We start from the raw sequence: 72089 nt of genomic DNA on the forward strand, positions 1-72089 counted from the left end.
GTGCCCTTGCCGCTCATGGGCCAGCGGTGCTTGAGTTGGCGGTGCTCTGTTCAGCGGTGCTTGAGATGGCGGTGCCCTGTGCAGCGGTGCTTGAGACGGCGGTGCCCTGTTCAGCGGTGCTTGAGATGGCAGTGCCCTGTGCAGCGGTGCTTGAGTTGGCGGTGCCCTGTTCAGCTGTGCTTGAGACGGCAGTGCCCTGTTCAGCGGTGCTCGAGATGGCGGTGCCCTGTGCAGCGGTGCTTGAGACGACGGTGCCCTGTTCAGCGGTGCTTGAGATGGCGGTCTCCATTACAGGGTCTCAGCTGCTGGCGGTCCTTCATGGCCCAGCGGGGCTTTTGCTGGCGGTCCTTCATGGCCCTGCGGGGGTTTTGCTGGCTGTCCTTCATGGCCCAGCGGGGCTTGTGCTGGCGGTCCTCCATGGCCCAGCTGAGCTTTTGCTGGCAGTCCTTCATGGCCCAGCGGGGCTTTTGCTGGCGGTCCTTCATGGCCCAGCGTGTCTTGTGCTGGCAGTCCTTCATGGCCCAGCGGGGCTTTTGCTGGCGGTCCTTCATGGCCAAGCGGGGCTTTTGCTGGTGGTCCTTCATGGCCCAGCGGGGCTAGTGCTGGCGGTGGCCTCCTGTGCAGGTGGGCTGGTGCTGGCGGCGGCCTCCTGGGCAGGTGGGCTGGTGCTGGCGGTGGCCTCCTGGACAGCTGAGCTGGTGCTGGCTGTGGCCTCCTGGGCAGGTGGGCTGGTGCTGGCAGTGGCCTCCTGGGCAGGTGGGCTGGTGCTGGCCAACTTTTGAAGCTTCACAGGTGGGGGACTGTCTGTGCTGTGGCTCTGTGCCACACTGGCTGCCCTGGTGGCCAGTGCACTCCAGATTCCAGTGACTACAGGCACCACTGGTCCCGGAGATGTTGTGGCTGAGGTGGTAGTTTGGGACCTAGGAGACGGACGGGGTGGGGAAGGTGTGGGAAAGAGGTCAAGAATGGACAGGAAAAGTTTTTTGGACACACTGGGATGGGTAGCTGGAGGGGGTTTGGGAGTGGAGGAAGAGGTGGTAGTTGTAGGAGGTGTATGTTTGGTGACTTTGGGTGCAGGTGCATGCGCTTGAGGCTGTCGTGAGGTGGATGGCTGTTGGGTGGGTGTTTGCCTGCGTTTGTGTATCTTGGGAGGGGGCATCACAGACACACTGGGAGAGGACACAGGGGACATGTGAATGGTAGTGGGGGTGGTGACTGCACGTGAGCGGGGTGTGGTGGTTGGAGTGCTGGAGAGGGACGTAGTGGCTGTAGATGTAGTGCATGCAGGTGTGAGTGTAGATGAGAATGGGAGGGAGGAGGGAGACGAGGAGGAGGGGGACACAGTGGAGGCAGTGGATGTTGGTGTGTCTGCATGTGTGTGATGCTTGCGTGAGTGCCTGTGGGATGTGTGGTGCTTATGTTTGCCAGAGCTTCCCTTGTGTGTTGACGTGTGTGCATGCTGGTCTGTAGGTGTGCTTGGGATAGGCTGAGGTACAGGGGATTGGGTCTGGGTGGAGGACGTTGGAGGGGGAGGCTAGAGACGGGGACAATGGCTACCATCAGTGCTGAGGCCAGAGTCTGAAAAGCTCGCTGAAGGGCCGCCTGACCAGAATGAATGCCCTCCAAGAATGCATTTGTTTGTTGCAACTGCCTCTCTACACCCTGGATGGCATTCAAAATGGTAGAGTGCCCAACAGTGAGGGACCTGAAGAGGTCAATGGCCTCCTCACTGAGGGCAGCAGGGGTGACTGGGGCAGGGCCTGAGGTGCCTGGGGCGAAGGTGATGCCCACCCTCATGGGTGAGCGGGCACGGGGCAAAGGCTGAGGGGCTGTACCTGTAGTTGCGGGGGGCACAGATGTTGCCGCCACCACAAGGGAAGTCCCATCAGAGGACGAGTCCGTGTCGCTGGTGTCAGCTCCTGTCTGCGCCGTGGAGCTCCCCTCGCCCTCCATCCCACTGATGAACTCTGAGTCCGTAGTCTCGCCCTCCAGGGCCATGTGGGATGCAGCTCCCTCGTGCTCCGGTGCCACTGCTCCTCCGCCTGATGATGCTAATGCACACAAGAACAGGGAGACCACAAAAAGGGGGGGGGAACGACAGAAGAAAGACATGTTGAGTGCTTGCATTTCCTCTACCGTTGGCGGACACGACAGACACAGAAGCCCCCTGCACTACGCCACGCTCTTGAGGTCCACTGTTCAATTCCTGGGAAATGGCCTACAAGGCTATGGACGACATCTGCACACATAGATGACACAGGGTCATGACTAGGTGTACTTGGCACTCTACAGAGGTGGGGTGGGATGCCACATGGCCTGCCTTACGTAGGGGCCTAGCCTACGGAACTCGCCCTGGCCTAGGGAAACCCACAGCCCATCTACCCCACCCAGACACCACCACTGCACGCAAAGTCAGCAGAATGAGAGTGTACTCACCCCCTTGAGGCTGCTTTGATGCCCTCAAGCGCCCATCCAACTCCGGGTAGGCCACCGCCAGGATCCTGAACATCAGGGGGGTCATGGTGTGACAGGCACCCCTCCCACGTTGGGAGGCCATCCCCAGCTGAGCCTCCGCCGTCTTCTTGCTCCAGCGGCGAATGTCCTCCCATCTTTTCCGGCAGTGGGTGCTCCGTCTTTGGTAGATCCCCAAGGTCCGGACGTCCTTGGCGATGGCACGGCAAACATCTTTTTTCTGGTGGCCGCTGACCTACATGAAATGTACAGGGGGAAAAGGGAAGTTATTAACAACTGCACTGTCAAACTGATTGGCCCCCATCCCTACACTTGCCATGTGGTACATGCATTCACCATCTTTCATGCACGCAGCACTCGCCCTCCTTCCTTCTTACATCCAGCCCTCTCCACACAGGCATAGCCCATACAACATGCTCCCTGTGTACTTACCAGTTTGTCTGCAGGACCATAGAGTAGCGTGTACTGGGGGGACCCCATTCACAAGCTTCTCCAACTCCTCCGATGTGAAGGCAGGGGCTCTTTCCCTAGACACTCGAGCCATTGTCTCTTCCAGACGGAGGTCACAGCAGCACTTTCAGTGAAGGTCCTCTCCTGTCGAAGATCGGGTATCGAGTGATTGAACAGATAGAAAATGGCGGTCACGTCCGCTGCGGTGCGTACTGTCACCGCCGGCGTACATCGTCATTGGCTCCTGGGACCCATAGGGTCCAATGTTAACCAATGCAGCATTGCGCTGCGATCTTCGACTGCCTACCGCAACGGTGTACAACACCAGCGCAGTTACCTCACATCCCATTGTCCCACTTTACAGGTCAGGCAGCCGCCATTTCAGGGGCCCACATGGCTTCATTTTCAACTGCGTCACACATACCTAGGCCTAGACTCAACACACATACAGGCCATCTTTTGTGTATGAATGGTGTTCTGTGTCAACTGTGGGTACGTACCTCTGAGTTATTTGACTCTGTGCTCGCTGTTGTCCTTCATAGGCACCGTCCGCTGGGACATGTGAGGAGATGACGTTGGTGGACCTGTCGACAATGGAGGAGCGACATGTGATTATCACATACAGGCTTGACCGTGCCACAATCCAGGAACTGTGTACCCAGTTGGAGCCAGACCTGATTTCAGCAATCCGCCATCCCACAGGAATCCCCCCTCAAGTGCAGGTGCTGTCAGTGCTCCATTTCCTTGCAAGTGGTTCTTTTCAAACAACAGTGGCCATAGTATCAGGGATGTCCCAGCCTATGTTTTCCAACGTATTGTCCAGAGTGTTGTCTGCCCTCCTGAAACACATGCGGAGCTACATCATTTTTCCTCAGGTAGAGGACTTGCCTACAGTGAAAGGTGATTTCTATGCTCTGGGACACATCCCCAACATCATAGGTGCCATTGATGGTACCCATGTGGCTTTGGTTCCCCCCCCATAGGAGTGAACAGGTGTACAGAAACCGGAAGAGTTATCATTCGATGAATGTACAGATGGTATGTTTGGCAGACCAGTACTTCTCCCATGTGAATGCCATATTCCCTGGCTCAGTGCATGACGCCTACATCCTGCGGAATAGCAGCATCCCTTATGTGATGGGTCAACTCCATAGGCACCGTGTGTGGCTATTAGGTGAGCACCTGGAAGCAAGTCAGTGGGAATGGTTGTCTGGGTCTGGCGATAACCCTCCAGGTTAGTGTGTGTCTAACAGTTGTCCCTCACCGTTTGCAGGTGACTCTGGTCACCCCAACCTGTCATGGCTACTAACCCCAGTGAGGAATCCCCGGACAAGGGCAGAGGAATGCTACAATGAGGCCCATGGGCGAACTAGGAGGGTGATCGAGCGGACCTTCGGCCTCCTGAAGGCCAGGTTCAGGTGCCTCCATATGACAGGTGGATCCCTATTCTACTCACCAAAGAAGGTGTGCCAGATCATCATGGCCTGCTGTATGCTTTACAACTTGGCTTTGCGACAACAGGTGCCTTTTCTGCAGGAGGATGGTCCAGATGGCGGTGTTGTGGCAGCTGTGGTCACTGTGGACAGTGAAGACGAGGAAGCAGAGGAAGAAGACATGAACAACAGGGACTCAGTGATCCACCAATATTTCCAGTGAGACACAGGTAAGAGTACAGACCTGCCTACTACATGTACTTTAACACTACTACCTCTCTACTGTCTGTCGTTTTCACCCAGTGTATGGTCTCTGAGTTGTCACTTTCCCTGACGATTTCACAGATGTGGGTCCCACTGTGTGTCATCTGCTTAGATTCCTCATGGACTAGAGCTATGTGACATAGGTATATTACAATTGAAAGAGCATTTTGTCACTGTAATTGCTAATACACTATTAGCAAATCACAGACAGACTCCAGATTGTTTTGTGCTTTAAGTGTGTTTATTTAAGTGCTCAATATTGGAGGGGGTAGTGAAATGGTGAGGGGTGATGGCGGAGGAATGTCCATGGCAGAGTCCAGTCTATTAGTCTCACAGGTGCATTGCCCATATGGGCATAGGAAGTGGAGCTGGGGCAGTTCAAGTATGGACAGGGTGACAAAGTGGGACATTAGGATGACAATCAGGGTGGTCTCATTTCTTGGCGGGGGTCTTGGCATCGTGCTCTGTCTTTGTCCTGGATCTCAGGGACCGTTTGCGGGGTGGTTCTCCCTCCGCAGGGGGTAGGGTGCTGGTGTGTGGTCCTGTGGCGGGGCGTTCTGTCCACTAGCGCTGGCGGAGGTGGTGGGCAGTTCATCGTCCATGCTAGTGTCAGGGGCCCTCTGGAGTGCCACAGTGTCCCTCCTGGTGTTGAGTACTTCCTTCAGCACCCCTACGATGGTGCCCAGGGTGGAGCTGATGGTTCTGAGTTCCTTCCTGAAGCCCACATACTGTTCCTCCTGCAGGCGCTGGGTCTCCTGAAACTTGGCCAGTACAGTTGCCATCGTCACCTGGGAGTGGTGGTAGGATCCCATGATGGAGGAAAGGGCCTCGTGGAGAGTGGGTTCCCTTGGACTGTCCGCCCCCTGTCGCACAGCAGCCCTCCCAGTTCCCCTGTGTTCCTGGGCCTCCGTCCCCTGGACCGTGTGCCCACTACCACATCCCCCAGGTCCCTGTTGTTGTTGGGGTGGTGGGTTATCCTCGGTTCCCTGTTGTGGTGGACACACAGCTGATTGACGTGTCCTGGGGACGGAGGTATGGGCCCACTGGGTGGGTGCTGTGCTGGTGTTTCCAGAGGGGGGAAGGTCTGTGGTGGCCTGTGACTGGGTGAGGGGAACCGACTGTCCCGAGGTCCCCGATGGGCCGGGCTGGTCATCTAGATCCAGTTGGACAGAGCTGCTGTCATCACTGTGGGCCTCTTCTGTTGGTGGTGTGGACATGTGTGGACCCTCCTGTCCGGTGATGTTGGGTAGGGGTCCTGCAGGGGTATAAAAGGATGGTTATTACATCTGTGTGTGTCATGGTGTGCAATGGGTGGATGACCGTGTACCCCAGTGCTTGCATTCCTGGGGGGGACCTTGTGTGATGATGCTTTAGGGGATTGTATGGGTATGTGCAGTGGGCATGCTTTAGTGATGGGTGTCCATGCTTTGTTGTTGCATGCAGGGCTTGGTGTTGGGATGGGTGGTTTGTGATGTTGGGACATGTGTGAGGAGTTGGGGTGCTGGGGGTGAGGGTGAGGGTGGGGGTATGTGCTGGCATGCAGGTAGGGTGGGGGATGTAATAATTAAGATTTGTCTTAGCAGAGTCCATTCCTCCAGCTACTCCTGCGAGGCCCTCAGGAAGCAGAATCGCCAAGACCTGCTCCTCCCATGTTGTTAGTTGTGGGGGAGAAGGTGGGGGACCGCCGCCAGTCCGCTGAACCGCCTGGTGGTGTCTTGAGACCACGGAACGTACCTTCCCCCACCTCTTCCTGATGTCCTCCCGATTTCTTGGGTGCTGTCCCACTGCGTTGACCCTGTCCACTACTCTTCGCCATAGCTCTATCTTCCTTGCTATTGAGGTGTGCTGCATCTGTGATCCGGATAGCTGTGTCTCTACGTGGACGATTTCCTCCACCATGACCCTTAGCTCCTCCTCCAAGAACCTGGGGTGTCTTTGCCGTGCCATGGGGTGGTGTAGGTGATGTGTGGGGTGGAGTGTGTGGTGATAAGTGTGCTGATATGTAGTGGTGTGTTGTGTGAGGTGCGTGGAAGTTGTGTGCGTGATGGTGTTATGTGCCTGTGGATGCTGTTGTACTTGCTGGTGGTATCTCTCTCTGTGCTTCGCTCTCAATTCTTGTCACAGGGGTTTGTGGGTGATGTGGGTGTGTGTTTTATATGGTATTGAGTGTGTGGGAGTGGTGTGTGTATGTGTATCAGGTGTGTGTATTTCGAATTGTCCAATATGGCTGTGTTTTGTAAGAGTGTGTGTATTTTGAGCGTGGTGGTGTGTACCGCCAATGGAATACCGCATTTGAAAGACCGCCGCGTGGATTCGTGTGTCGTGATAGTGTGGGCGTTTTTCTGTTGGCGTGACGGTGGAGGTTTTGTTTTCACCAGTTTATCACTGACCTTTGGTGTGGCGGACTTGTGTGGGTGTCTGAATTTTGGCGGATTCTGAAATGTGGGTCATAATAGCTGTGGCGGAATTCCGCGGCCGCAGCGGTGTGTTGGGGGTCTTCTGCATGGCGGTAAGTGGCTTTTACCGCCAATGTTGTAATGAGGGCCAAAGACCTGATATTATTACAAAACCTAACAGAGATATTGTCTGAGCAATTGGGAGCCAGTATTTAATTAATTTATTAAAACAATTACAACTAAACTTACAAAATTTCCAATCTAGAAGGAGTGGACTCAGGACAGGAGAATGTTAAGCGTTTAAGCAACATAGGGGGTCATTATGACATCGGCGGTCTTTGGAAAAGACTGCTGATGCCACATGCACCAAAATACAGCCAGTGCTGGTGATATGTTTGGCACCCGATTATGACATTTCCACTGGGCCAGAGGACGGAAACAGGATTTCTGCCTGCTGGCCCAGTGGAAAAGTCACCACAACATTGAACCTGGCTCGTAATCGAGGCGGCAGCAATGTTGAGGTACAGCTGGTGCAGCAGCACCTGTCGCGCATTTCACTGCCTGTAGTTTGGGCAGTGAAATGCACGATGGGGCTGTGCCTGTGGGCCCCTGCACTGCCCATGCCAGTGCAAGGGCCCTCAGGGGCACCCCAAGTCCCCCTTACCGCCAGCCATTCCATGGCGGTGTTTACCGCCATGGACAGGATGGCGTATGGGAACTCATAATCCCCAGGGCAGCGCTGCTTGCAGTGTCGCCCTGGAGAATTATGACCACCAGGATGCTGGCTGCGGGTAGCCTGGCGGTACCAGCGGTATGACCGTTACAGATGTGCCAGGGTCATATTACTGTGTTTCACACCATCAGCCTGTTGGCAGTACTACCGCCACTGCTGGCAGTGCGGTCCGGGACCACCGGAGTCATAATGACCCCCATGAAGTCTTAATGATGATGTTGACAAATTATGTTATAATACATGTATTCTTTTTAATTGTGGGTGGGGAAGTGGGGCTGCCTCAATATATCACACTGCCTGGGGGAAGAAGATTTGGACTTTGATGAATGAATGGGAAATGGTAATTGTAGAAAGATGTGGAAAAGACAAACACTACACAACAACAATATTCATCAGGTCGGTGAGTAGCATATCAACATCATCAAATATGTTGTGGAAGGAAATGAAGGAATGGCAGTTCAATTAAAAGTATTGCAAACAGTCCTTCAGCCCTAGAGACCCAAGTTATTATGTATCAAAATGCCCTGAAAAGGAGATAACAATGGCTGTTGTTGGAGCACTCCTTTTCTAATGGGTAACAAGATTGTAGCTGAAAATGAAAAAGGGTGAAGTGAAGACCCTTTTTCTGTAAATCTATCTTGCCTCGTCGTATGAGGATGACTTAGCCTCAGTTAAGGACCTGTTCCTGTGGGGATTTGTCCTTGGAACAGAAGCTTATTGATTATGAATCATAATTTATGCTGATCCACAAACCTTCAACCTTGTGTAGACTCTTGATCTTAAGCATTTTGAAGCTCAGAATGTATGCTCTCCATTGGGGAAAAAGAAGTGAAATTAGAGAAATAAACACAGCAGGTCGCATGTCAGAGATCAAATACAAACATCTAATGTCTTGTTGGGGAAAAAGTCTTCAATCTTGCACTGGTCAGCCTAATGCATGTATTGCCTGAGTGGGTTGTGGAGGATAGCTGGCAGCAGTAAACACACACCAGACAGATAATAATGCAGTACTCCAGTCTAGGACTTGCCAGGTCCCATCAAAGGTATGCCAGTAACAAGCCAAGGAGTACCAGCATCCCTCCTTCTACTCAGAAAACCTAGAGACAGGAGTTGATAGTAGACATAAGAATGAATGATAAGTCATGTGAACGTTCTTACTGAAGACGGCCACAGGAAGATGATTACAAGGTCATAAAGCAGCAGAGCAGTGTCGTGGTCTGGTTATGCATAGGCGTATCAGCACACATCAGGCAACAGACTACAGAGGTGAGGAAAACAAGGAGGGAACATGAAAAACAACAAAAATGAATGCAAAGTTAACAAAAGTGGACAAAGAATGATTGAGGAATCGTACAACTAAGCACTTGTGAGGCAACTGGCTATTAATACTGCTATGTCTCCAAAACAATATTTGCACGTAGAATATTAACTCACACCATGGGATTATGACTGGATACCCATTTGGAATATGAAAGGGGTGTGTTGTAGGCGGCCCTTCCAAATACCAAGTTAGTAACAGATTTGTCAATATTTTGTGACTGCAGTTCTTGTTGCAAACCATTCAAAGTTAATGACTTCTAGGTTGATGTGGTAACTTATTGGCAAGGAGGAATGGGTACCTTAGAAAACCTTACCCTTCATGAGTATTGGAAATGTTTTCAGGTGGAGTATTTAGTGATCCCTGAAACTACTGCTAACTCTCACAGAAACATTAAAAAATAATTTTTTCTTAAAATGTCCTTCTTTGTTTACAGAAATTGGCATGCTTAAAAATAGAAAAACAATATTGAAAAGTATATGCAGACATGGTGGCCTGCTGACCTTTTAGGCATCCATCTCTGTTGTTACCACGAATGAGAGTGAGTCACAATTTGTGACATGTTAATAAGGTAGACCACACTATGATTCAGTTTGTTTCAGGATTTCACAGACTGACTTATTTGCACATAGATCAGTTGAAGAAAATGCCCCTTTTTGCATGATCATCCCCAATTCTGTTTTAAATTATACTGCTGTGTTTTACTGTCTGAGCTGGGATTCTGCTATTGAGGTCCCACTCCATGTTTCTGACCCCTCAAGCTTTTTGAAATTGGCTACATTAACAGATTATATAGGTCTTTAGTATATGGTACCACACTGTACTCTGGTCCTCTAGATTAAATGTTACTAGTGGACTGCAGAACATATTATGCCACCACTAAAGTAACAATGCAAAACATGACTGCTGGCCTGACACCAGTAAACTGACTATGCAGGTTTAAGCAGCACATTCAAACTGTCAAAATGACCCCTTTTCACAGGCCTAAATTCTTGTTTTTAAATATTAATAAGATGACTCTAACTAAGCTGAAATACCTAATAAAGCAGGATGCATGATATTTACAAGTAGAACATTCAAACATTTATTATAAAACATGTCCCTTTAGTGACATAGCTCCCAAACAGTATTCCCACTGTAGCAGGGTTAGGTGTTCCATGGGAAAGCATTGGAAAGTATTGGAAGTATCTATGAAAAATAAATAATGTTATCTCAGCCTAGGAACCGCTCAAAAGTTCACTCTTGGACTGTTAAAAATATTTATTACAAATCCAATAAGTTGGCAAAGTCTGATTTGTACTAAATGTTTTACAAAAGGTACTTTTAAAAGTCATCTTTTTCTTGTCTAGAGCCTTTAAATGCTCATTTGCATGCACTTACAACTGTCGCCCAGAATGAGGTGTGAAGTTGCTTCCAGAGCTAGATCAAAGGTCTTGGGTGTGGCTACATGTTCTGTTCTTGTGACAGTATGACCAAGTGGGCTGTGCACAGAAATGTAATTATCTTCGAAAAAGCCTACCCTGACAAAGGAAGATGTAGATAGCACCTAGGCATGCCCACTCTTTGGCCCTGTTAGCCTGTCAGGTAGCAATCCCAGTGGGAGAGAAGCTGCCCCAGAGGAGCTGCCACAGAGCTGTGACCACAGTGGAGGAGCTGTTCTTTTCCTTGGCTGCACATCCAGAGTGGCCACAGTAGCTCTCCACGAGGAAGGAAGATTTTGCCATTTTGGTTTTTAGTAGAGAGGGGCTCTGTGGATTTTTTTGCAGAATGACACATAGGAATTGCTGTACAAATGGCTATGGTTACGCTTGGGAACTTTGTCTATATTGGTTAGGGAAGGGTCCAAAAACGTTGTCTATATTGGTTAGGGAGGTATACTAGGAGGTGCCCTGTAGTAGCAGGCATATATGGAGTACCCTGGGACACCTCTATAGATCACAAGTGGGCCCAAGGAAAGCAAAAGAAGCAATGAACCTGCTGTTGATACAAATGAGGAGAACTGTAAGGGCTGGACCTGTACCCACTTGCTCCCAGAACTAAGAAGTAAACTCCAAGAGTCACTTGGCTGGCCTCCTGTTAAGATATAAGGACACACAATCTGCAAGAATCCCACTGCCCTGGAAGACCTCAGCTGACTAGTTTCAACGTTACCTCCTTAGGGCTATTCTGGTGACCTTTGTTAGCACAAGTCTTGACCCCAAGTCCTGTTCCTGAGTTTTGAAACCCTTGACTGGTGTCAGTGTGTGCCCCTCCTGCCTAACCATAAAAGCAGGAACTTAAAAATGTTTTGCTAAATTTCTGCCTGGAGAATCATCATAGGACTGGAAGCACCCTGCCACACTGTCTGCTGAGGGTGCATTGCAGATGGACTAGACTTTGCTGTGGCTTCAGGTATGTTCTTCTTCTTTCCAGAAAATATGATTAAGTAGGTTTGACACTTACTTTTCCCGCCTGTGAAATCTGACTTACAGAGAAGTGTCCAAGTCTGAAATTAGAATGTTTCACTGGGCCTGATGCCGAGCCTGGAAGTGAAATCGCTACTTCTCACTCACTGAGCTTTTCCTACCTTTCACAATGACTTTGAACAGCAGCAACCTATGGCCATCAACCCTGTTTTCAGATCCAACCTGCTGTCATGCTTTGCCGAAGACTCTATGCTTCCAGAAATTTTTTATTCCAAAGATTCTAAAGGTAACTCTTTGACCAGGACCAGCCTAACCCTCATATTTAAGCCATCCACCATTGTGGTCGGCCTCCATCATTACTCTGTCCCAGTCTATTGCAATGAGTTGGAATCAAGCTATAGCAGGCTCAAGTGCCCATAAGAAGGGGGAACTCAGTCCTGGGTTGCTTGTGTTCCAGTCCAGAGAGCACCTGGCTTGGCAGTTTGGGCTAGACTGTTCCTTATGGAGCAGGGATAAGACTGATTTGCATATAGCTGGGTCCAAACTGAGGTGACATGGTGTGCAAAAGAATGATGGATTGAGATTCATCCCGAGTAATTACCAGTGGCTGAGATTAATTCAAGCATTCCATCCATCACTTTTTGTATACTTTAATGAATTGCCAGTGGTTTACACATCGCTATAATAAAGCATATTTCTGGTTTCCCTTATTTGATTTTTGTCATTGTAGTGTAATTTTATTCTTTAAAATATTGTATTTTTTTATCAACTGGAGAGGAATTTTTACTGTGCTGTGTTGTCTATTTTTAACTGTCTAGGTGTTTCCACGTTTTGTTCACTTTTTTTAGGTCAAGCGTGTCTTATCTGTGCCATAGTTATACAAGGTTGTTCCGGGTTTAAATTGCTGAAAATGTCCTAAAACTAACAATAATAGTATCATTCTTACTTGTGGTGAACTATCATCCACCTCAATTATTAATCACCATCAACTTGCATATTTCAATACTGGTTGCAAAATCACAGAAGGTAGCATCACAGTGATGGAATACAATTGGCTCAGGTAGGTAAGTCTTATTAGGCAAAATAGCTTCAATCTCTCACTCGTTACCACAAGGTTTGTATTGACTAAGTGGGTGATAGAGGAGGCGGTCAGCAGTAAGCACACAATATGCTTATGAGCATACAGTACTCCAGTCCGAGGCTTAAAGATCTCTGCAAAGGCATGTTGTGTAGAGCCAAGGAAAACTGGTATCTCACCTGCTATACAGAGAGTCTGGAGACAGGAATACATAGTAGAGAGGTCTGCAGATGGTAAGGAGGCAGACAAATGTTGAGACTAGAGTAAGCCACAAGAAGATACTGGCAGGTTTGTATAGCAAGTGAGTAGAGTCAATGGGCCCAGTACGCACAGGAAGTTCACCAAAGATCAAGTAAAGGGGTGTAGAGGGGAAGGAAACTAGAATGGAATTGGGAAAAAAACCAACCAAGGTAACATGCAAAGGGTACAAATGGGGATGAATTATGAACGAGGACCCAGGTAACTAAACTATGCCGAGGCTGCTGACCATTACTGCTACATCTTTTAAAACTAATCTGGACGTTCCTGCCTTTCTTCAAAGATTTTCTCTTTTAGGCACAATGTTTAGTCTGACCTGTGAAGCTTGCTGATTTCCTTTGTGCCCCAGCCACCAATGACTAGTTCACTAGATTCTCTACTACTCTTTCTTCCTACCCTTTTTCTGAGCTTCCTTGATTCCCCAGGGATCATGTTGCTTCCAACCCTCTTTCTGACAGTACCATAAATAAAAAACTAACCCATTGCAGGCAAATACATCAACAACTTTAACATCAAGTAGCCAAGTCTAGTGGTACTCATTCCTTGCACTCAGTGCTTTATGGAATGCATGTGTGAGGAAAACGTGGCCCAGTGACTAATCACATCAAAAATCTCAGTGGCCCTAGAGGACCAGCAATGTTCCAATAGTGTGCCACTATCTAAACAAGTGCTTGTACTGAGCATTGTTTACATTGTTTGTATTTTGTTTTTTTTCTTTATATAGCTACTCCTGCTGGTCCACGATCACAGCGGGTGATAGCCATCTGGCTGCGGTGCCACTGGATAGAGGCAATATAGGCAGAATATTGCCAGATGGTGGCTTTGGCGAAGGAAGAGGATGAGGCAAGTGCCACTGTCCCTAGTCTCTCCAGCCAGCAGCCAGTGTCCCCATCCAGGGCACACCATCACCAGTGCTCCCGATAGCCAGTGTCACCACTGCTGTCCCCTCCACATCATCATCACCCACAGACCGCCTCCTTCACCACATCCTACAGGACCTGGCACTGCTCCGCCAAAAGGTGGCATGCCTTCATGTTCTACTAAATGCTCTTTTGTTGTGGGTGGAGAGGGTGAGAACTGATAAGGGCAATCGGGGCAAGGCTGTTTGAACAATTTTATTACTTTGGACATTGGATAGATTTCTTTATTTGTTTGAGGAGAGAGGAGGGCCTGTTGTAGGTAGAGGGGATGGGTATTATTTGTAAACAAATAAATGGGTAGTTTATGTTTTGATATGAAGGCAATCTGTCTTTTATCTTTGGACTGATTTTAGCACAGATGGTTCTTTCATTAACAAAAAACTGCTCTTTGCACAGTCACATACTGTACATCGACATTTCCCCCCTTGACTTTTCCCAGGTGAGTCTGAACTCCCTTGCCATAGATCTATTTGCTAGGTTACGTATTTTACTTATACTCAACAATTACCCTGCTACTAGAGTTGGAACTACTATCTGTAACTATATTGGCCACTAGGGGTATGCCTATGCCTATTGCCCTGAACATTCATAAATAATCTTATTCTTTAGTAGAAGTCACTAACTAAGCTAGTTCACTTCTTAGTTCCCATACCTGAATAGATGAAGTGATGTATACTGCCTCTCTCAATCTTCCAATAGCTTATGCAGGGTTTGCCAAGGTACCTTCTTAATGGTGGTGGTAGTAGTAGCAGGCTAGCGTGCTAACAGGAAAGAATTCACAGGTGAATTCCCACTCCCACCTAGGTGAACTGGAACTGTAGAATTCCTCAGAAGGATTGTCTGTAGGAGGCTGGCCTGGCTTGTAGTGGATAGCAAGGGGTACTTACACTCTGTACCAGGTCCAGTTATCCCTTATAAGTGTAGAAGAGGTGTTTCTAGCAGCTTAGGCTGATAGAAGGTAGCTATAGCAGAACAGCTTAGGCTGAACTAGGAGACATGCAAAGCTCCTACTATACCACTGGTGTCATATGCACAATATCATAAGAAAACACAATACACAGATATACTAAAAATAAAGGTACTTTATTTTTATGACAATATGCCAAAATTATCTCAGTGAGTACCCTCAGTATGAGGATGCCAAATATACACAAGATATATGTACACAATACCAAAAATATGTAGTAATAGTAAAGGGAAGTAATGCAAGCAATGTAGAATTACAGTAGATTGCAATAGGAGCACATAGGTATAGGGGCAACACAAACCATATACTCCAAAAGTGGAATGCGAACCACGAATGGACCCCAAACCTATGTGAGCTTGTAGAGGGTTGCTGGGACTGTAAGAAAACAGTGAGGGTTATAAAAATAGGCCACCCCAAGACCCTGAAAAGTAGGTGTAAAGTGCACCTATATTCCCCAGAGAGCACGAAAGTCGTGATAGGGGAATTCTGCAAGGAAGACCGAAACCAGCAATGCAACCAAAGTGGATTTCCGGATGAGAGTACCTGTGGAACAAGGGGACCAAGTCCAAGAGACGCGACAAAGTCGAGATTGGGCAGATGCCCAGGAAATGCCAGCTGAGGGTGCAAAAAAGCTGCCACCGGGGGTAGAAGCTGAGGATTCTGCAAGAACGAAGAGGACTAGGAACTTCCCCTTTGGAGGATGGATGTCCACATTGTGAAGAAGCTTGAAGAGGTGTTCCCACGCAGAAAGACCACAAACAAGCCTTGCTAGCTGCAAAGGTCGCGGTTAGGGTTTTTGGATGCTGCTGTGGCCCAGGAGGGACCAGGATGTCGCCACTTGGATGAGGAGACAGAAGGGGCGCCCAGCAAGTCAGGGAGCCCTCACAGAAGCAGGCAGCACCCACAGAAGTGCCGGAACAGGCACTACAAAGAGGAGTGAACCGGAGCTCACCCGAAGACACAAAAGGAAGTCCCACGACACCGGAGGACAACTCAGGAGGTTGTGCACTGCAGGTTAAAGTGTCGGGGACCCAGGCTTGGCTGTGCATGAAGGAAATCCTGGAAGAGTGCACAGGAGCCGGAGCAGCTGCAAATCACGCGGTACCCAGCAATGCAGTCTAGCGTGGGGAGGCAAGGACTTACCTCCACCAAACTTGGACTGAAGAGTCACTGGACTGTGGGAGTCACAGAGTTGCTGAGTTCTAGGGACCACGCTCGTCATGCTGAGAGGGGACCCAGAGGACCAGTGATGCAGTCTTTTGTTGCCTGCGGTTGCAGGAGGAAGATTCCGTCGACCCACAGGAGATTTCTTCAGAGCTCCTGGTGCAAGAAGGAGGCAGGCTACCCCCAGAGCATGCACTACCAGGAAACAGTCGAGAAAGCCGGCAGGATGAAGCGAAACAAGGTTGCAATAGTCGTCTTTGCAACTTTGTTGCGGTTTTGCAGGCGTCCTGAGCAGTCAGTGGTCGATCCTTTGGCAGAAGGTGAAGAGAGAGATGCAGAGGAACTCTGATGAGCTCTTGCATTCGTTATCTCAAGAATTCCCCAAAGCAGAGACCCTAAATAGCCAGAAAAGGAGGTTTGGCTACTTAGGAAGGAGGATAGGCTAGCAACACAGGTAAGAGCCTATCAGGAGGAGTCTCTGACGTCACCTGCTGGCACTGGCCACTCAGAGCAGTCCAATGTGCCAGCAGCACCTCTGTTTCCAAGATGGCAGAGGTCTGGAGCACACTGGAGGAGCTCTGGGCACCTCCCCTGGGAGGTGCAGGCCAGGGGAGTGGTCACTCCCCTTTCCTTTGTCCTGTTTCGCGCCAGAGCAGGGCTGGGGGATCCCTGAACTGGTGTAGACTGGCTCATGCAGAGATGGGCACCATCTGTGCCCATCAAAGCATTTCCAGATGCTGGGGGAGGCTACTCCTCCCCAGCCCTGACACCTTTTTCCAAAGGGAGAGGGTGTAACACCCTCTCTCTGAGGAAGTCCTTTGTTCTGCCTTCCTGGGCTAAGCCTGGCTGGACCCCAGGAGGCCAGAAACCTGTTTGAGGGGTTGGCAGCAGCTGCAGTGAAACCCCAGGAAAGGTAGTTTGGCAGTACCCGGGTCTGTGCTAGAGACTCTGGGGATCATGTAGTTGTCTCCCCAATGTCAGAATGGCATTGGGGTGACAATTCCATGATCTTAGACATGTTACATGGCCATGTTCGGAATTACCATTGTGACGCTGTACATAGGTACCTAGGTACATAGGGAGTGCACGCGTGTAATGGTGTCCCCGCACTCACAAAGTCCGGGGAATTTGCCCTGAACGATGTAGGGGCACCTTGGCTAGTGCCAGGGTGCCCACACACTAAGTAACTTAGCACTCAACCTTTACCAGGTAAACGTTAGACATATAGGTGACTTATAAGTTACTTAAGTGCAGTGGTAAATGGCTGTGAAATAACGTGGACGTTATTTCACTCAGGCTGCAGTGGCAGGCCTGTGTACGAATTGTCAGAACTCCCTATGGGTGGCAAAAGAAATGCTGCAGCCCATAGGGATCTCCTGGAACCCCAATACCCTGGATACCTCAGTACCATATACTAGGGAATTATAAGAGTGTTCCAGTATGCCAATGTGAATTGGTAAAATTGGTCACTAGCCTGTTAGTGACAATTTGTAGAGGAGAGCATAACCACTGAGGTTCTGGTTAGCAGAGCCTCAGTGAGACAGTTAGGCATCACACAGGGAACACATACATATAGGCCACAAACTTATGAGCACTGCGGTCCTGGCTAGCAGGGTCCCAGTGACACATAACAAACATACTGAAAACATATTCCCGTATTTATAGTCCGTTTGCGCCGAATTAGCGTCGTTTTTTTCGACGCAAATTCGGCGCAAAACTAACGCCATATTTATACTTTGGCGTTAGACGCGTCTAGCGCCAAAGTATGAGTAAAGAGCGTCATTTTTTTGCGTGAACGCCTTCCTTGCGTTAATGAGATGCAAGGAAGGCGTTTCCGTCTAAAAAAATGACGGCGACGCAAATGCGTCGTATTTATACTCCCGGGCAAAAATCACACCCGGGAGGTGGCGGGTCAAAAAACCCCGCATTTGCGCCACTATTTAACGCCTGGGTCAGGGTAGGCGTTAAGGGGCCTGTGGGCTCAAAATGAGCCCACAGGTGCCCTCCCCTGCCCCCAGGGACCCCCCCTGCCACCCCTGCCCACCCCAGGAGGACACCCAAGGATGGAGGGACCCACCCCAGGGACATTCAGGTAAGTTCAGGTAAGTATAATTTTTTACATTTTTTTTTTTTTTTGGGTGGCATAGGGGGGCCTTATTTGTGCCCCCCTACATGCCACTATGCCCAATGACCATGCCCAGGGGACATAAGTCCCCTGGGCATGGCCATTGGGCAAGGGGGCATGACTCCTGTCTTTACTAAGACAGGAGTCATTTAAATGGCGTCTGGGCGTCGAAAATAATGGCGCAAATCGGGTTGAGGCGATTTTTTTGCCTCAACCTGACTTGCCCCATTTTAAGACGCCCTAACGCCATTTTCCCCCTACGCCGGCGCTGCCTGGTCTACGTGGTTTTTTTCCACGCACACCAGGCAGCGCCGGTCTGCTAGCGCCGGCTAACGCCATTCCATAAATACGGCGCCCGCATGGCGCTTCAGAATGGCGTTAGACGGCGCTAAATTTTTTGACGCTAAACTGCGTTAGCGCAGTTTAGCGTCAAAAAGTATAAATATGGGCCATAGGGTTTTCACTATGAGCACTGGGCCCTGGCTAGCAGGATCCCAGTGAGACAGTGAAAACACCCTGACATATACTCACAAACAGGCCAAAAGTGGGGGTAACAAGGCTAGAAAGAGGCTACTTTCTCACATTGTCCACCACAGGAAACTAGATTGAAAGAAAACGCAAAGTGAGTTATTTACATCATAACTTATCAAAGACTGAGAATAGACTACCACTATGACACAAAGACCTGATATTGTTACTAAACCTAGCAGACGTATTATCTGAGCAATTGGGAGCCAGTATTTAATCAATTTATGAAAACAATTACAACTAAACTTACAAAATTCCCAATTTAGAAGCAGTGGACTCAAGACAGGAGAATGTTAAGCATTTAAGCAACATGAAGTCTTAATGATGATGTTGACAAATTCTGTTATAATACATGTATTCTTTTTAATTGTGGGTGGGTAAGTGGGGCTGCCTCAATATATCACACTGCCTGGAGAAAGAAGATTAGGACTTTGATGAATGGATGGGAAATGATAATTAAAGAAAGATGTGGAAAAGACAAACACTACACAACAACATTAATCAGGTCGGTAAGTAACATATGAACATCATCAAATCTGTTGTGGAAGGAAATGAAGGAATGACAGTTCAATTAAATGCATTGAAAACAGTTCTTCGGCCCCAGAGACCCAAGTTATTATGTATCTAAATGCCCTGTCATCTAGGTTTGAAGAATACAAATTATAGTGGAGTGAACCGACACAGTTCTAAAAATTATGATTGTTAAAAGAAAAATTAACTGCACCTAATTGGGCATTGCATCAGCATTCTTCTTGGAACATCCATCTTGATTTCCTATCTGAACCGGTCCTGTAAGGTAAGAAGGAGTGTTAAGGAGTTTTTGCCTTTCTTAGAGGAGAAAAGAAGGCCTGCGGATTGTAAAACATAGTAACAATATTATAGAGTCAAGGAGAAGGACAGAAGGTAAGCTTTATGAATAGTGGACCAAGAGGAAGATCAAGTGCATAGACCTCTGCAATCATTCATGATGACTCATGTGTGATTAACTGAGAAATGAGAGCATCTTTCCAATCAATCCCAGACAAGTAGCTGCAGGTACCTGGCTGATCAATCTCACAACTGTCAGAACATTTAGCCAAGTCTGGCCATCATGTGATGATTTGACATTAGCAACTTGAAAAGTTTAGTTAGCTGCTTCTTGAGTAGAAAATCGACTTGAAAAGCAGTCGTGTGACCGTTTGCAACCACTGGTGTCACAAAATGGAACAGGAAGACTTTGTGGCAGTAGGAAATCATGATAGCGGGAGACAAATCTCATTTGTGCTTGTGAGTGTGCATTTACTGAGTCTCATGAGCACGTACAGTAATATAATTCTACCACATATCAGACACTGGAATTGTGGCAGGAATGCTATGGTAACTGCCAAATTACACTTTGCACCACTTTGTAAATATGGTGTGGGGAAAAGGCCACTTTAGAGCTACCTTAGCGTTAAAAAAAAGTGTGGCGCTCAGGTGGTGCAAGGTGCTCTTGAATATGCCCCTATGCGTTGTGCTCCCACTCACACTACCTCCACACTATCTCAGCAGACTATAACAATAAGAGGGGCAAAATGCCTTGCATGAATTGCAAGCGGGTGTATCTCCCACTAGTGGAGAGACCCTTACCTTACTCACTGCTACAATGTAGCACAACTGCACTGTTTGGTGGAATGGCACAGGCAGCTCCTGGAGTACTGGTGCCTTGGGGACCAGAGTGTGCCTATGATATACATCTGGAAGTACCCTGGCTTCTTAAAAAACACCATCATTCAGGAGTATATATCTCCTAGTCACCAAGGTGATATTAGGGGCCTGGGACAAGGTTATGATCCCCAAAGGGGTGTCATCCCCCATTTATCCCCTCACACCCATTATTAGGAACCCAGAATTCCCATCTGCAGCCAGGGGCAGACCTTCAAAGCATGGCAGGAAGTGAAAAGCAAATGGTAGGGCCACTTCTTAGACCACACATGCCTGTAGATTTCCTGCAACTCAAACAGGGCTATGACTTACCCACAACAGAAATAAGGCAATACAGTGATGTTCACCACTGGGACACTCAACCCAGGATTAGGCCCCACTCGGGCAGATCCTTGACCCCCTTTGAGAAATGGCTGCTCACCAACTGAGACAACAAGAGCCTCCTCTCAGACTTTTATGCCTTGGTAAACAAAGTGACAACCTCTACGAAGTCTCCAGCCCAAAAATGATGGGGAAAGAATTAGAGTGCTCATTCACAACTAGGAAATGGTCAGACATTCTACACAGAGCACAAATTTCCTGTTTCAGTGCCGCAGGATAGGAAGCATTACTAAAGGTCACTCACTATTGGTATTATACCACTGCATGGGTAATGAGATGGAAAGTTGCCAACAAGTTGGCACAACTGTGATGAAGTAGGTAATCTGGAACATCTCCGGTGGAACTGCCCCAAACTCACACGGTACTCAGTGTGCTCAAAAACATCAACGAGATGTTCACCACAGACATTTCTGCCTTCGTCAGCTGCATATTATTGGGGCTTCCGAATACACTAACTTATCCCTGTGCTCCAATAAGGTAAAGCCATCAACATGGCTCTTTGCATAGCAAAACAGACCATCACCACCTTATGGGGCACTGATTCTGTCCCTCCTCATACCGACTGGAAGCACAAATTGTGGGACATCATAGCAATTGAGAAACTAACTGCCCCTCTAGAAACCAGGCTGCCTCAATTTGATAAACCTTGGGGGTCATGTATCTGTGTTCTGGCACATGAATTTGGTGAACTATTGTGCCTGACCCACCTCTGAATGTTCAGGCGTACACAAGGAACCCAAGTGAACCACGCAGGTGATGGAGCTGTAGGGGTGACTGTTCAGACTCCCTTCGAAGACATCAAACCCTTCTCGTCTTGACTGTTCAAGAGATAAGCTGGTTTCTCCTTCCTGTTAAAACTGTCCCAGTTCCTCCCTTTACTGTGAATTTCCCCATAGCCCCCTCCACTCTTCCCGTTTCCCTCAGCCCTCCCCACCCCAGGTTACACTTCAGCAGCCACTGGTTGCAGATGAGTGTAAGTTGCCCCTTGAAAAAAATAAAACAGATTTGAACTGTAATTTTAATGATTTGTTTTCAGTAAGATGTGATTCTTATAGAAGAGCAATATCAGCATTGAGATTTGACATATGAGTTAAGATACATTGTCGCTTAATAGAAGAACCCAGACCATTGACATTTCAAAAATACCATTAAAAAAATATAATATAAAAGATGAGACTTAATAATATGCATAAGCAATATGTAGAGTTTAAAGTAAGAAAAAAAAGAAGAAAGGACAAAACTGAAGTAAAAAGGTATAAAGAGAACAGGGAAAGATAAGAAAGTACATGATCTAGAAAAAGTGCAGGAAAAATAATGAAGTGGACCAAGATATAAGACAAAAGGGTGTACAAGGGAGAGAGAGAAGACAATGAAACATTGTCACAGAGACATGGGGAGGCTTACTTGAGGGGGTTTGTAGATGCATAGACAAAGGAACAAGGACACATGGGGACACAGGTACAAAGAAGCATGGGCACACATGGCAACTGACCATCCTAGTGACATTGGTCCTCATTACAACCGTGGCGATAGATCCTGCTTACCGCCGTGCTGACGGCCGCCAACATACCGTGGCGGAAATCCGCTACAGGTATTACGACCCACATTTCGTAATCCGCCATAATACAGACACCCACACAATTCCGCCATACCAAAGGTCAGTGATAAACTGGTGATAACGAAACCTCCACCGTCACGCCAACAGGAATAGCCCACAGTATCACAACCCACGAATCAACGCAACGGTCTTTCAACCGCGGTAATCCATTGGCAGTACACACCGCCGTGCTCAAAATACACACACACTTACAATACACAACCACATTGGACAATTTGAAATACACACACCTGATACACATACACACACCACACCCACACAACCAATCCAATATAAAGCACACACCCACATCACCCACAAACCCTTACTACCTGAAATTTGAAAGCAGGCCACAGAGAGGCACTACCTAAAACAACACCAGCATCCACAGACACACAACACCATCACTTACACAACATCCATGCACCTCAAACAACACACACTAATACATCCCCTCACACATCACAACATACACCACCTCACACATCACCCACACCACATCATGGCACCTCAAAGACACCCCAGGTTCTCTGAGGAGCTCCGGGTCATGGTGGAGGAAATCGTCCGGGTAGAGCCACAGCTATTCGGATCACAGGTGCAGCAGACATCCATTGCAAGGAAGATGGAGCTATGGCGCAGAATTGTCGACAGGGTTAACGCAGTGGGGCAGCATCCAAGAACACGGGATGACATCAGGGAGAGGTGGAACGACCCACGGGGGAAGGTGTGTTCCGTGGAATCAAGACACCAGATTGCTGTACAGAGGACTGGCGGTGGACCCCCACCTCCTCCCCCACAACTAACAACATGGGAGAAGCAAGTCTTGACAATCATGCATCCTGAGGGCCTCGCAGGAGCAGCTGGAGGAATGGACTCTGGTAAGGCAAATCTTCACTACTTTATCCCCCACCATATCTGCATGCCATCAAATACCCCACCCTTACCCTCACACCCATCACCCCAACAACCCACAGATACCCCACCAACCCAACCCACACTTCCCAATAATAAGCCCTGCATGTAACACCAATGCATGGACACCCATCACCAAAGCATGTCCACTACAGATACCCACACAGACCCCAAACCTACTATCACACAAGGACCAAGCCAAGAATGCAAGCACTGGAGTACAGGGTCACTCACCCATTGCACGCGATGGCACACACAAATGCAATAATCATGCCTTTACACCCCTACAGGACCTCTACCCAACGTCACCGGACAGGAGGTGCCAGACATATCCAGTCTCCCCACAGAAGAGACCCACAGTGATGACAGCAGCTCTGCACAACTGGATCAAGATGACCAGCCCGTCCCATCAGGGACCTCTGGACAGTTGGTTCCCCTGACACAGTCACAAGCAACCACACAGCCTCCCCCCTCAGGAAACACCACCACAGCACCCACCCAGCGGGCCCACCCCTCTGTCCCCAGGACACGTCAATCAGCAGTGTGTCCACCACTACAGGGAACGCAGGCAACCTCACTAACACAGGACGATCAGGGACCTGGGGGCAGTGGGCACACGGTTCAAGGGACAGAGGCACAGGACAACAGGGAAGCTGGGAGGACTGCTGTGCGACAGGGGGAGGACAGGCCCTGGGAACCCACTCTCCATGAGGCACCCTCCAACATCATGGGAGCTTACCATCATTCCCAGGAGACGATGGCAACGGTACTGGCCAAGTTTCAGGAGACCCAGCGGCTGCAGGAGGAACACTACCTTGGGATCAGGGAGGACTTGAAGTCCATTAACAACACCCTGGTCACCATTGCAGGGGTGCTACAAGACCTTGTCAACACCAGGAGGGACACAGTGGCACAACAAGGGGCCCCTGACACTAGCCTGGACGATGAACAGCCCTCCATTGGTGCTAGTGCAGAGGAGGCACCGCCACAGGAACACAACACCAGCATCCCACCCCCTGCAGATGGAGAACCACCCTGCAAACGGTCCCTGAGATCCAGGAACAAGACAGACAACATTGCCAAGACCCCTGCCAGGAAATGAGACCCCCCTGAATGTCAACCTTCTTTCCCACTTTGTCACCCTGTCCATCCTTCAACTGACATTGCTCCACTTCCTATGCCCCTTTGGACAATGTACCTGTGAAACAAATAGACTGGACTCTGCCATGGACATTTCTCCACCATCCCCCCAGCCCATTTTACAACCCCCTCCACTTATTTGCACAGAAATAAACACACTTCAATCACAAACCAATCTGGAGTCAGTCTGTGCTTTCACAAACGTGTAATTGCAATAACCATGGACTATAGCAATGTCAATTTACTTGTGCACATACCGATGTAACACAGCTGTAGGCCTGGAGGAAATATAGCAGAGGGCACAAAATGGGACCCACATCTGTGAAATGGAAAGTCAAAGTGACAAGTCAGGGTCCATACACTGAGTGAAAATGACAGACGCATGCTAGCTCCAAAAATTGTGTGAGATGTGGGAGGCAGTGACATCTTCTTACCTGTGTCTCACTGGAAGTATTGCATGCTTATGTTGTTTCGGTTGTCGATTCCTCTTCTTCTGCCTCCTCTCCTTCACTGTCCACAGGCTCCACAACTGTCACAAGACCACCATCTGGCCCATCCTCCTGCAGAAAAGGCACCTGCCGTCGCAAAGCCAGGTTGTTCAGCATACAGCAGGCCACGATTATATGGCCCACCTTCTTTGGTGAGTAGTAGAGGGAACCACCTGTCATATGGAGGCACCGGAATCTGGCCTTCAGGAGTGCAAAGGTTCGTTCGATCACCCTCCTAGTTCACCCATGTGCCTCATTGTAGCGTTCATCTGCCCTTGTCCTGGGATTCCTCACTGGGGTCAGTAGCAATGACAGGTTGGGGTAACCAGAGTCACCTGTAAATATCGAGAGACAAGTGTTAGACACACACTAACCCGTAGGGACACCCAGACACCTATTCACACTGTATTGGGTCCTTGGCTTTACCTATTAGCCACACACAGTGCCTCTGGAGTTGACCCATCACATAAGGGATGCTGCTATTCCTCAAAATGTAAGCATCATGCACTGAGCCTGGAAACTTGGCATTCACATGGGAGATGTACTGGTCTGTCAAACACACCATCTGCACATTCATCGAATGGTAGCTCTTCTGGTTTCTGTACACCTGTTCACTTCTGCGGGGGGGTACTAATGCCACATGTGTCCCATCAATGGCACCAATGATGCTGGGGATATGTCCCAGGGCATAGTAGTCACCTTTCACTGTGGGCAAATCCTCCACCTGATGGAACACAATGTAGCTGTGCATGTGTTTCAGCAGGGCAGACAACACTCTGGACAATACTTTAGAGAACATTGCCAGGGACATCCCTGATGCAATGGCCACTGTTGTTTGAAAGGAACCACTTGCCAGGAAATGGAGTACTGACAGGACCTGCACTAGAGGGGGTATGACTGTGGGATGGCGGATAGCTGACATCAGGTCAGGCTCCAACTGGGCACACAGTTCCTGGATTATTGCATGATCAAGTTTGTATGTGACTATTATGTGTTTCTCTTCCATTGTGGACAGGTCCACCAGCGGTCTGTACACCGGAGGATGCCGCCATATCATCACCTGCCCCAGCAGACGTGCCCTATGGAGGAGAACAGCGAGCAGAGAGTCAGCCAACACTGAGGTATTCCAAAATGTAATTTGCACAAATTTATTAATCTGCAATGTGCCTGTAACTGTGTGTATTCCAGGCCTAGATAGGTGTGACGCAGTTATTATTAATGCCATGTGGCCCCCTGAAATGGCGGCTGCCTGACCTGTAAGGTGGGACAAGGGGATATGAGGTAACTGTGCTGGCGTTGTACACTGTCACGGTGGGCGGTCGAAGACCGCAGTGCTATTCAGCATTGGTTAACATTGGGCCCTGTGGGTCCGAGGACCCAATGAAGATGTACCCTGGCGGTGACGGTACACACCGCTGCTGACGTGAACTCCATTTTCTGTCTGTTCACTCACTTGATACCTGACCTTCAACAGGAGAGGACCTACACTGCAAGTGCTGCTGTGACCTCAGTATGGAAGCGATGATGACTCATGTGTCTGGGGAAAGGGCCCCTGCCTTCACGTGGGAGGAGTTGGAGAAACTAGTGGATGGAGTCCTCCCCCAGTACACGCAACTGTACGGTCCTCCAGACAAACAGGTGAGTACACTGTGAACATGCTGCATGGGCAATGCCTGTTTTAAGTGGTGTGGATGGAAGATACATGGGCTGGGCTGAGGCCTGCATGTGCGGATGGTGAGTGTATGTGCATCAGTGCAAGGGTGGGAATGGGGGGCAATGAGTATGATGGTCCGGATGGGTAAGTAATTTCCTTTCCCCCTGTACCATTCCTCTAGGTCAGCGCCCACCAGAAGGCTATTTAGCGTGCCATCGCCAAAGACGTCCGGACCCTGGGGGTCCACCACAGACAGAGCACCCACTGCCGTAAAAGATGGGAGGACCTGCGCCGCTGGAGCAAGAAGATGGCGGAGACCCTACAGGGTATGGTCCCCCAACGTGGGAGGGGTGCCCATCGCACCATGACCCCGTGATGTTCCGGATCCTGGCGGTGGTCTATCCGGAGTTGGATGGGCGCTTGACGGCATGACAGCAGCCACAAGGGGGTGAGTACACTCTCATTCAGCTGACTTTGCATGCATTATGAGGTGTCTGGGCGTGGGAGGTGGCCAGTGGGTCCCCTAGGCCAGGGAGAACTTGGTAGGCAAGGTCCTTTGTGAGGCAGGCTATGTGGCACCCCAACCCCACTAGTGGTTAGAGCCATCTACACCTAGTCAGGCTCCTGTGACTTCCAGGTGTGCAGCAACTGGGCTTAGGCCTCGTACCCCATGGGCATGTGATTAATCTAGGAACTATAAGTGCATGGCATAGTGCAGAGGGCTGCTCACTGTCTGTTGTGTCCGCTAACGGTAGTGGTGTTGCATGCACTGAACAATTTTTTTCTTCTGTCTTCACCCCCCTTTTTGTGGTCTCCATGTTCTTTTGTGCAATAGATTCATCAGGTGGAGGAGCACTGGCACAGGAGCAGGAGGGAGCTGCATCCCACTTGGCCCTGGAGGGTGAAGCTACGGAGTCTGAAGGCACCAGTGGGACGGAGGGCGAGGGGAGCTCCACAACGGGGACAGGAGCAGAGACCAGCGACAGCGACTCCTCCTCTGATGGGAGTTCCCTTGCGGTGGCGGGCCCCTCCGCATCAACAGATACAGCCGTCACCCCCCCACCAGCACAGCCCTCCCAGCAGCCCCTCAGTAAATGTAAATGTAAAATGTATGTGTCCCGTGCCCGCTCACCCAGGATGGTGGGCATCTCCTTCACCCCAGGCACCTCAGGCCCTGCCCCAGTCAACCCTGCTGCCCTCAGTAGGGAGGCTATTGACCTCCTGAGATCCCTCACTATTGGGCAGTCTACCATTCTGAATGCCATCCAGGGTGTTGAGAGGCATTTGCAACAGACAAATGCATACCTAGAGGACATTCATTCTGGCCAGGCAGCCCAACAGAGAGCATTTCAGGCTCTGGCCTCAACACTGATTGCAGCCATTGTCCCTGTGTCCAGCCTCCCCCCTCCAACCTCCTCCACCCAGACCCAATCCAGTGTACCTCAGCCTATCCCAAGCATACCATCAGACCAGCATGCACACACATCAACACACAAGAGTGGCTCAGGCAAACATAAGCACCACACATCCCACAGGCACTCACACAAGCACCATACCCATGCACACATACCAACATCCACTTCCTCCTCTGTGTCCCCCTCCTCCACGTCTCCCTCCTCCCTCCCAGTCTCGTCTCCACTCACACCTGCATGCACTACATCCTCAGCCACTACCTCCATCACCAACACGCCCATCACCACACACCGCTCACATGCACTCACCACCCCCACTACCATTCACACATCCCCAGTGTCCTCTTCCAGTGTGTCTGTGAGCCACCCTCCCAAAGTACACAAACGCAGGCACACACCCACCCAACAGCCATCCACCTCACAATAGCCTCCGGCCCATGCACCTTAACCCAAATTCAGCAAACGTACATCTCCTACTACCACTACCTCTTCCTCCACTCCCAAACCCCCTCCATCTACCCATCCCAGTGTGTCTAAAAAACTTTTCCTGTCAAACCTTGACTTCTTCCCTTCACCTCCCCCCTGCCCTTCCCCTAGGGCCAGGCTTTCCAGGTCCCAGCCCCGCACCTCAGCCACCACATCCCCAGGCACAGTGGTGCCAGCAACTGTGGGGTCATGGAGTGCGCCAAGCATCAGGGCTGCCAGTGTGCCACGTAGCAAGGACAAGGACATTCCGCCACCTGCCAAGGTGAAAAAGGGGCCCACATCCCAGAGGGAGAAGCCGAGAACACCAGCCACCAAGGGCTCGGCAAAAATGAAAGGGGATTGTGGCAAGACAACTGCGCCACCATCAAAGGTGGGGAAGGGCCAAAAACTGAAGAGCAGGTCAAGAAAGGGCATGGTGGCACAGACTGAGGGACCAGTGTCACACCTTCTGTCCATGTCCACGCCAACCTGCACGGCGGCGAACACCGCCACCTGCACCGCGACCTGCACCGCCATTTGGCATGTCTATAGCCGCTGCAACAGCCCCCAGCCTCTTCCCTAGTGGGCAGCCGTCCAAGGCTGCAGGAGACATCCTGCTTTCTCCCAAAGCAGGTGCTGACCCATGCCCCGCCGCCACAGACCCCGCCGACAGAACCGCCGCCACAGACCCCACGGCCAGCACCACCGCCACAGACGCCGCCACCAGCACCGCCGCCACAGACCCCGCCGCCAGCACCACCACCAAAGACCCACCACCAGCACCACCGCCACAGACCCTGCCGCCACAGACCCTGCAGCCAGCACAACCACCACAGACACCGCCGCAGGCATCGCCAGCGGCCCGTGACGTCCTCAGACAGTGGCACCACCGCTGACATGCCTACCATCCCCAGTGGTCAGTCGTCCGAGGCTGGTGGTGAGTCCCAGGACCCTGGGCAGCTTCAATGAAGCATTACTGTCATCACTGTTGTCATCTGCAGGTGGAATGCGAAGCCGCAGCAGTGTGGGGTAGGTTGCTGCCTCCATGGCGTATCATGCTACCTGTACCTCGGCAATCTTGTGACACACACACCCAGGTGAGGGAATTGTACCGGCCACACTGCACATGGAGCACTCTGGGCGCCAGGCCCCCTCCAGAACCAGTTGAAAAAGGCATCCACTACCTCAGTCCTTGGCAGGATGAAGCACTTTTGGCACAAAGCCCCCTCCAGAACCAGTGGAGAGATACATCCACTACCTCAGTCCTTGGCAGGATGAAGCACTCTGGGCACAAAGCCCCCTCCAGAACCAGTGGAGAAAGGCATCCACTAGCCCAGTCCTTGGCAGGATGAAGCACTCTGGGCACCAAGCCCCCTCCAGAACCAGTGGAGAAAGGCATCCACTACCCCATTCCTTGGCAGGATGAGGCACTCTGGGCACCAAGCCCCCTCCAGAACCAGTGGAGATTCACATTCACTACCCCAGTCCTTAGCAGGATGAAGCACTCTGGGCACAAAGCCCCCTCCAGAACCAATGGAGACTGACATCCACTTGAGACACTGTGGCTTTGCACTCCCCAGGATAAAGCAGTGGGCAACCCACCCACTGGAGAGACTTGAGAGACTGTGGCTTTGCACTCCCCAGGATACATCAATGGGCATGGAGCCCCCTCGTGCAGCAGTGGCGTCGTGCATTCATCTGGCTGAGGTGCCCCCCTCCCCCACCCCCTGAGGTGCCTGTTTCATTTCGATCTAATGCCCCTCCAGTGTTCTCTCCGTTTCCAGTCAGGTACCATGTGTGGGCTTCGCCCATGCATTTTGGGCCCAGTGGGCCACGGACACTGATTGGTGACCTATCCAGACTTCTGTATTTGGTGTACGTAATTGCGGTTACTGGATTCTGAACTTTGATAATGAGATTTCACATGATTACATTCATTTAAATCAATTCCTTTTGTCCTTGCGTTGATCCGGGGTTGGGGGGCTCGGGTATGTGTACTGTTGCTGCATGTATTTGTGTGTATGGTGGTGTGGGTCGGGGTGGGGGTGTTGCGTGTTGCGTGTGAGTCTCACTCTATTTCCCTCCCCCTCCCCTGTGCTGTAGGTGCAGTACTTTCCGTGATCGTCGCCGCCGTCGTTGGTGCTCTTGATAGAAGAGAAGGAAGACCAGCATCAGCAGTATCTGCAATTCGGGCTCCATGGCATCCTGGTTCCTCGTGGGGTGTGGAGAGGTGAGTGGTTTCCATTCTATGTAGTGTTTCCGCCGTGTTTTTGTTCACGTTGGTTCCGCCCCGGAAAAGGTGGCGGATAGGCATCTTGTGATAGGGTGGGCAGTACATTGTCTTACGCCTGTCTGTTGGCGGTTACCGCCGCGGTGTTTGTTTGTACCGCCGTGGTGGTCGTAGTGTTAAAGTGGCTGTCTAGGTTGGCGGTTTCCGCCACGGTCGTATTCCCATTTTTTTTCCCACCAGCCTGTTTGCGGTATAACCGCCGATTTAACACCAACCGCCAGGGTTGTAATGAGGGCCATAGTGAATATGACAGTGGGTAAATCAGAGTGGGGCCAGACACTAACACAGGCACATGTTTCTATGTTCAGACGGTGGAGCCATCCATTCCCTTTAGAAGACCACAGACACTGGGAGACCATGTACTCCAGGGCAGGTACATCAGCAACAAGAAAGCTAATGCAGCACTTAAACAAAATAGCTTTGAATCAGTCCTCAGTGTCAAAAGGCAATACCAATTGCAGATAATACTGTTTGAAAATACCACAAAACCTTCATCTTGTGGGAATGAAACTAAAGAAAATGCTGATGGCCACAAGAGCAGAGAAAGGAGAAGAATGACAAGTTGCTAACATGGAAGCATAGACATGGCACAATGAATCCAAGTTGACCGTGAAAAGCAAGCACAAGCAACAAACAGATACACGTAAGTTGACGTTCTCAAAAAAGACACAATTATGCTTCTGATGTGGATTGTTGTTTCCCCATGAAGGCAAATGTCCAGCCCTAGGACAAACCTGCAAGGGTTGTGGGAAAGAGAACCACTTCATAAGCATGTGTCAAGCTAAAGGAAACTCAAGTGTGTCACAGCAATGAAAAAATGGACGAGCGAATGTACCAGAAGCACTCTCACCACACCCACAAAACCAAAAAGCAACATCAGCTATGACAAGTGGAGACTAGGCAAAATCAATTGTCATTAAGCTCATTGTACCAAGGTTCATCAGCATCTTTATTGAGTACTAGTAAAGACAACGGGTGAGTGCTGATGATTTCCACCAGAAGATGGCGTTCACATGTAAGGATAGCTGCCTATGAATAAGACCTAAGACTCACTAGACAGAGTGCCAAACTTCTTTTAGACACTGTCCCAGGATTACATTGAAGGTGAACAGTCACCCTGCATCCTTCGTCATCAACAGTGGAGTGTTGATTAATATCATGCAAGTGGAAAGATTCAGCATTCTCTTACCTGTGCCATGCGTTACTCCTTCAGGGAATACACCTGGGCAGTTTCTAAACCACTACAAAGTCATGGGTCCTTCACAGAAGTAATGCAACACCGAACGTCATCAGTACGAGCCACCATTCATGTCCCACAAGGAACCTCAGCTAGTGTATGTTTGCCCAGTTACCACAGCTGTTAATATGGGGTTAATATCTCTCAACTACAACTTCCATGCTCGGCCTGAGATTATGAAACAATTCCTGTCATTGTTTCATGGGTTCGGAAAACTCAAGAGAATGAAACTACAACTTCACATCAATAAAGGCATCTGTCCGGTCTCCCAACAGCACTGAGCTTTTCATCTGCAAGAAGCTGTAGAGAAAGAGTTGCCAACACTTTTGCAAAACATGACACCATTGAACATTCACCAGCCCCCCACAATGGGTTTCGTCATAGCAGTTGTGCCAAAAATGGAGCAGTGCGCATCTGTGGTGATATGTGCCAGCCAAACAGAGCCGTTGAAAAGGAGAGACCCTGATCCCCATATAGCAGACATTATCATGCAATCGAAGGGAACTGAAGTCTTTTCTTGTCTTGAACTAAACAAAAGGTACCACTAATTCAAGTTAGCCCCTTCTGTGCCCAGGACGTAATGGTTACGTCCTGAGGCACAGTGCTCGTGTGCCCAGGACGTAACCATTACGTCCTGGGCACAGAGCCCAGAGGGAGCGCTAGCTCTCCATCTGTGGGGTTTCCCCCCACCCCCCAAGGCCGGGATGGAAGGGGAAGACATTCCCCTCCCACCCCAACCTCCCCACCCCCGTGACATCAGCGCGCGAGCGCGCTGATTGTCACAGAGGGCCTCCTCCATCATGCTGGAAGCTCAGCTTCCAGCGCGATCGGAAGAGAAATGCTTTGCATTTCTCTTCCGATCTCGTGGAGGAGGCAAGAGAGGCTTCAAAGGGAAGGAAAGGAATTTCCTTCCCTTTGAAGTCTCTCTCTGTGTTTCAAAAGCCGGATTGCAAAGCAATCAGGCTTTTGAAATGCCCACTAGACACCAGGGATTTATTTTTGGAAATGTGATTGGCAGGAGGAAGCTACCCCTTGGGCAAGGGTCACTCCCGGGGGGGCTTTTTTTTTTAAAGGCCGATCTGCCCCCAGAGGGGGCAGAAACCTCTAGGCACCAGGGAGCATTTTTTATTTTTGTATTTTTGTTTTATATTTTTGAGGTGGGGAGCGACCCCTTAGGCAAGGGTCGCTCCCCTAGGGGGCAAATTATATTTAGGCCTTTTCTGCCCCCGTTGGGGGCAGATTGGACTATTTTTATGAGGCCAATCTGCCCCCAAGGGGGACAGAAACCACTAGACACCAGGGAGTTTTGTTTTTTTCTCGCGAATTTCGTGCAAGGGATCGACCCCTTGGGCAGGGGTCGCTCCCAGGGGGGACATTTTTTTTAAAGGCCTTTTCTGCCCCCCCTGGGGGCAGATTGGCCTATAATTAGGCCGATCTGCCTCCAGGGGGGGGGGGGGCGGAAACCTCTAGGCACCAGGGAGCATTTTTATTTTTGTATTTTTGTTTTATATTTTTGAGGTGGGGAGCGACCCCTTAGGCAAGGGTTGCTCCCCTAGGGGGCAAATCATATTTAGGCCATTTCTGACCCCCTTAGGGGCAAATTGGACTATTTTTATGAGGCCAATCTGCCCCCAAGGGGGACAGAAACCACTAGACACCAGGGAGTTTTTTTTCCCCGCGAATTTCACAAAAGGGGAGCGACTCCTTAGGCAAGGGTCGTTCCCCTGGGGGGCAAATTTATTTTAGGCCATTTCTGCCCCCCTGGGGGACAGATCAGCCTATTTTAATTAGGCCGATCTGCCCCCAAGGGGGGCAGCAACCACTAGGCACCGGGGATTTGTTTTGTTGTTGTTGTTTTTGCAGATGGGGAGCGACCCCTTAGGCAAGGGTCGCTCCCTGGGGTGGCAAATTTATTTTAGGCCATTTCTGCCCCCCCTGGGGGCAGTTCGGCCTATTGTTATTAGGCCGATCTGCCCCCAGGGTGAGCAGAAACCTCTAGGCGCCAGGGCAAATTCTTTTTTGTGTTTTTTTTTTGCTTGTTTTTTTAGAGATGGGGAGCGACCCATTAGGCAAGGGTCGCTCCCCTGGGGGGCAAATTGTATTTAGACCATTTCTGTCCCACTTGGGGGCAAATCGGCCGATTTTAGGTCAATCTGCCGCCAAGGGGGGCAAAAACAACTAGGCACCGGGGATCTTTTTTTTTTGCGCGAATGTCATGCAGGGGGAGCGACCCCGTAGGCAATGGTCGCTCCCTGGGGAGGTTGGGGGCAAATTTATTTTAGGCCATTTCTGCCCCCCCTGGGGCCGACTGAGCTAGAGGCCAAAATCCACAGGTAGGCACTTTGCAAAAAACACCTCTGTCTTCTGTGAAAAAAAATGATGTGTCCACGTTGTGTTTTGGGCCATTTCCTTTCGTGGGCGCTAGGCCTACCTAGTGAGGTACCATTTTTATCGGGAGACTTGGGGGAACGCTGGGTGGAAGGAAATTTGTGGCTCCTCTCAGATTCCAGAACTTTCTGTCACCGAAATGAGAGGAAAAAGTGTTTTTTGGCCAAATTTTGAGGTTTGCAAAGGATTCTGGGTAACAGAACTGGTCAAAGCCTCACAAGTCACCCCATCTTGGATTCCCCTAGGTGTCTAGTTTTCAAAAACGCGCTGGTTTGCTAGATTTCCCCAGGTGCCGGCTGAGCTAGAGGCCAAAATCCACAGGTAGGCACTGTTTTCTGTGAAAAAATGTGATGTGTCCACGTTGTGTTTTGGGCCATTTTCTTTCGTGGGCGCTAGGCCTACCCACACGTGAGGTACCATTTTTATCGGGAGACTAGGGGGAACGCTGGGTGGAAGGAAATATGTGGCTCCTCTCAGGTTCCAGAACTTTCTGTTACCGAAATGAGAGGAAAAAGTGTTTTTTGGCCAAATTTTGAGGTTTGCAAAGGATTCTGGGTAACAGAACTGGTCAAAGCCCCACAAGTCACCCCATCTTGGATTCCCCTAGGTGTCTAGTTTTCAAAAATGTGCTGGTTTGCTAGGTTTCCTCAGGTGCCGGCTGAGCTAGAAGCCAAAATCCACAGGTAGGCACTGTTTTCTGTGAAAAAATGTGATGTGTCCACGTTGTGTTTTGGGCCATTTTCTTTCGTGGGCGCTAGGCCTACCCACACGTGAGGTACCATTTTTATCGGGAGACTAGGGGGAACGCTGGGTGGAAGGAAATATGTTGCTCCTCTCAGGTTCCAGAACTTTCTGTTACCGAAATGAGAGGAAAAAGTGTTTTTTGGCCAAATTTTGAGGTTTGCAAAGGATTCTGGGTAACAGAACTGGTCAAAGCCCCACAAGTCACCCCATCTTGGATTCCCCTAGGTGTCTAGTTTTCAAAAATGTGCTGGTTTGCTAGGTTTCCCCAGGTGCCGGCTGAGCTAGAAGCCAAAATCCACAGGTAGGCACTGTTTTCTGTGAAAAAATGTGATGTGTCCACGTTGTGTTTTGGGCCATTTTCTTTCGTGGGCGCTAGGCCTACCCACACGTGAGGTACCATTTTTATCGGGAGACTTGGGGGAACGCTGGGTGGAAGGAAATATGTGGCTCCTCTCAGGTTCCAGAACTTTCTGTTACCGAAATGAGAGGAAAAAGTGTTTTTTGGCCAAATTTTGAGGTTTGCAAAGGATTCTGGGTAACAGAACTGGTCAAAGCCCCACAAGTCACCCCATCTTGGATTCCCCTAGGTGTCTAGTTTTCAAACATTTGCTTGTTTGCTAGGTTTCCCTAGGTGCCGGCTGAGCTAGAGGCCAAAATCCACAGGTAGGCACTTTGTAAAAAACACCTCTGTTTTCTGTGAAAAAATGTGATGTGTCCACGTTGTGTTTTGGGCCATTTCCTTTCGTGGGCGCTAGGCCTACCCACACAAGTGAGGTACCATGTTTATCGGGAGACTTGGGGAACGCTGGGTGGAAGGAAATTTGGGACTCCTCTCAGATTCCAGAACTTTCTGTCACCGAAATAAGAGGAAAAAGTGTTTTTTTGGTCACATTTTGAGGTTTGCAAAGGTTTCTGGGTAACAGAACCTGGTCAGATCCCTACAAGTCACCCCATCTTGGATTCCCCTAGGTGTCTAGTTTAAAAAAATGCGCTGGTTTGCTAGGTTTCTCCAGGTGCCGGCTGAGCTAGAGGCCATAATCCACAGGTAGGCACTTTGTAAAAATCACCTCTGTTTTTTGTGAAAAAATGTGATGTGTCTGCGTTGTGTTTTGGGCCATTTCCTTTCGTGGGCGCTAGGCCTACCCACACAAGTGAGGTACCATTTATATCGGGAGACTTGGGGGAACGCTGGGTGGAAGGAAATTTGTGGCTGCTCTCAGATTCCAGAACTTTCTGTCACCGAAATGAGAGGAAAAAGTGTTTTTTGGGTCAAATTTAGAGGTTTGCAAAGGATTCTGGGTAACAGAACTTGGTCAGAGCCCCACAAGTCACCCCATCTTGGATTCCCCTGGGTGTCTAGTTTAAAAAAAATGCTGGTTTGCTAGGTTTCTTCAGGTGCCGGCTGAGCTAGAGGCCAAAATCCACAGGTAGGCACTTTGTAAAGAACATCTCTGTTTTCTGTGAAAAAATGTGATGTGTCCACGTTGTGTTTTGGGCCATTTCCTTTTGTTGGCGCTAGGCCTACCCACACAAGTGGGGTACCATTTTTATTGGGAGACTTGGGGGAACGCTGGGTGGAAGGAAATTTGTGGCTCCTCTCAGATTCCCGAACTTTCAGTCACCAAAATGAGAGGAAAAGGTGTTTTTTGGGTCAAATTTTGAGGTTTTCAAAGGATTCTGGGTAACAGAACTTGGTCAGAGCCCCACAAGTCACGCCATCTTGGATTCCCCTAGGTGTCTAGTTTTCATAAATGTGCTGGTTTGCTAGGTTTCCCCAGGTGCCGACTGAGCTAGAGGCCAAAATCCATAGGTAGGCACTTTGCAAAAAACACCTCTGTTTTCTGTGAAAAAATGTGATGTGTCCAAGTTGTGTTTTGAGCCATTTCCTTTCGTGGGCGCTAGGCCTACCCACACAAGTGAGGTAACATTTTTATCGGGAGACTTGGGGGAACACAGAATAGCAAAACAAGTGTTATTGCCCCGTGTCTTTCTCTAAATTTTTTCCTTCCAAATGTAAGGCAGTGTGTAAAAAAGACGTCTATTTGAGAAATGCCCTGTAATTCACATGCTAGTATGGGCACCCCGGAATTCAGAGATGTGCAAATAACCACTGCTTCTCAACACCTTATCTTGTGGCCATTTTTGAAATACAAAGGTTTTCTTGATACCTATTTTTCACTTTTTATATTTCAGCAAATGAATTGCTGTATATCCGATATAGAATAAAAACCAATTGCAAGGTGCAGTTCATTTATTGACTCTGGGTACCTAGAGTTCTTGATGAACCTACAAGCCCTATATATCCCCGCAACCAGAAGAGTCCAGCTGACGTAACGGTATATTGCTTTCAAAAATCTGACATCGCAGGAAAAAGTTACAGAGTAAAACGTGGAGAAAAATTGCTGTTTTTTTCACCTCAATTTCAATATTTATTTATTTCAGCTATTATTTTCTGTAGGAAACACTTGTAGGATCTACACAAATGACCCCTTGCTAAATTCAGAATTTTGTCTACTTTTCACAAATGTTTAGCTTTCTGGGATCCAGCATTGGTTTCTCACCCATTTTGGTCACTAACTGGAGGGAGACTGAAAGCACAAAAAATAGTAAAAATGGGGAATGTCCCAGTAAAATGTCGAAATTGTATTGAAAAATTGGGTTTTCCAATTCAAGTCTGCCTGTTCCTGAAAGCTGGGAAGATGGTGATCTTGCCACCACAAACCCTTTGTTGGTGCCATTTTCAGGGAAAAACCACAAGCTGCCTAATGCAGTCCTTTTTTCCATTAAAAAAAAAAAAAAAAAAAAAATCACTGTATTTTGGCTAATTTCTTGGTTTCCTTCAGGGGAACCCACAAAGTCTGGGTACCTCTAGAATTCCTAGGATGTTGGGAAAAAAGGACGCAAATTTGGCGTGGGTAGCTTATGTGAATAAAAAGTTTTGTTTTTTTAAATCTGTTTATTAAGCAAGATATAGAAACTGTCAATGCAATACAGCTGTTTCAAAGGAGTATGCAGCTTCTTAGCTCATACAAAAAGAAGCTTTTCATAATGTGCATCAAGTAAAAAAAAGAGAGCAAAAAAAAGTAACCAAGAAGAGACAAGAAGAGAAGAAAAAAGAAAAAAGGAACTATACATGATATAACTGTGTTCACTCTGGTTATATCTATTTGCATGTGTGCATAATGGCGTTTGAACATTAGGATTGTCGTTGGGTTGCCTGGGGGGGTAAAGGTGCACAGTTGATGTGGGTACAGGTTTTAAATAAAGGTGCATGTTCTTGCGTGAGCATGGCATATGCATATTCGTTTGGGGGAGTTTATGGCCATGGTGTCTTGATGAGTCTAGCTAGTTCTCTAGGTTATGTGACCATTAAATGTTCTATTGTGGGTGCTTATTAGTGAAGAAAATGTAGGGAGTCATGGGGGGAACAAGTCGTCTCTAGTTTCTATTTTAACCACAAAGCTGTCCCATATTTCGGTTCCTTCCTGTGGCTGGCCCGTCTGTTGTGCTTGTTTCAGTGTATGGGCTTCTGCTTGTGTACGGTTATATAGGTCGCGCAGCCAGGTTACGTAAGGAGGAGTTTGGGGCGCCTTCCATTGTATAGCGATCAGGCGTTTGTACGCTACAAACGCCAGATCTATGAATTTGTGTTGGTGTTTATCACCTTTGGTGCGGTGGCGGATTCCTAGGAGACATGATTCTGGGGAGGGGGTGAGTACATGATCAGCAATTTCTGAGATAGTTTCTGTGATTTTCTGCCAGCTTGCATTTATTGAGGAGCATTCCCAGACAATGTGGTCGAAATTGGCAGTGGATGCTGCACATCTAGGACATTCCGATTTGGCATTGGGGTAAATTCTGTTGATGCGTGCTGGGGATAAACACGTCTGATGAATATAATTAAATTGAGTGTATCTCAGTCTGGTGTTTCGTGATACAGTTTGACCGTGGCTAGAATGATTTCCCATGTTTTTTGGGAGATTGGATCAGCTAGTGCGGTGTCCCATCGAGATTTAGCTGGTGTTAGGTCTACACGGGTATTTGCTGTTAGGTCTTTGTATATTCTTGAAATAGTACCCTTAGTGTTGCCTATTGTCAGGAGCGTTGTGAGCAACCCGGATTCATCAGGTTCGTTATTACTATTGCCCCATAGGTCACGTATCAGTTTGGTGATGGCCCCATACATTAAAAAAGCTCCGGTGTGCATTACTCCCAACTCCGCCTGTTCCGTAAAAGTTTTCATGTGGGAGTCAGAATATAGATCGCCCACATTTAAGGTTGCCGTTTCCCGTATATCATGATATAGGGGGTTATTACAACTTTGGAGGAGGTGTTAATCCGTCCCAAAAGTGACGGATATACCACCAGCCGTATTACGAGTTCCATAGGATATAATGGACTCGTAATACGGCTGGTGGTATATCCGTCACTTTACTGCCACTTTTGGGACGGATTAACACCTCCTCCAAAGTTGTAATAACCCCCATAATGCCAAATTCTGTATTTTCAGGATCTGTGATAGGGATATTGTAGGTGAATATGGGGGAAGGTTGGACTTGCCCTGAACATATCTTTTCCAGCAAAATTTAGCAGCTTCCAATATTGAGAAGGCATCTATTAGGTGGAGAAGGAGCACCACTAACAATATTGTTAATATCATTTGCGATGTTGTGTATCCCTTCATTGCTACGCTTTCTGGGGACGTTGGGTTGTTAAACCATGAAGCCATCCACTGTAGTTGGGCCGCTGCATAATACAGTTCCAGGTTTGGCATACCCAAACCACCTTCCGCTTGTGAGTGTTGTGCAATAGCCAGTGATACCCTTCGTCTATCTCTGCCCCATAGCAATTCAGTTAGCAGGGAATGCAGTTTATGGAAGAATGTATGTGGTAATGTCAGCGGGAGGGCTGTGAAATAGTACAGGAAACGAGGTAGGATTAGCATTTTAGCTATTGCGGTACGGCCCATGGGGGATAGTTGAAGCGATATCCAGAATGTCAGGGAGCTCCGGGTGGATCTAAGTAGACGGTCTAGATTACCCTCCTTTAGGTCTTTCATAGAGTGATAGATCTGTATGCCTAAATACTTAAAGGTGGAGGCTGCCCAGGGTAGTTGATATTGGGGTAAACTGCTATGCTGTTCATTTGGTATGGGTGTTAGGGGAAAGATACATGATTTGGACCAATTTATATGTAGTCCCGAAACCTGTGCAAAGCTATCAAGTCTTAGCATTATTTCTGTGATAGATGTTGTGTGTTGGCGTAGGTAGATTAGGGCATCGTCGGCATATAGTGACACAATATGATGTTGGTCCATCTCTAGTATGCCCCATCTGTGAGCGTCTTTACGAAGTCTAATTGCCAGTGGTTCCATTGCAATAGAAAATAATAGGGGGGACAGTGGGCAGCCTTGCCGGGTGCCTCTGCCTATTGGGATTTCTTCGGATATAATTTGACCTGTTTTAACTCTTGCTATGGGCTTGTGGTATAACGTCCTAATCCAGTTTATGAAGCCTCGCTGGAATCCGAATGCTTCTAATGTACTGTAGAGATACTCCCAGCTGAGTGTGTCAAAAGCTTTTTCTATGTCTAGGGACATAGCTACTGCTTCCGTCCCGTTAGTGCCATGCATTAAGCGAATCAGTCTTCTAATATTTAAGAAGGTGCTTCTACATGGTATGAACCCTGATTGATCTGAGTGTATTAGCTCCGACAAGTAAGGGAGAAGTCTATTTGCCAGGAGTTTTCCTAGGAGTTTACAATCAGAGTTAATAAGCGATAGGGGTCTGTATGACCTGACGTCTAAGGGATCACGGCCTGGTTTTGGGAGCACGGCTATTAATACTTCTCGCATGGAATCTGGAAGTTGCTTTCTGTTGTGTGCTTCATTAAACACCTCAAGAAGGGGTTGTAATAAGTGGTTAGGGTATGATTTATAGTATTCTACTGGCAATCCGTCAGGGCCTGGGGCCTTGTTGCTTGCCATTTGCGAAAGAGCAGTTTGTAGCTCTTCTATTGTGATGGGGCCTTCTAGCATTTCTGAGTTGCTTATTATGTGTGGGTTTTGGGGAATCAATGTTAATAGTGTAGCAAGCTGTTGTTTAGGAGGGGGATATTAGGTTTGATAAAGAGTGCAGTAGTACGTATGGAAGGCTGTGTTAATTTAGACTTGGGTGTTGACGACACGGCCTGTATGAAGTTTAAACGCTCCTATGGGTGCTGTCTGTATTGGTTGACGGACCAACTAAGCTAATAATTTTCCTGATCTGTCGCCCTCTGCGTGTTGTCTTGCCTGTAGGTGTCTGTAATCGTGTTTGCATAGTCTGGTGTCTGTTTCTTTATAGTTTGCTCTGAGATCACTCAGTGTTTGCAGTGTGGATGGATTTATTGAGAGCTCGATCTCCGCCTTGCGCATTTTAATTTCTAGTTCCTGTAGTTCTCTAGTAAGCACTTTTCTGACTCCTAGTGTGGCCGCTAAACAGTGGCCATGGGTCACAGCTTTATGGGCATCCCATTCAGTAGCGCGTGTTGAGGCGGTGTCTTTGTTTACCGTAAAATAATTTGATAAGCATTTGGATAACTCTGCTTTGAAGGGGGGGTCTGTGAGGGCTTCTGATTGTAAGCGCCAAGTTGGAATACGGGTATGTGTGCGTCCCCATGTTATTGTGACATGCAGTGGATTGTGGTCCGAGATAGTGCGAGCTAGGTATTCTGATTTATTTATTTTATGAATTATGGCAGGTGTTGCGAATAGCATGTCTATTCTTGTGTGTATTTTATTTACTGATGAGTAATAAAGAGTATTCACGATGCGTGGGATGTCCCGCCCTCCATGTTTCTTTCAAGCCATTATTTGCAGCCCATTCTACTAGGTCGGCAGTTGTGCGCCTGGCTGGTGCAGTGATCAGTGGGGGAATTGATCGATCCATGTGTATGTCTAACACCGAGTTAAAATCCCCTCCCCATATACTAGGCTCAAATGGGTCTCTGAGTTTGCTGTTGTTGAGTGTCCATAAAAATTCGGGTTGGCCTGTGTTCGGGGTGTATAGAGCAACTATTGCTAATGGTCGACCATCTAGTTCCCCCTCCAATATCACATACCTTCCGTTTGGATCAATCTGCGTGCAGGATATTACAAACGGGACCCCTGGTGCTATCCATATCGCCAACCCTCGGGCGTAAGATAAAAAAATGGTGCCATATATTTGGCCCCGCCATTTTGCGCGCATGTTTTCTAGTAAGGCTCGGTTGAGGTGAGTCTCCAGCAGCAAGGCTATGTGTATCCGATGTCGCTTAAGGTACGCATAAATTTGTTGCCGTTTAAGTATAGCTGCCATGCCTCTGATGTTCCATGTGATTATTTTATATTGTGGGGTGTTTAAGTTGTGTTGGTGTGCCATGTTATGTTTGTTGCTTTGCTCAGTTAGGGGGATGTATTGTCTGTGCATTGCGCTCTACCCAGCATTTCCAGCTGTGCTTTATAATTAGGATATTACCGACTTTGGCAACGAGTACAACATTTGTGTTGTATGATTGTTTACCACGCCTGTTGCTACAATCATGGGTTACGACATGTGCCTTGAGCGAATCACATCTAACAATGTTTGAAACAACAACTATATATAACTGTAACTGTGCATACAACACGGCTGTAATAAAGCCTGTGTCTGCCTTCTTAAAGAATCTGTCCATATGGAGTGGGGGGCGCTGTGGACAAATGTATCCGAGTTGTCGAGCTTCTCGGCCCGTTCTGCTCCCTGTACTGGTGCGTTCCTTCGGGCACCTCCGGCGGCTGCTGGTCCAGGCCTGGTAATTCTCTGCTTCCTTGCTAGTCATCAGGCTAAGTGGGTTTTGTACACTGTGAGGAAAACTGTTCCTGACTGTAAAGTTATTTTGGACTATCCTGTTTAGCAAATATCATCTGCAGTGCGCGGGGTCAGGCTAGGGCCGCGGTTGGAGTCTGCGGAATCATATTGTGTTTCGAGGTCTGGCTCGCCTTCGTTTTGAATGAGCTGGGACGTCGGGGATGTGTTGATGAGGCGTGTTGTGGCCTGTAATAATGAAGAGCGTTCTGCTTGGGATTGTTCAGGTGAAGGTTTAACATCCTGTTTCTTTCGTGGCTTGCGCCTAGACTTAGGTGATGAGCATTTTTCAGCTGTGTTTCCCAAATTCGTTTGATCGGCCAGGCCTTTAGCATGTAACCAAGTCAAGGCGTCTTCAGGAGTATTGAAAAAGAGAGTGCGATTGTCACTTTGGATACGTAATTTTGCAGGAAACAGAAGGGCATATTTTATGTTATGTTCACGCAGTCTTTCCTTGACCTTAAAAAAGGAGTTGCGTTTCTTCTGCACTTCCGCAGTGAAATCTGGGTAGGCCGTGATATCTGCATTTTCGAAGCTCACAGGGCCTGATTTAAGGAACAGTTGCAGGATAAGGTCTCTATCACGGAAGTTAAGGAGTCTTGCAATAAGCGGACGGGGCTGGGCCCCTGGAGGGGGTGTTCTTCCAGGCACTGGTGCTCTTTCCACTGAAATTTTTTTTGGAATATTATTTTGTAATATTGTGTTCGTTAGCCATTGTTCAATAAATAGTTCTGCGCTGGGTTCTTCTGCCCGTTCTGGAAATCCCACGAATCGGACATTGTTCCGGCGTGATCTGCCTTCGGCGTCCTCGGCTCTGCGCTTAAGGACTTCAACTTCCGTTGTTACTGTCATTAGTTGTTGCCGAAGGTCATTTATCGATGGCGTTAACCGTGTCGTTTATTTTTCGATCGTTGTTACTCTTTCCGCCAGTGCTTCTTGGTCCGTGCGTAGAAGGTTAACATCTTCCGTGATCGCTCCAATTTTTGCCTCTAATGTAGGTTTGCTATCTAGGATGGCTTGTAATATTTTCTCGAATTGCGTAGTGTGCGACTGTAGGGTTGTCTCAAGCTTCTGAAGTGCCTGGTGTGTGACCGAGGACTTCGGCGGTGGATTAGGCTCGTTTGATTTCATGTTGTTTGGTGGCGCACGTGGAGTCTTTGGTTTGCCCATTAAGGGAGCGAGTCTAGTTTGATTTGTTACTAGTGAATTGGCGCTGTACTTATAGGTCGGTCCAAGAGCAGTATTGATCAAATTCGTCGATGTTTTTCTGGTTCTGTTAAGTACAGGTTTTTACTTCAGTAATGATGATCTGGCCTGTCTCTCGTAGAGTTTTTGGTACTGTTGAATGTTGCACACACGGTGTACTTTTATTCTGTAGCGAGCAGTAGTTGTTGGAAGCTACCTGATGTGGGTAGCCGCAGTACGCTCTATGGTGCCCTAGTGGATAGCCCGTTGCTGTGGGACAGTTGGTGCGTCTAGGCACTTGTGTGATGTCTGGTATACTTTATTTGGCCCTGGGGTCCAATCAGTGCCGCTAAGAGGGCTTGCAGTTGTATTCTACTAGATTTAAATTATTTACAGGTGTTGAATATTAGGTGCGTAGCTTACTGTGAGCAGCCGCGGTGCGTTATGCGGTGTCCTTGCAGGCACCGCGCTGTTGCGGAATAGTTATTCTAGTCAGCTGTGTGGTGTCTGATACTCCTTGGGGGACCCTGCGGCCCTGTCGATGCCGCCAATGTGGCACGCTGTTATGGTACGCAGAGTGATGAACTTTTGCAAGCATTTAATATTTGATGAGTAGCTCGGGCCTCTCTTACCCGCCTTTATGTCTACGCTGCGTCGCTGGTACCATGTATTGGGTGGTTGGGGACAGTTCCACCGTCTCAGGCCGCCATGGCCTGTCCGAGAGGCCTCCGAGGTCTCTCCTCACCGGGTTCTCTCGCCTATCGCCTCTGCCTCCCAGCCAGATCTCTTAGCCCACACGTGGGTTCTGTCCTCGTTTCAGCTCCGTCCGGGGCGCTGGGGCCAAGGAGTCCGGCTCCTCGTGTGGTCATGCTGCCCGTCTTAGCGATTGGCCATCGCACCTGTCTCCGCAGTCACGACACCGCTTCTCAGGGGCATCCAGGATGAGTTTCAGAGCCTACACTACGTAGAATTTTTGATGCTTTTGTATGTTGCGCACACGTTGTGTTGTTGGAGTACGCTGTATGGTACCTTAACGGACAGCCCTTTGCTGTGTGATCAATAGTGCGTCTTCTAAGCACTTGTTTGGTGTCTGATATACGTTGTGGGGCCCTGGGGTCCGTTCAGTGCCACTGTAGGGGCTCGCCGTTTTGCTCCTCGAGGTGTAGGTTATTTACAAGCATTGAATATTGGTGCGAAGCTTAATGTGAACAACCATGGTGCATTATGTGGTGTCTTTACAGACACCGCGCTGTTGCGGGATAATTGTTGCGTCTTCTAGTCACCTGTGTGGGGTCTGATGCGCCTTGGGGGGCCCTGCGGCCCGGTCAGTGCAGCCGATAGGGCACGCAGTTATGGTACTCAGAGTGAAGAATTTTTACAAGCGTTAAATATTTGATGCGTAGCTCGGGCTTCCCTTGCCTGCCTCTATGTTCGCACTACGCCGCTGCTGCTAACCGTGGGCTGGATGCGCCTCTCACTAGGCCAGGCCCCTTGTGTATTGGCTTGTCGGGGACAGGTCCACCATCTTAGGCCGCCATGGCCTGTCCGGGAGGCCTCCGAGGTCTCTCCTTGCCATCTCGGGAGCTCTCACCTGTCTCTCGGATCTCGTGCTGCCGCTTCTGCCTAATCGCTAGCTCCTTTAGCCCGCACGCGGGTTCTGTCCTCGTTTCAGCTCCACCTCTGTCCGGGGTGCTGGGGCCACGTAGTCTGGGTCCTCGCGTGGCCACGCTGCCCGTCTTAACGATTGGCCATCGCTCATGTCTCCGCAGTCACGATTCCGCTTCTCATTGGCATCCGAGGTGTGTTTCAGGGACGCCGGAAGGTACCGGTGGCAGCACGTTCGGCGCCTACAGTGTTTAAGCACCGCAGGCGTCTTTTAAAGGATTTTTATTCGGGCCGAGAGCGGAGCTCTGTTTTATGCGACCGCTCACGCCGCCATGTTGGCCACGCCCCCCATGTGAATAAAAATGTATGCGGGCCTATGCGCGAACTGCCCCAAATAGCCAAAAAAAAGGCTCGGCACAGGAGGGGGAAAAGGCCTGGCAGCGAAGGGGTTAGAAGAGAACTGCAGATGTAGTACCACTTTTTCCAGTCATATTGTTTTGTGAAAGATACAGGAGACTGTGGGGGTCATTCCGACCCTGGCGGTCCATGACCGCCAGGGCGGAGGGCAGCGGAATCACCGCCAACAGGCTGGCGGTGCTTCCTGGGCGATTCTGACCGCGGCGGTAAAGCCGCGGTCAGAAAAGGGGAGCCGGCGGTTTCCCGGCGGTTTCCCGCTGGCCCAGGGAATCCGCCATGGCGGCGCTGCTTGCAGCACCGCCATGGGGATTCCGACCCCCTTCCCGCCAGCCTGTTTCTGGCGGTGTCCACCGCCAGAACCAGGATGGCGGGAACGGGTGCCGTGGGGCCCCTGGGGGCCCCTGCACTGGCATGGGCAGTGCAGGGGCCCCCTAACAGGGCCCCACAAAGATTTTCACTGTCTGCTTTGCAGACAGTGAAAATCGCGACGGGTGCACCCGTCGCACCCCTGCAACTCCGCCGGCTCCATTCGGAGGCGGCTTCATTGTTGAAGGGGCTTTCCCGCTGGGCCAGCCGGCGGTCTTCTGGCGGTCGCCCGCCGGCCCAGCGGGAAAGCCGGAATAGCCGCCGCGGTCTTTTGACCGCGGAGCGGTCTTTCGGCGGGAACCGCTTGGCGGGCGGCGACCGCCGACCGCCGCGGTCAGAATGACCGCCTGTGTTTTGGAATATTTTTGGGCTGCGGAGATATTTCAGGATGTTATTCTCAGAGTAATCTAAAGAGTTACACATACCTTTAATTTCAGTGGTGCAATACGGGTTTTTGGGAAAACCCAGAATGAACACAATAAGGCCCTCACACAAGTGTGCTAGTTACTTGCTGATGTAGGTCTCACTTTGAGTGCAGCAAAATGTGGATTTCACAAAACCAAACTTATGTTTTTTGGGCACAAAGTTTCTGATGCAGGAATTACTCCAGATAAAGTGCAAGTACTGTACTCCACTTGTACTCCCTAAGATGTTACAATGCTGCGATCCTTCCTAGGCATGGCCAGTTACTGATCAAGATACATTTATAATTTTGCCACAATGAGCGCCCCTTGAAAGACAGAGGCCCTTATTACAACCCTGGCGGTCGGTGTTAAAACGGCGGTAATACCACCACCAGGCCGGCGGTAAAAAAAATTGAATCACGACCATGGCGGAAACCTCCAACAGACAGCCACTTTAACACTCCAACCGCCACAGCGGTAGAAACAAACACTGCAGCAGTAACTGCCAACAGACAGCTGGAAGACAAGGTTCCGCCCACTGTATTACAAAAGGCCTATCCGCCACCTTTTCCCGGGCGGTACCAACAACATCAAAAGCACAGCGGAAACAGTCTGTGGAACGGAAACCACTCACCTTTCAACACTCGAGGACCCAGGACGCCATGGAGCCCGAGTTACAGGTCCTGGCCATGTTGTTTTACCTCCTCTTTTATCAGGAGCAGCAAAGAAGCCTGCGACGACCACGATGAGTACTACACCTAGCACACAGGGGAGGGGGGGAGGGAAAAGAGAGTGACACACACACGCAACACCCCCACCATCACCCTCACCCACAACACCATATACACAAATACATGCAGCAACATTACATATACACCCCGTCACCTCCTGGGGGTGGTGGCTGTACCTGTTGATGCCGTGGACAGGGAGGTGCCCGCCACTGCAAGGAAGCTCCCATCAGAGGAGGAGTCGCTGTCACTGGTCTCACGCAAGGACAAAAGGAAATGATTGTAACGAGAGAAAAATCAGATAGGCCAAATTAAAATATCATAATATACAAATATGTACACCAACTACATAAGTCCGGATATGAATGAAATCCTTGTCCGTGGATCAGTGTCCCAAAATGCATGGGCGAAGCCCACACAAGATACCTGACTCGAAACGGAGAGAACACTGCAGGGGCATCAGATGGAAAATAAACAGGCACCTCAGGGGAGGGGGGGAGGGGGGGCACCTCAGCCAGATGAACGGACGACGCCACTGCTCCACGAGGGGGCTCCATGCCCACTGTTTGGTCCTGGGGAGTGCAAAGCCACAGTCTCTCAAGTCTCTCCAGTGGGTGGTTTGCCCACTGCTTTATCCTGGGGAGTGCAAAGCCACAGTCTCTCAAGTGGATGTCAGTCTCCACTGGTTCTGGAGGGGGTATTGTGCCCAGAGTGCTTCATCCTGCCAAGGACTGAGGTAGTGGATGTGATTCTTCACTAGTTCTGGAGGGGGCATTGTGCCCAGAGTGCTTCATCCTGCCAAGGACTGAGGTAGTGGATGTGATTCTCTACTGGTTCTGGAGGGGGCATTGTGCCCAGAGTGCTTCACATGCAGTATGCCAGGTCCCATTCCCTCACTTGGGTTTGTGTGCCACGAGATTGCCTGGGAACAGGTAAACAGGTAGCATGATACTCAATGGAGGCAGAGACACTCTGCACCCTTCTGCAACTTCGTCTGCAACATGCAGGTATAAACAGTGCTGGGTGTTGTGCCTCATGTACACTGTGCAGGGTCCAGGACACCTCCTGCAGCCTCGGACGGCTGCCCACTGGGGATGATAGCCATGTCAGCTGTGGTTGCACTGTCTGGGCACATCGCGGGGCTGGTGGCGTTGGTTGCTGCGGTGTCTGTGGTGGAGGTGCTGGTGGTGGTGCATGTGTCTACACCTGTGGAGGGACACAGCAGGATGTCTCCTGCAGCCTCAGACGACTGCCCACTGGGGATGATGCTGGGGACTGTTGCTGAGGCAGCAGACGTGCATGTGGCGGTGCAGGTGGCGGTGCAGGTGGCGGTGCAGATGACGGTGCAGATGGGGGTGCAGGTGGCGGTGCAGGTGGCAGTGTCCACCGCCGTACAGGTTGATGTTCTGGTTGACAGAAGGGGTGACTCTGGTCCCTCAGCCGGAGCTTCCGTGCCCTGTCCTGACCTGCTCTTCGCCTTGTGTCCCTTCCCCACCTTTGATGTCGCTGCTGGTCCCTTGGCACTGTCCTCTTTTGGCTTGGAGGAGCCCTTGCTTGGTGGGTGGTGCGGCTTCTCCCTCTGGCATGTAGGCACCTTCTTCACCTTGGCAGGTGGTGGAATGGCCTGCTCCTTGGCCTCACTAGGTGGCACACTGGCAGCCTTGATGGGTGCCACCCGCAATATGACCGGACTTGCTGAGACCACTGTGCTGGATGATTTGGTGGCTGAGGTGTTGGGATGGGACCTGGAGAGCCTGGCCCTTGGGGAAGGATGAGGGTGGGGGAGGTGTAGGGAAGGGGTCAATGTCAGCCAGGAAGAGTTTCCTAGACACACTGGGACGGGAAGATGGAGGGGGATTGGGAGTGGAGGAAGAGGTAGTGGTTGTAGGAGGTGTACGTCTGCTGAATTTGGGTGAAGGTGCATGGACCGGAGGCTGTTGTGAGGTGGATGGCTGTTGGGTGGGTGTGTGCCTGCGTTTGTGTAGTTTGGGAGGAGGGCTCACAGACACACTGGGAGAGTACACAGGGGATGTGTGCATGGTAGTGGGGTTGGTGATTGCACGTGAGCGGTGTGTGGTGATGGGCGTGCTGGTGATGGAGGTAGTGGATGAAGATGTAGTGCATGCAGGTGTGAGTGGAGACGAGACAGGGAGGGAGGAGGAGGAGGGGGACACAGTGGAGGCAGTGGATGTTGGTGTGTCTGCATGGGGATGGTGCTTGTGTGAGTGCCTGTGGGATGCGTGGTGGATATGTTTGCCATGTCCACTTGTGTGTTGATGAGTGTGCATGCTGGTCTAATGGTATGCTTGGGATAGGCTGAGGTACAGGGGACTGGGTGGAGGAAGTTGGAGGGGGGAGGCAGGACACAGGGACAATGGCTGTCATCAGTGCTGAGTCCAGAGCCTGAAATGCTCTCTGTTGGGCCGCCACACCAGAATGAATGCCCTCCAAGTATGCATTTGTTTGCTGCAAATGCCTCTCAACATCCTGGATGGCATTCAAAATGGTTCATTGCCAACAGTGAGGGATCTCAGGAGGTCAATAGCCTCCTCACTGAGGGCAGCAGGGCCGACTGGGGCAGGACCTGAGGTGCCTGGGGCGAAGGAGATGCTCACCCTCCTAGGTGAGAGGGCATGGGAAACTCGATGAGGGGCTACTGGGAGGGCGGTGCTGGTAGGGGGATGGTGGCTGTACCTGTTGATGCCGCGGACAGGGAGGTGCCCGCCACCGCAAGGGAGCTCCCATCAGAGGAGGAGTCACTCTCGCTGGTGTCTCCTCCTGTCCCTGTTGTGGAGCTCTCCTCGCCCTCCGTTCCACTGGTACCTTCGGACTAAGTTACTTCACCCTCCAGGGCCATGTGGGATGCAATTCCCTCCTGCTCCAGTGCCACTGCTCCTCCGCCAGATGATGCTAATGCACACAAGGACAGGGTGACAAAACAAAAAGGGGGGGAAAGACAGAGGAGACACATGGTCAATGCCTTGGATACAACATACAGGGAGCAGCCCTATGCACTAAGCCATGCACTAACAGGGCAGGGGAAAAGCACATGCCCATGGGGGGCTCTGTTTAGACCCATTTCATACACAGCTGGAACCCATAGGAGCCTGACTAGGTGTAGAGGGCAAATAACGCCTTTGGGGTGGAGTGGGAATGAGGCTGCAAATCAATAGATCTACCTTTGCGCGTCTGCCCTGGCCTGGGGAACCCACAGCCCAACTCCCCCACCCAGACACCTCGTCAAGCGCGCAGAGTCAGCTGAATGAGAGTGTACTCACCCCCTTGTGGCTGCTGTGATGCCCTCAAGGACCCATACAACTCAGGATATGCCACCACCAGGATCCGGTACATCAGGGGGGGTCATGGAGCGACGGGCTCCTCTTCCACGTTGGGAGGCCATCCCCAGCTGGGCCTCTGCCGTCTTCTTGCTCCAGCGGTGCAGGTCCTCCCATCTTTTCTGGCAGTGGGTGCTCCGTCTATGGTAGACCCCCAGGGTCCGCACTTCTTTGGCAATGGCATGCCAAATACCCTTCTTCTGATGGGTGCTGATCTAAAGGAATAATGAAGTAAAAATGGATGGTACTCCCCAGTACATTTCTTCTCACACACTGGCCACAAACCTCCCATCCTGGCCCAGAAGAACATACACACACTATCCTCACTTGCTGGCCTGTCCCCACCCCCTTCTCTTTCATCCACGACACTCCATACAATCATGTGCCATCCACCATGCACACAGTTTACTCACCTGTTTGTCTGGAGGACCGTAGAGTTACGTGTACTGGGGGAGGACCCTTTCCACCAGTTTCTCCAACTCCTCCGCAGTGAAGGCAGGGGCCCTTTCTCCAGACACTGTAGCCATTGCCGCTTCCAGACGCAGGTCACAGCAGCGCTTGCAGTGTAGGTGCTCTCCTGTTGAAGGTCAGGTGTCAAGTGAGGGAACAGATAGAAAATGGCGGTCATGTCCGCGGCGGTGCATACCGTCACGCCGGCGTACAGCGTCATTGGCTCCTGGAACCCATAGGGCCCAATGATAACCAATGCTGAATTGCGCAGCGGTCTTCGACCGCATTCCGCAACACTGCACAACGCCAGCACAGTTACCTCATTTCACCTTGTCCCACCTTACAGGTCAGGCAGCCGCCATTTCAGGGGGCCACATGGCAGGCCAACTAACTGCGTCACGCCTATTTAGGCCAGGAATATGGACAGACAAAGGCACATAGAGAAAATGTAATGATTGTGCTAAACAGCCTTGTGAAACATATGTGGTGTATGACCCTCTGCTCACTGTTCTCCTCCATAGGGCACATCCGCTGGGGCAGGTGATGAGATGGCGGCATCCTCCGGTGAAAAGACTCCTTGTGAGCCTGTCGGCAATGGAAGACAGACACATCATTATCACTTACAGACTTGACTGTGCAACAATCCAGGAACTGTGTGCCCAGTTGGAGCCAGATCTAATGTCAGCTATCTGCCATCCCACAGGAATCCCCCCTCTAGTGCAGGTCCTGTCAGTGCTCCATTTCCTGGCAAGTGGGTCTTTTCAAACAACAGTAGCCATGACATCAGGTATGTCACAGCCAATGTTCTCCAAAAGTGTTGTCCAGAGTCTTGTCTGCCCTGCTGAAACACATGCGCAGCTACACCGTTTTCCCTCAGGTGGAGGATCTGTCCACAGTGAAAGGTGACTTTTATGCCCTGGGACATATCCGCAACATGATTGGTGCCATTAATGGTACACATGTGGCATCTGTCCCCCCCGCCGGAATGAACAGGTGTACAGAAACCGGAAAAGCTACCATTCAATGAATGTGCAGATGGTGTGTTTGACCGACCAGTACATCTCCCATGTGAATGCCAAGTATCCAGGCTCTGAGCATGATGGTTATATTTTGAGGAATAGCAGCATCCCTTATGTGATGGGGCAACTCCAGAGGCACCGTGTGTGGCTAATAGGTGAGCCCAAGGTCTCCACACAGTTTAATTTGCTGTCTGGGTATGGGAGATTCCCTAATGTTTGGAGGATGTCTAACAGTTGTCCGTTGATATTTGCAGGTGACTCTGGTTACCCCAACCTGTCATGGCTACTGACCCCAGTGAGGAATACCAGGACAAGGGCTTAGGAACTCTACAATGAGGCACATGGGCTAACTAGGAGGATAATAGAGCGCACCTTCGGCCTCCTGAAGGCCAGATTCAGGTGCCTCCATCTGACAGGTGGATCACTGTACTATTCACCGAAGAAGGTGTGCCAGATCATCGTGGCCTGCTGTATGTTGCACAACCTGGCTTTGCGACGCAGGTGCCTTTTTTGCAGGAGGATGGGCCTGATGGTGGTCTTGTGGCAGCTGTGGAGCCTGTGGACAGTGAAGAAAAGGAGGCAGGAGAAGAAGATGTAGACAACCGTAACAACATCATCATGCAATACTTCCAGTGAGACACAGGTAAGAGGATGGCTTCCCACATCTCATACTATTGTAGGACATAGCATAAATCTGCCTTTTTACCTCTGTGTATGGCCCCTGACTTGTCACTTTGGCTTTCCATTTCACAGATCTGGGTCCCACTTTGTGCCCTCTGTTATGTTTACAGCTGGCCAACAACTGTGTACCATTGGTATGGGAACAAGTACATTGACATTGCAATATTTCAGAGAGGTTGCAATTACACATTTGTGAAAACACAGACTGACTCCAGATTGATTTGCGATTCAAGGGTGTTTATTTCTGTGCTAATAAGTGGAGGGGGGTGTGCAATGGTCTGGGGTGATGTTGGAGGAATGTCCATGGTAGAGTCCAGTCTCTTGGTCTCACAGGTGCATTGTCCAATGTGGCATAGGAAGGGGAGCAATGGCAGTTTAGGGTGGACAGGGTGACAAAGTGGGACAGAAGGATGACATTCAGGAGGGTCTTATTTCCTGGTGGGGGTCTTGGCAATGTTCTCTGTCTTGTTCCTGGATCTCGGGGACTGTTTGCGGGGTGGTTCTCCTTCTGAGGGGGTGGGGTGCTGGTCGCCTGTTGTTCCTATGGCAGTGCCTCCTGTCCACTAGCGCTGGCAGAGGTGGAGGGCTGTTCATCATCCAGGCTAGTGTCAGGGGCCTGTTTGTGTGCCACTGTGTCCCTCATGGTGTTGACAAGATCTGCCAGCACCCCTGCAATGGTGACCAGGATTGGTGTTAATGGACTTCAAGTCCTCCCTGATCCCATGGTAGTGTTCCTCCTGCAGCCGCTGAGTCTCCTGAAACTTGACCAGTACCGTGACCATGGTCTCCTTGGAATGGTGGTATGCTCCCATGATGTTGGAGAGTGCATCATGGAATGTCGGTTCTCTGGGCCTGTCCTCCCCCTGTCGCACAGCAGTCCTCCCAGGTTCCCTGGTATCCTGTGCCTCTGTACCCTGAACCGTGTGCCTACTACCACTGACCCCAGGTCCCTGATTGTCTTGGGTTGGTGTGTTTGCCTGGGTTCCCTGTAGTGGTGGACACACTGCTGATTGACGTGTCCTGGGGACAGTGGCATGGGCCCGCTGGGTGGGTGCTGTGGTGGGGTTTCCTGAGGGGGGAGGGTCTGTGGTGGCTTGTGACAGTGGCAGGGGAACCGACTGTCCAGAGGTCCCTGATGGGCCGGGCTGGTCATCTTGATCCAGGTGTGCAGAACTGCTGTCATCACTGTGTGCCTCTTCTGTTGGGGGGACTGGATATGTCTGGCACCTCTTGTCCGGTGACGTTGGGTATGGGTCCTGTTGGGGTGTAAATGCATAGTTTTAGTATCTGTGTGTGCCATCTTGTGCATTGGTTGAGGTACCCTCTACTCCTGTGCTTGCATTATTGTGTTTGCCCTTTTGTGATAGTTGGTTTGGGATCTGTGTGGGTATCTGTACTGGACATGCTTTGGTGATGGGGGCCCATGCATAGGTGTTGCATGCAGGGCCTTGGTATTGGGATGTGTGGGTTGTGATGGTGGGGCATATGTGAGGTGTTGGAGTGATGTGGGTGAGGGTGAGGGTAGGGGTATGTGATGGCATGCAGGTGGGGTGGGGGAATTTGGTAAATAAGATTTTTACTTACCAGAGTCCAGTCCTCCTGCTAGGCCCTCAGGATGCAGTATTGCCAAGACTTGCTCCTCCCATGTTGTTAGTTGTGAGGTAGGAGGTGGGGGTCCACTGCCAGTCCTCTGTACAGCAATCTGGTGTCTGGATACCAGTGAATGCACCTTCCCTCGTAAGTCATTCCACCTCTTCCTGATGTCATCCCATGTTCTTGGATGATGTCCCACTGCATTGACCCTGTCGACGATTCTCCGCCATAGCTCCATCTTCCTAGCAATGGAGGTGTGCTGCACCTGTGATCTGAAAAGCTGTGGCTCTACCCAGATGATTTCCTCCACCATGACCCTGAGCTCCTCCTCTGAAAACCTGGAGTGTCTTTGAGGTGCCATGATGTTGTGTGGGTGATGGGTGAGGTGCTGTTTATTGTGCTGTGTGATGTGTTGGGGTGTGTTGTTTGAGGTGCGTGGATGTTGTATGAGTGATGGTGTTGTGTGGCTGTGGATGCTGGTGTTGGTTGTGTTTGCTTTACTCTCTCAGCTTTTTCAAAAAAAGGTAATTGTAAGGGATTGTGGGTAATTTGGGTGTGTGTTTTATACTGGTGTGAGTGTGTGGGAGTGGTGTATGTATGTGTATCAGGTGTGTGTATTTGGAATTGTCCAATTTGGTAGTGTTTTGTAAATGTGTGTATTTTTAGCGCAGCAGTGTGTACCACCAATGGATTACTGCGGTTTTAAGACCGCCACGTTGATTCATGGGTCGTGATAGTGTGGGCGCATTCTTGTTAGCGTGAAGGTGTAGGTTTTGGTATCACCAGTTTATCACTGACCTTTGGTGTGGCGGACTTGTGTGGGTGTCTGTATTGTGGCAGATTCCGAGATGTGGGTTGTAATACCTGTAGCGGATTTCCGCCGCCGCTACGGTATGTTGGCGGCCTTCAGCACGGCGGAAAGCGGGATTTACTGCCAGGGTTGTAATGAGGGCCAGAGTGTGGTTCCCTTGATTAGATAAGCATGTCCAAAGGGAACTGAATGCATGCCACATCTGTAATTGCCTGCCTTCCAGAGTGAAGCAGCACCCAGTGACTATGTCTGACATTTGTGCCCATGGATAAGAGAGAGTCGTAAATTACTTTTTTGGACCAGTAGGAAACGGATAGCATCTCCTGGTAATCATAGATGAATATCATCATTTTCAACTGATGGAAATACTCCTCTCGACCACTCATGATAAAGTCATACAAAGAATTGATGACACCTTTACAGCTTGGAGTATCCCTGAGATTCTCAAATCGACAATGGACCATCCTTCAACAGCGAAGAGTTCAAAGAGTTTCATGTATGGCTCACCATCAAACACCAAAAGAGTACACCCCTCTGGCCCCAAGCCAAAGGTGTAGTTGAAAGATTTATGGGCACCCTTAAGAAGAAAATTCAATGTGTGTCCATTCAAGGAATGGATCTGAGCCAAGCTATGTGTCAGGATCTCTGGGCCTATTGATTGACTCCTCACTCCACAACGGGTGAGAGTCCAGCTACCTTGTTTGGGAGTGCCATCAGAACAAGACTACCTCAATGGGCATCAGATCGATCAGTAAACACTGATAAACGTAGTGCCACAGATGCTTCTCATCAGAGCAAAATGAAAGTGTATGCTTATTGGTGATGACACGCCCAGGAAACAGTCTATGTTAATGGAGACTGGGTACTGGTAAAGAAGAGACAGAAGTGAAAAATGGGTACTTCTTTTGCCACTGACTCTTGACAGGTTGTGGCATGCAAAGGACACATGGTGGCAGCACATTGTCCTAGAAAGTCCATCACTCACAATACAGCACAGCTTAAACTCATACCTTGACCCTCACTAGCTCCTTCAACTATGCTGGAGGTGACCACACCCAGAGGTGCAGCTCCTGAGCCTATACCACTGTTGCTGGATACGGGTAAACTTCAATCATCTGGGACCAGTTCAAACTCCTCACCAACTGATTGAGGAGAAGCAATTTCTAATGATGCCTGACACTTTTTTATTTATCAAAGGGGGAGATGTAGTGTATTGATGCTATGGGCCTCATTCTGACTTTGGCGGGCGGCGGAGGCCGCCCGCCAAAGTACCGCCGTCAGAATACCGCTGCGCGGTCAAAAGACCGCCGCAGTAATTCTGAGTTTCCCGCTGGGCTGGCGGGCGACCGCCAGATGGCCGCCCGCCAGCCCAGCGGGAAACCCCCTTCCATGAGGATGCCGGCTCCGAATGGAGCCGGCGGAGTGGAAGGGGTGCGACGGGTGCAGTTGCACCCGTCGCGATTTTCAGTGTCTGCTTTGCAGACACTGAAAATCTTGGTGGGGCCCTGTTAGGGGGCCCCTGCAGTGCCCATGCCATTTGCAGGGGCACTGCAGGGCCCCCCAGGGGCCCTACGACACCCGTTACCGCCAGAACCAGGCTGGCGGTAAGGGGGTCGGAATCCCCATGGCGGCGAGGATTCCCTAGGGCAGCGGGAAACCGGCGGGACACCGCCGGTTTCCAGTTTCTGATTGCACCGCCAGCCTGTTGGCGGTGCATCCGCGGTCCCCGGCCCGGCGGTAGTCAACCGCCAGGGTCGGAATGACCCCCTATGTGCTCTGGGGCCCTTTTGGTTCTGGGTGAACTCTGAACAGAACCTACGTGATATGAGGGGAGGTGTCAGGGTGTGGATCTAGGAAGTATGACTTAATGGGATATATGTGGGAAGGGATGTTGGACAATAAAGACATGTTCAACCACAGCTTCCGTAAGTGGCATAATCTATGTGCATGCTCTCAGGCTAGGGAAGATGCTACACTGGACAAAAAGTAACAACTGTCTAAAATGAACCTGATGACATGGGTCATTGGGCAGTTCTGTCCACCCCTGGACTGAGCATAGAGTAGAAGGCTGAAACCATTTTCAGTTGTAGTAAAATTGTTATTTACTTGTACATGCCTGTCATTTACATCACAATTTTCCACAATAAAACACTTTACAAAAATGATTAAGACAGACTATACAACATTAAGAGAAAGAACTTCAAAATAGTGAGTGGTGTAGTTTTGAGTGGTGTAGTTTTGAGTGGTGTAGTTTTGAGGCACATTACATAGTGATATGACAGCATTGTGCACTCTTCGTTTAAAGCAATTAAAAAACGACCAAGTGCTACTACTGTTTCAGCTATTACTGATTTTTGTTTATATTTGATAAAATATGTTTAAATAAATGACAACATGCAAATAATAAAACACAACATAATCAAATATGACTGAAAGCACACTGTAAGTTAAGAGGACACCAGCATTTCCCAGAGTTTTAACTCAGTTGAAAATAAGGGAGGCAGATTTCAGGTGTTTATGCCGATCGTATATTAAAACAATAACTTGTCACATTTTATGTAAGGGAGATGTGATAGGTACAGAAATGCAAACTCCAGAGCCAATGTACATGAAGGTAGTGAATGTACAAAAAGCTTACATCAAAGGTATTTCAAATCCCTTGTTGAGGAGACTGGAAAATCGTTTGATTCATTCATTGTCTGCCCAACCTACTATGAGACCTAAGCAACTGGGCTAAGTGCCCCTTCTACACTTAACTCTCAGTGGTAGTTGAAGACGAACAGTCTAAGGCTCCCTGTGGGTGGGAAGTGATATACAGGTTGGTCAACACGACTGATAACTTAAAGTACACTCTATAATGTCAATAAATCAAAGTCCATTCAAATCCCTTTTTTGTACAACAAAGAAGTTGTATTTTATTTATTATTTTATGCATTCAAAGAAATAACAGTCATAAGCAACAACACAATCCCTTTGAGGTCATGGCTATAGTGTTTGTCTGACAAATCCCTGTCCCACCCTCTTCCTTGCAATGTGGTTGGGATTATTGCCCATTTGCTCATGGAAGCTTCCAGGTAGTGTTCACTGGTAGGCCATACTCAAGAGTCGCCCTTTCAGTTTTAGGTATTAGTCAAAAGTATCTATGGTGCTGCAGCACCTTATGTGCCCCCAGGGCCCAACAGTCCTGAATCAAGTCTTACTCACTCCTGCAAGTTTAGTATTTCAAAGAGTGCTCTGACAACCATACCTGCAAGCTCTGGTCCAGTACACTGGCAGCATCCGGCTGGAGCAGGCTCTCTCCGAAGCTGTGCTGTAGACTTGCCTAGTAATTGGAGATGTTCCCAGCTTCTGTAGGCATGGTTAGTCAGTTTCCCTCACGTGGAGGGATGGGGTTGACCTTCTGGCTCTAGATAGGATCCCAGCGATGGTATGACGTCCACCTCAGCATCCTCCGAAGTTTTCAGGGTCTGTCGATGCACGGGCTTGACCCATAGGTCGCAGCTTCCACTTCCTCGGGCAACCGCCCAAAATTGGTTGCCACTGGTGGTTGGCATTAATAGGTGTTTTGGGCGTTTCCCTACTAACCCTAGGGGCTAGGAAAGAAAAAGAGATGAAACATTGAGGTGCTGAAAGAAATGCCCACTTGCTGCTCGACGTTAAAGTGGACCGAATCTGTGTCCAGTGGAGTTCAGCTTCTCTTTTCCATGTTAAGTAAAGCCCAGGACCCTGCAAGTGTGTTTTAAAGATTGCCCCCGTTGTTTATCTGCTTGTAAGAAAGAAATCAGAAGATGTTACGTAGGTGAATCTAACTTGCATATTGATTCAGAGTGACCTGATCTCTCCTTGCAGGGTGGGAAAAGAGTTCTACCAACAACATTTTAATGGGACTTGTTCACAACACATGAAACTAGTAAATAAATGCATACAGCATTCATATGTTTCGTTCACCTGACTAACAGCACAAAGATACATGGTCAATTCGAAACTGTGTTCGATCTGTTGATGGATTTTAGATGTATCTATACACATCATTGTAAATATTGTTTGGTTTAATGTGTTTTAAATGCGTGTAAGTCATTTTTTGTTGCATTTGGCAAACTCTAATTGATGTCCCAGCTGTTACAGCGTCTGCTATAATTTTTCTATTTATTTTGGTATCATTTATTTCAAATTACTAACTAACGGAAGAGTATGAATTTATTAGAAAAAATGATTGGCGATTGATGCCAATGTTTTCTTGTCAGTGTAGGACGTCACACCATATGCCCGTAACAGCAATGATTTCACACTTGTAATTCATATGATTTTGATCATATATATAGAGCCTAGTCACATTAAAAGCCTGATTATGAGATTCATATTATTTGCTGTAATACCACATCTGGTGAATACAGGTATCGTTAGATGTGATATTTACCAGGGGTGCAGCAGGTGCAGTGGCACCGAGAGCTAGAAGACTGAGGGCCCACTGAACCATGATTATTGCTGTATTTCACAGTTCAAAGAGTAGTCAGGAGTCCATTTCCTTTTTTCCACCAGGGCCAATGACACACTAGCTACCCTACTGTATAGGAAGGATACCGGGCCTTGGAAGCACTAAAAGCTCCAAGACAAGAATAAAGAGACAGCTGTACACTCATCGCCTGACCAGCCAGTCTACAGATCATCAATTTGGATGAATCTCTCTGGGACCTCAATGGCAAACTGTTAATGGATTAAAGAAGGCTCCTCTCTGGACATCTCACCACTCCCTTATAGTGGTCACAGACTTTCTGCTCCAGGACTGAAGCCCACCAAATTGTTCAGGTACATTTCGTATGTGCTTTTATTCTAGCTTGGTGAAAAAACTACCCTCCAGCTGCAGCAGGGAACAAAGTTGCATTTGCCCTTCGACTTGACATATGTGTGTATGGCCCAATCTGGCAGCGATCGAAGGGCTGTCCCAACAGGTCAGTGTGCGGAGTGTTTTTTTAGTAGTTTGTGGACCTATCATATGGTCAGGTGGGCTAATTTCGCTGATTTTCCCACAAACGCCCTGCAGAGAGCCCAAGTGCATGCAGTCTACGGCCTGATTTGCAAATGTTGGCCACTTTTTTTAGCTTATAAATTCGCTAATAGGGCCGCTTTTATTTTGAGGCCAAGGCCTTTTTATTAATGCACCATCAGTGCCTTACTCTTCCCTACAGCCTCTAACAAGTCACTAGTGCTGTATGTAGGAGGCTGCTAGCTTTGCCTACAAGGACTGACTACAGGAGGGCTAAACGTGCCTATGCTCAGACACAGATCACCCAAATGTAACAGGTGACAATTATTAATTTAACTGCCAATCCACTACCATTTCTGCACAGTTGCTGTAGCAGTCGTGGCTGGTGACTGGGCAAAGTGGACGACCGGGTGTGAGGGGAATAAAACAAAAATAAAAAGAATATTTAAAAAAAGTACCTGAAGCTCACTGCTGCACTGTCGCTCTGTGCCGCACTGTTGGCACAGGCTCCCAGCCTGCCGGTGGCCAATCATGACAAAGCTCAGAGCAGCGTTATGATTGGCAGACTGGGAGCCTTAGCCCGATGTCTCCAACCTGCAGTCCCGGCAGTTGTAATCTGTCAGGGCAGCGCTGCTCCCGATTACGAGCCCCCATACTGCCAGCCTTTTGGAAAGGCTGGTGGAATGGGGTGTCGGCGGCCCCCTGGGGGCACCTGCACTGCCCATGCACTTGGCATGGACAGTGCAGGGGCTTCCATGCACAGCCCCATTGTGCATGCCACTACCCGCCTTACAGGCAGTGGAATGCGTGATGGGTGCTGCTGCACCCGCCGCTCCGCCACATTGCTGCCGGCTTGATTATGAGCCGGCTGCAAGGTTAAGGCCAAGGTGAACTCCAAATAGGGCCGGCAGTGTTTGGACCACAGAGGCGGTCTCTGGGCAGTTTGAGTTTGGCAGACGGCCTCTGCTGCCCGCCAAACTCATAATGAGGACCATAGTGTATTTGAGTTCTAATCCCTTTACCTCTTCTTTTAGCATGCATTGCATTTGCAATATTGCAAATTTGAGAGGTCGGTTCTGAAAATTGTGATATCCAAATTAAATGAAATAATCTTCAACTTTTGAAACTCCAATGGTAAAAATCAGTGTTTACTGTAAATAATCTTAAGTATCCACAGAACCTGGTGCAGTGGGTTTGTTTCAGCTACAAAGCAAGGATACTTGAGAAATAAAATCCAGCTTTAACACTTCACCTAAGTATGATGGGAATAAGGGTGGTATTGAATAGATGGGGAAGACTCATAACACAGTAACATTTCCCTGGTAAGGTCAGCCCTTTGGCGTTGCCATCATAATCACTGCTTATGACCCAAGTTGATGTCCTGTGTGCTAGTTGTAAATGTGGAGCCAGAAGATACAGGCCCTCATTACGACCCTGGCGGTCGGTGATAAAATGGCAGTAATACTGGCAGTAACTTCCGCCAAATTATGACCATGGTGGAAAGTTCTCCGAAAGACAGCCAAAGTACCACACCGACCGCCAAGGCGGAAACAACAGGCACCACGGCGGTGGCCGCATACAGCCAGGCGGAAGTCAAAGTTCTGCCCACCATATTATGACAACATATTCCGCCACCTTTTCCAGGGCTGTACCAATGACATCAAAAGCCTGCCGGAAACTGAGCTCAGAAGTGAAAGGACTCACCTTTGGAGACACAGGGAAGGACACGGCTGTCATGGAGCCCGAACTGCATGTTTTTCCCATGATATTCAATGTTCTGCTCCACCACGAACACCAACGCTGGTGAAGATGACGACGGTGAGTACAGCTGCCTAGCACACAAGGGAGGGGGGAGGAAAATGAGAGTGACACACACACACCATACACCCCCCCACATACACACCATACACACAACCAGCTGCACAAGAAAACAAGTTAACCCCCCTAAATCAGCTGAATAATGCAAGGACAAAAAGAATTTACCAAAGTGAATGTAATAAGATCAACATAGTATAAATAATAATTTAGGCAATGTAACAGATATATACAAATGTGCAGAACAAGGGACACAGTCCAGTCCTCATTTTGCGTGGTCCACATGGTCACAGGCCAAAGTCCAAGGCCCCACTTGCCACCTGCATCAACATGGAGAGAACAGTGCAGGGGCATCAGTTGGTAAATAGGCAGGCACCTCAGAGGGAGGGCACCTCAGCTGGGAGCTGAAACAAGACCACTAGTTCTGGAGGGGGAACCATGCCCTGTGCTTGGTCCTGGGGAGTGCAAGGCCACAGTCTATGGAGTGGGTATCTTGCCCACTGGTTCTGGAGGGAGCAACATGCCTTGTTCTTAGTCCTGAGGAGTGCAAGGCCACAATCTCTCGAGTGGGTGTCTTTCCCACTGGTTCTGGAGGGGACAACATGCCCTGTGCTTGGTCCTATGGAGTGCAAGGCCACAGTCTCTCGAGTGAGTGTCTTGTCCACTGGTTCTGGAGGGTGCAACATGCCCTGTGCTTGGTCTTGGGGAGGGCAAGGCCACAGTCTCTCAAGTGGATGTCTTGCCCACTGGTTCTGGAGGGGGCAACATGCCCTGCGCTTGGTCCTGGGGAGTGCAAGGCCACAGTCTCTGTAGTGGGTGTCTTGCCCACTGGTTCTGGAGTAGACAGGCAGCACAGCAGCCCATGGACGCAGGATTACATGTTGTCCGCTAGCGATGACAGCTGCATTGTGTTGGTGGTTGTGGGAGGCTCCGGCACATCCCTTGCACCTTCGGATTGATGCACTGTGGTGGTGCTGCTGGTGGGGGAAGGCTCCTGCACATGCCCTGCACCCTCAGATGAATGCACTATTGTGGTACTGCTGGTGGGGGGAGGCTCCTGCACATTCCCTGCACCCTCAGATGGATGCACTGTGGTGGTGCTGCTGGTGGGGGGAGGCTCCGGCACATCCCCTGCACCCTCGGATGGATGCACAACCATGCTTGGTGGTGGGGGTTCCATCAGAGCAGCTGGCCCCGGCTCCTTGCCCTTTCTGCCTCCTGGTGCAGGCACCTTGGCCTTCCTGTCTGCTGGTGCAAGCTCATTGCCCTTCCTGATGTCAGGTGCAGGCTCCCTGGTCTTCCTGCCTGAGGGTGCAGGCTCCTTGCCCTTCTGGTGGCAGTGGCAGGCTCCTTGGTCTTCCTGCCTGCTGGTGCAGGCTCCTTGCCCTTTCTGGTGGCAGGTGCAGGCTCCTTGCCCTTCATGCCTGCTTGTGCATGCTCTGTCCCCTTTAGGCAGGCCGGTGCAGGCTCCTTCCCCTTTAGGCTGGCTGGTGCAGGCTCTTTCCCCTTCAATAAATGTGGCCTGGATTCCTTTCCTTTTTTACCAGTGGTTGCGGATGGAACTGGGCCCGTGGACTGTGTAGCTGAGGTGCTCGGTTGGGTTTGTGATACCCTGGCCACACGTGCAGGGTGGGGGGGTAGGAACGAGGGCAATGGTGGATTGGACAGTATTTTAGGGACATTGGGATTGGAAGAGGTAGAAGGAATGGGAGTGGAGGATGAGGGAGTGGTTCTTGGAGGTGTCTGTCTGCTGGATTTGGGTGCAGGTGTATGTTTGCTGTATGCTGTTGTGAAGTGGATTGCTGTTGTGTGTCTGAGTGCTTGTGTTTGTGTACTTTAGGAAGGCGGAACAGACACAGTGGGAGAGGACACAGGGGATGTGTGCATGGATGTTATGGAGGTGTCTGCCAGTGAGGTGTGTGTTCTGCTTGGTGTGGTGATGATGCTGGTTGTGGATGATGATGTAGTGCATGCAGGTGTGAATGTTGACGTAACTAGGTGGAAGGTGGAGGAGGAAGAGGGGAGACAGTCGAAATAGTGGATGTTGTTGTGTCTGAAACTGGATGGTTTTTGTGTGAGTGCCTGTGGGATGAAGTATGGTTCTTGCCTGTGACACTCTAGAATGTTGTCTTGTATGTATGCTCATCTACCTGTGTACTTGGGATGGGTTGGGACTGGGACTGGGAAGTGGAAGTTGGAGGGGGGACGGTAGGAACAGGGACAATGGCTGCCATCAGAGAGGAAACCAGAGCCTGAATCAATGTCTGTTGGGCCGCCAATCCAGTGTGAATGCCCACCAGGAATGAATTGGATTGTTGCATCTGGGCTGCTAGCCCCTGGATGGCATTCACAATGGTTGACTGCCCCACAGAGATGGATCTCAGGTGGTCAATAGCCTCCTCACTCAGGGCAGCTGGGCTTACTGGCGCAGGGCCTAATGTGCCTGAGGCAAAAGATGCCTCCTGGGTGAGGGGGCACAGGCAACTTGATGAGGGGCTGCTGGGAGGGCTGTACTGGTATGGGGGTGGCAGCTGTACCTGTAGCTGGGGTGGTCACAGAAGTGTCCGCCACCACCAGGGAGCTTCCATCGGAAGAGTTATCTGTGTCTGAAGTGTCCCCTCCAGTCTCTTCCGTGGTGCTCCCCTCGCCCTCCGTTCCACTGGTGCCCTCACTGTCGGTGGACTCTGCCTCCTGGGTCCTCTGGGATGCAGCTACCTCTGTCGCCGGTGCCTCTGCTCCTCTGCCAGATGATGCTAATGCACATAAGGACAGGATGACAAAACAAGAGAGGGGGAGAGAGGGACAAAGGCTACACTGGTTCAATGGCTGCACAAACACCACCGTTGGTGTACACAGCACCCTCACACACAGAGAACAGGCCTACGCACTATGCATTGCACCACCACTGATATTACTAGCCACCAAGGCATAAGGAGGGGCACACACCGCCAACTGCAGCACACCTGGGACCCACGCAACCCTGGCCAGTAGTTGATGCCTACGAGCTCGGCCTACCCCTGCAAGTGAGGTACCATTTTTATCGGGAGACTTGGGGGAACGCAGAGTGGAAGGACATTTGTGGCCCCTCTCAGATTCCAGAACTTTCTGTCTCCGAAATGAGAGGAAAAAGTATTTTTTGGCCAAATTTTGAGGTTTGCAAGGGATTCTGGGTAACAGAACCTGGTCAGAGCCCCACAAGTCACCCCATCCTTGATTCCCCTAGGTGTCTAGTTTTCAAAACTGTGCAGGTTTGCTAGGTTTCACTAGGTGCCGGCTGAGCTAGAGGCCAAAATCCACAGCTAGGCACTTTACAATAAACAGCTCTGTTTTCTTTGTGAAAATGTGATGTGTCCACGTTGTGTTTTGGAGCATTACTTGTCGTGGGTGCTAGGCCTAGCCACGCAAGTGAGGTACCATTTTTATCGGGAGACGTGGGGAAACGCAGAATAGCAAAACAAGTGTTATTGCCCCTTGTCTTTCTCTACATTTTGTCCTTCCAAATGTAAGACAGTGTGTCAAAAAGACGTCTATTTGAGAAATGTCCTGTAATTCACATGCTAGTATGGGCACCCCGTAATTTAGAGATGTGCAAATCACCTTATCTTGTGGCTATATTGGAAATACAAAGGTTTTCTTGATACCTGTTTTTCACTTTTTATATTTCAGCAAATGAATTGCTGTATACCCGGTATAGAATAAAAACCCATTGCAAGGTGCAGCTCATTTATTGGCTCTGGGTACCTAGGGTTCTTGATGAACCGACAAGCCCTATATATATCCCCGCAACCCGAAGAGCCCAGCTGACGTAACGGTATATTGCTTTAAAAAATCTGACATTGCAGGAAAAAGTTACAGAGTAAAACGTGGAGAAAAATGGCTGTTTTTTCCACCTCAATTTCAATATTTTTTCATTTCAGCTGTTATATTCTGTAGGAAACACTTGTAGGATCTACACAAATGACCCCTTGCTGAATTCAGAATTTTGTCTACTTTTCAGAAATGTTTAGCTTTCTGGGATCCAGCATTGGTTTCTCACCCATTTTGGTCACTAACTGGAAGGAGGCTGAAAGCACAAAAAATTATAAAAATGGGGCATGTCCCAGTAAAATGTCAAAATTGTTTTGAAAAATTGGGTTTTCTAATTCAAGTCTGCCTGTTCCTGAAATCTGGGAACATGGTGATCTTGCCCACCGGAAACCCTTTGTTGATGCCATTTTCAGGGAAAAAACCACAAGCCGCCTTCTGCAGCCCTTTTTTCCCATTTAAAAAAAAAAAAAAGTCACTGTATTTTGGCTAATTTCTTGGTCTCCTTCAGGGGAGCCCACAAAGTCTGGGTACCTCTAGAATCCCTAGGATGTTGAAAAAAAAGGACGCAAATTTGATGTGGGTAGCTTATGTGAACAAAACATTATGAGGGCCTAAGAGCGAACTGCCCCAAATAGCCAAAAAAAGGCTTGGCACAGGAGGGGAAAAGGCCCGGCAGCGAAGGGGTTAAAACTATCTTTATGTATGTGACATCTGACTATACACTTTCATCACACACACACCATGCAGCAAGAATGGATGTGTATGAGTGTATGGTAAAAAATGTGTCCCGGAAATTCAATGTAAGACATGATAGGTGTGAGTAATGTATACAATACTACATAAGATTATACCATCACTTACCTTATCAGAGTTCACATGACCATCAGGCTGCAAGCAGACGTACCACATTGCCCAGGATCCCAAATCAGGTCTCCAATTATGACAGGTTGAAAACACACCTCCAAACTAAACAGCACAGTGGTAACCCTAGTAACCTTGAGTGGTGGCTGCAATGGATGGCAGATGTGATGAGAAGTTGCTTTGGTGTAGCTGCCAATGTGACATCTCAATTGGAATTGAGAATAACCATGCCAGTCATGGGATTTGGATGCAGGATGGAACCCAAATGCTAATACTAAATTAACACTGTTCACCCATGCCAAGGCCCTGATCCCCAACCAGATGACACATACTGCAAAGGAGTACCTAAATATTTTTTTAACAGTAAAAAAGGATAAAATAACTAGGGGAAACATCTTAACTAACCTAACCTATCCTAACTACACACAACCCACAACTGGCCCTAACTAAACTAAGCTAAACTTACTTATCACATTTAACTAAACACGATAAACTTCAATCCCCCACCTCCCACCCCCCCTTATATGACGGGACACATGGAGGACAACATATACTAACCTAAACACATACTATCTTATCCTAAACAAATATATATTTGTTTGATACTTTTTTGTGTATAATTTTTTTTTTTTGTTTTTTTTTTTTTTTAAACACAAAAACCCCATCATCCACCACCCACCCAGCCACAAAAAAACTACACATCTAAAAATATTATACCCCCAAGCCACTTATACTAAATAAACTAACAGCCTATACTAACCTAACACTATGCCCCCTAAACCCACAATATTGGAAAACCAGGAAAGACGAGGGAGGGGAGGGAATCATGGTTGAGGGGTCAAGAGTCACAGATTTGCCCTCCGCAGGAACCTCTTGATTGCAGGCAGTCGCCTGCTATTTTGGGCCACCTCCTGCTGCAGCCTGTCCATCCTGCGCAACATCAGTTGTATGTCACGGCGCATGTCCTGCCGACCCCCATTGTCAATGACTGCAGCAGGGGCGCTCTGTGTGCCACTAGTGGCTGGTTGTGCTGGTGCCATTGCTAGAGGTGGAGGTGCAGGAGCTGCTGTCAGTGGGCCTGGAGCAGACGAGGCTGAGGGACCTGCATTGCTGGTTGCCATCCTTGGTGCCACTTGGGAGGTGGTGGTGGTGGTGGCAGCTGTTGTGGGCACAGATATCCCCCCTCGGAAAAATGCCCTCCAGACCCCTGTGGCTCTCTCATGGGCATGGCGCCATGCCATGTTGCAGAACTCAACCTCCAGAATGTGGCGGTAACGAATTGCCCTCCTCCGGAATTGGGCAATCTGTGTGGCATCCATGTTGGCAGTTGTAAAGAAGAGAGGAAGTCAAACATTAGTTCCATCATTGTGTGACACATCTAATGATGACATTCAAACACTTCCTCAAATCCGCTTAAACTGTACAAATCACAGTACAGATCATAGATTGTCCCTGAGGAATTACATGCCAACGCAGTCTACACATCTCCTACCTAATAGCACAGCAATGCTCTAAAAGGTGTGTATCCACATAAATGATCTAGGCATCATTGTTCAGCCTATTAGTCACACAACAAATGTTGCAAGTAGTCCACATGTGACAGGCCACCTAATTACTGACTTATGGATGACAATCAAAGGCCACATCATCTGTGACTGCTATGTGGAATTGGCAGGACGGTATGCATTTGCTAAGCATTAGGGGGTATCCTAGGTTGGAAGACATTATTGTTGGGATTACATGTCTGTTTCCTACACTGGGATCCTCACACCTAGGTACACATATTTTAAAAGCCTAACCCTGTGCCTCAGTGGGTGATGGACATGCAAAACATACTTTTAAACTTCAAGGACAGCCATGGATCTGTGGAGAGATGTCCATGGGTTTAGTCAGTCCACCACAGGTAAGGAGGGCTAACAACTAGGATAGACACAAAATTTGGACAATCACATCCACAGTTATGTTCCCAGTTACAGACAAGTGTCCACATCATTGGATATCACTAATACCTTTCAAAAACACAAGCACATAGATGCAAGCACCCATCTGGGTTTGAGCTGCATGTACACCTATGACATTCTACTCAAGTGCCACATAAACGTAGCACCACATGTGAAGCTAGGTGCTGATAGGATGTCAAACATACAGTCCTGCATGTTCATCAGTAAACAGGGAGGGCCAAGTCTGTGGTTAATACTTTGGCATCACTGGTCTGTGTCACTCAGGGTATGACTTGCTGACAGAATCATTAAAATGATTAGCTCTAAAACTTATTTTGGCAGAGATGTAGCAACAAATATCACCCTGTTCACCTGTCCATGCCTACAGCGCAGCAATATATACCACACCACAGATTGTCCAAATCACATATGGGAAAACAAGTCACATATCAGATCATGTCCCAGGACATCATACCTTTGATGTGTCCGACACACAGGAGTCAATCACACAACAGCTGCAAACACAACACAGAACCAACATATCAACACTTACTGTATGTGTCTGGGTCTGCAAATCGAGCCACTTCTCCGACTGTGTAGGGGGCAGATCCACCTGTAAAACATGGAAAGATGAAATGTGATCAATGTCTGCGCACTGTACAACACTTGGAAAAAAAAACCTCACTGTGTGTGACATTGTACATGGTAGAGCTGCACCTCAGCCATGTATACACCTCAACAGACATACCACTGCAGACATGTATTAACTCTGTCACTCCAGTGAGTGATACACACACATAAGCACACATGTAGTGGGCCTAACAATCATGTGTTGGCAAACATGATGACTCAATTGGGTGCAGAATCATCGATAGAGGGTACTCCATTTCTCCATTTGTTGTCATGAGAGACATGCAAAGCGACATTCCTGGTGCACTGTTGTACCAGTCACTCAGGGTTTGTGGCTTGTGCATCAAGGGACAATCAGTTACTGTGTGTTGCTCATGTGGGTTGCGTTTAGATGGTGATATATTATGCTTACTATGGTCCATAATATTTGTGCATTTGTTGTCTGTAGTTTACATATGCCACATTGCCAGTGTACCCAGAGCCGTATATGCCCCCTATGACACCATGATGGCAGGGATCCTGTGTGTTACATGATGACAATCTTAAGCTAGACATGGATTGGCCTATTATCTACATCTTGATGACATAGAATTAAATGCTGACAGTGCCTATGTGTATCATCCGTTACAGAATGCAGTGGCACAGGTGTAATCATTGCACCAGAAAGGTTTTACTCATTGCCCTGTGTACCTAAATCAGGAATTGCAATCCACAGTTAGCCACGTCCATCATCTCACATATGCCAAGTTGGGTGATCTGTGGGTATACAAGTAACTGACACTGTCCCTTAATTGAAACATGGTTTAGCAAATGTCCTACAGCGGCAATCTTGTTCAGGGAGGTCTCTATTTTTATGGCCCTTCGGAATGGCTGCAGAGTCAGGAATGCTGGCCTGCTGACCTTAGCTTACACCCATGTCTGTGATACCCTACATGCTGTGAAGTTTACCATTGCACATATGCTGCACTAGTTCAGCAGGGGTGTACCAAACGTAACCTAGCAAACTCTTTCCTCACTGAATATGTATGATGGAAGTGGCAGGGGTCACTTATACAACATCATGCAAGTAAGAAATTGTGACCATGCATTCACAAAGTTCAGGTATCCCGTGATGACCCATAGACTCATGAGAATTGTATGGCTATTAAGTTACACAAATGGCAAATGCATCAGCTCTGTTCCAGCAATTGTGCTGAATGCAAATTTGAACACACACAAGGAACAGAGGCCTAGTACTTATATTTTATCCTTCAATGTGTAGCATTAGTTTCATGTTTTACACCACAGCTATGGAAAGTAGCAGCAAGCATTTAGCTGTTTGCCCATCTGCATTCCTTTGCCATCAAAATCTCATGTAGATGCTGCACAGAACAAGTAGAGGTATCTGCCTGGGATTTTACCCGAGGATAGGGAGAACTTTGTAAGGATGTCCATGAATACAGTTCTGACATGTATTTCAAATATTGTTGACTACAGTCATTACTTGGTATGACATGTGAAACACATCTCATTCCAGGTACACTCACAGACCATGAAGAAACCATTACTTTCTGACGCATTACCATCATCAATTGATGTCACTGCAGCACTAATTGACAAAACCAAGTTGTGTTTTGTAAGTTTGTGCAACTTTTGCGTCAACCAATGACGGCAATGCGGTGCAAAAATAAATATGAATCAGGGGCTAAATGTTTTACTTGCATTCCACATGTCCCTCAAACATTGCATGCTGCATATCAACAAATCTGCTACTGTCAGTGCAGAGCATTTAAATGTGCACCTTAGTCTTCATTGTACTCACCAACAGGGCCACCAATCATCATACCCAGGTGGTCCAGCAGGTCTTGCTCCCTGGCAACAAGGTCAGTCCAGCGATGCTTGATCTGGTGGTCATTGTGCTGGGTGTTGTAGACACGCTTCAGGTGATGCAGCACCTTGGACCACCTGAGCTTCCTCACCTCCGTGTGATACCCCTGTATCACCCTGCCACCAGCCTCTAACATCAGGGGGAGGAAGTGGCACACTAGCCAAATGAAACCACCCAGCTCCTCCTCACCCATTCTCCCCAGATGTGGCCTACGCAACATTTCTGACAATAAAAGGACAGGAGAAAGAGGGAGATACAGGGAAAGAAGGATTGTAAAAGGAAACTTATATAACACCCAGACAGCCCAACACTACCCCAACTAATACTACCCACAAACAAACTCCCAACAGTACAAAGAGAAATACAAATACAATAAAGTACAGATATACACTTACACAGATTACCAGAGACACTTACAAACAGACAAAAATACAATATAGAGGGCACACAGGAGACAAAATCACAATTTCCACACAGAGACAACTCAAAACACAGCCACACAGTCTAGAATAATCTGAGACTGCAAAGTGAAAGTGAAAGTACACCCACTGTACCATTTCAGGAAACAGGATATCCTATTACATCACTTCCTGTCTCATTCACGGCTGTTTTTTTTGTATTGTGTCTAAATTTAATGATACTAATGGGGTTTGCGTCAATGAATTCTGACGCATCTGCGTGAAAATCCACATGCATTCAAAGTTCAATAGAGTAGCAATGGTTGACCGCATGCCTGGTGTGCGTTGGTGGAAATCACTCTAGGGACCAATTGGTGGTTAATGTGTGCAAAGGTCATTTTTTAAAGTATGTCCTTCAAAATTTTATGC

The sequence above is a fragment of the Pleurodeles waltl genome, chromosome 1_1, assembly GCF_031143425.1.
Source record: "Pleurodeles waltl isolate 20211129_DDA chromosome 1_1, aPleWal1.hap1.20221129, whole genome shotgun sequence".
Lineage (NCBI taxonomy): Eukaryota > Metazoa > Chordata > Amphibia > Caudata > Salamandridae > Pleurodeles > Pleurodeles waltl.